At 49.9% G+C, this 66227-nt stretch overlaps 1 protein-coding gene across 1 annotated transcript; it reads right to left on the bottom strand.

The window, feature by feature from the left end:
• Positions 1-6720: 6720 nt before the first annotated feature.
• GPR26 (G protein-coupled receptor 26) lies at positions 6721-36376 on the bottom strand. Its single transcript, XM_061403798.1, has 3 exons — positions 35106-36376; positions 24482-24595; positions 6721-10089 (listed from the first exon to the last, which is right to left on the bottom strand). Exons 1-3 carry the CDS (start codon positions 35771-35773, stop codon positions 9858-9860), a joined length of 1014 nt encoding a protein of 337 aa, XP_061259782.1. The 5' UTR covers positions 35774-36376; the 3' UTR covers positions 6721-9857.
• Between the last annotated feature and the right edge of the window lie 29851 nt (positions 36377-66227).

Below are 66227 nucleotides of genomic sequence, written 5' to 3'. Positions count from 1 at the left end.
CCTCTGTTCGTTATCTGCTAAATACTCATTTTTAACTCCTGTTGGGAGTCAGCAAAAAGGGACACAGTGAAGAGTAGCAGGATACTGATGCTGGGGGACTCTGCTGGGACTGGGAGAGGTGGAGCTGGCTTTTCATGGAGCAGCCCTGTGACCTCGCACAAGCTGATCCACCCCTGTAGGTTCCTGTGTCGGTCTGGATTCTCCAGAGAAATAGAATCACACACACGTATCTTTGTATGTACGAAAGGAAACTTATTATAAGGAATTGGATCATACAATTATGGAGGCTGGAAAGGCCCCACAGTGTGCTATCTGCAAGCAGGGAGGATGGTGGTGTCATTCAGTTCAAGTCCAGAGTCCTGAGAACCAGGGGGGTGCCAAGGGCAGGAGAAGAGCCGTCTCAGCTCAAGCGATCAGGCAGGAAGGAGTAAATTTCTCTTTCTTCCTTTTTGACCTATTTAGGCCCTCAGTGGGCTTTCCTCGTGGCTCAGATGGTAAAGAATCCACCTGCAATGTGGGAGACCTGGGTTCGATCCCTGGGTTGAGAAGATCCCCTGGAGGAGGGCATGGAAACCCACTCCAATATTTTTGTCTGGAGAATCCCCATGGACAGAGGAGCCTGGTGGGCTACATACAGTCCATGGGGGTTGCAGAGTCTAATATGACTGAACGATTAAGCATAGCACAGCACAGGCCTTCGGTGGATTGAATGATGCCCACCCACACTGGAGAGGGTAAACCAATTGCCTGAGCCCACCTAGTCAAATGTTACTTTCATCCAGAAACACTCTCAGACTCACCCAGAAAATAACCACATCACATTACGTAGTCGCTCAGTCATGTCCAACTCTTTGCCACTCTGTGGCCTGCCAGGCTCCTCTGTCCATGGGATTTTCCAGGCAAGAATACTGGAGTGGGTTGCCAGTTCCTCCTCCAAGGGGTCTTCCTGATCCAGAAATTGAGGCCAGGTCTCCTGCATTGTAGGGAGTTTCTTTACCAGAAAATAATGTTTAGCCAAATATCCGGATATGATCCAGCCAAGTTGATACATTAAACTAACCATCACAGTTCCTCAACTGAAATATAGGGGTAAGAATTAAGCCACCCTAGGTCACACAGTAAGTCAGTGCAAATTTATTTCTGATAGTTCTGGAGGCTAGGAATTCTAAGATCAAGGCACCAACAGATTCAGAGTCTGGTGACAGCTTGCTTTTCCAGTTCACAGATAGTGTCTTCGAGTTCACATTAGTGTCCCCCAGTGGCTGAGGGTCAAGAGAGCTCCCTGGGATCTTATTTGTAAAGGTATCAGTCCCATTCATGAGGGTTACATTCTCATTACCTGCTCGTGACATCACACCGTGGATTAGGGTCAACATATGACTTCTGGCCCCTCTGCTCTGTGTGTCCATGGAACTCTCCAGGCAAGAATGGGTACTCTACTGGAGTGGGTACCCATTCCCTTCTCTGGGGATCTTCCCGACCCAGGGATTGAACTCGGGTACTCTTGCATTGTAGGCAGATTCTTTGCCATCTGGGCTACCATGGAAGCACCCCATGAATTCTGGGGGAACACACATTCAGCATGTGGTAGGTGCCTGGCACAGGGCCCAGCACACTGCAGGCGATCATCAGATGAGGGGCTTCTTCCCTTCGGAGGTCCTTCCTGCTCTCCTTCTGGAGTCTGAGCAGCAACGAGTTATCGAGCAAAGCCTAAGTAACTGGGTCAAAAGTGGCCAAGGTTGCCTGGTATTGAATATTTTGGGGGGTGGGGGACAGGTCTCCCAGGGTTAGGCAGTCAGTCCCTGGGCAGGTGTGGGCAGGTGTGTATGGAAGGGGTAGCTGCTGGGGGCTTGGACAGGTACGAAACGGTCCCAAAGGATGAGTGCTATCCCTGGGAGGCTGTGTGAGGGCGAGGGGCATCTGAGGTGGTGACAGTGGGAGAGAAAAGAGGATGCAGAATAGAAGACAGAAAGGTAAATACAAAGAAATATAAACATCTCCCACCACGAAATTATGAAATTGCCATTTCTGACAATTTACTTGTGTGTAATAAAAACTACATTCATACCAGGTCAACAAAGTGTGGATGAGATTTTATAACAGGAGGCTTTATTGGACAGAATCTCAATACATATTTTCCCCTGTAGGAACTCTCAATTCTCTCATAAAAATTTATTACAGAGTTTGATATGTATGCACTAAACACAAGCCGTTGTAAACACAGCAGGCAACACCGGCCTTGGATTCTCCAATCCTGAGTCCCACTGCAGCAGAAAGCAGCTGTTGGCAAGTGTATCGCAGGAAAGGTTAACAGTGCCACATGGGGAGGGCGTCTGGTAATTATTTTTAATGGAGCTGTACTTCTGTTTAATAAAAGGAGAAAATAAAGCTAAAACTCTGATGGAGACAAACACTATAGAGGACGGTAACATTTTGCTTCGCTTGTTTTATGCTCGGGTTGCAGCTGTTGGTGAACAGTTGCCCATATGCACGCCTGCAGGGAAGCAGAGTCGCAGGGGCACACGGTGATGGGCATGTTTGGTCCAGCATGAGCATGCAGATGTCTACCCCTTTTCCTATAGGTTTAACTTCAGAGACAGAACATCGTACAGGAGCCAGGCATTTGCAGCTCCCTCTGTCCCCTTAAAATAAAATATCTTCAGTTTTTCTAAATCCCAGTTTCCAAAAGTATTTTGAAGCATCTAAAGATAAAGTACATTTCCATGTGGAATGCTGAACTAGCTGGCACCTACCTTAGGCTTCCTGAGTGCAGGCTCCCTTCTGTTCTCTGGACAACCCCCCCTCCCCCCCGCAAGCTAGGGATAGTGTAAGTCCTCCCACCTCACTTTGCACAACCCCCGCCTCCTCCCAAATAAAGAAGTCTAGTAGCTCAGATGGTAAAGCATCCGCCTACAATGCAGGAGACCCAGGTTCGATCCCAGGGTGGGGAAGATCCCCTGGAGAAGGAAATGGCTACCCACTCCAGTATTCTTGCCTGGAGAATTTCATGGACAGAGGAGCCTGGCGGGTTACAGTCCTTGGGGTTGCAGAGTCGGACACGATTGAGTGACTAACGCACACATGAAAAGTGAAGGAAAGCAAAGAATTCAACTTGGGTGCACTCATAACTTGGAGCTACCAGGGTTCCAAGGGTAGCATCTAACCAGCCTACTGCAGGAAGGTGGGTGGTTCCCATTTGGACAGGGGCAGGATGAACCTGTGTGTGGGAGATGGCCATGCTCCATTAGGGAGGATGGATGTTCAGACAGGGCAGTGGTTTTTAGTCACTAAATCATGTGCAGCTCTTTGCAACCCCATGGACTGTAGACCACCAGGCTCCTCTGTCTATGGGATTTTCCAGGCAAGAATACTGGAGTGGGTTGCTATTTTCTTCTCAAGGGGATCTTTCCCACCTGGGGATCAAACCTGGGTCTCCTGCATTGCAGGCGGAGCAACCGGGGAATAGGGTGGCTGAAACTGTCCACTGGCATCCGCTCCACAGGACACCACAGCAGAGGGACAGGTTTATGACCTCCAAGGAGCTGCCTCAGCACAATAGACAATGAGCATCCAAACAGCAAAGATCTGAATTCCTTCTTGCAAACTAGCCTAAGAAAACACAGACTGGCCTATCCCAGTGTTTATAAAAATGCCCCGGTTCGTAATGAGGGTATGGCAAGGCAGCTCTTTTATTTGTCCCTGGACTTGCAAGGTTTCCCCTGAAGAAATCCTGATGGGGTTGGCGAGACACCAAACTCCTTAAATGTCCCTCAAATGTTCCACACTTGACGAAGTGTGTTTACACACCTGTAAAACAGGGTCATTGAGGTTTGGAACGATTTCAACTTGCAAGGGAACTTGGCATTCGAATACAGCATGAGCTTTGGTTACTGATAATCCAAGCAAAGATTTGGCATACATGGCTTGAATGCTAGGCCATGGTGGACTGAGCCTGTGGGGGCTGGTTGTTTGGTATTTTAGGCAGGCGGGAGCCATCTCTCTGATCTGGCCATTGGGAATTTGACTGGCCCAGGTCAATCAGTCGATTGTGCACCATTATGGTAGCATCTGATACTCCCTAAATACAGCCCCTATGAGTCATCTGGGGTATTTCAGAGGCCTTGATGACTCTAATCTGACTCTAATGATTCAGTGTGGGATTCCTGTCTCCAAATAACAGATTTTAGACTCTTCAAAATGTGAACTTCAGGTTCTATTAAACACGTGCAACCAGGCTGCCCTGGTGGCTCAGTGGTAAAGAATCCACCTGTCAAGGCAGGATACATGGGTTCCATCCCCGATCTGGGAAGATCCCACAAGCTGTGGAGCAACTAAGCCGAGTACCACAACTACTGAGCCTGTGCTCTAGAGCCTGGGAGCCACAACCACGGAGCCCATGTGCTGCAAGTACTGCAGCCTGTGTGCCTGGAGTCCGTGCTCCACAAGGGAAGCCATTGCCATGAGAAGCCCTCACACCACAAAAGGACAGAAGCCCCTCTCACCACACCCGGAGAAAAAAGGCCCTCAAAGCAATGAAGACCCAGTGCAGCCAAAAATAAATAAATGAGTATTAAATATGTAAATTAATAAACGTATTAAAAACACACATGTGCAACCACTGTTCCACACCAAGGAGTATGATACTGACTATAGTCACTGGGCCTCCAAGAGAAAGGATACAGGAAATGCCCCCAAGTCAGTGTTCCTAAGAGCGCATGTGCTCCAAAAGGCACAAAAACAGTCTTTTGAGTCAAAAACTTACATTATTTCAAAAGTCCCTTACATGTGGGTATATGTGATAAACTCACACGGCTGGGAAAGACTGAAGGCAGGAGGAGAAAGGGGCAACAGAGGATGAGAGGGTTGGATGGCATCACCGACTCAACGGACATGAGTTCTGAGCAAACTCCAGGAGATGGTGAAGGACAGGGGAGCCTGGCGTGCCGCAGTCCGTGGGGTGGCAAAGTCGGACACAACTGAGCGACTGAACAACATCACACTGCTAAGACTGAGTAGATGCCTAATGTTGGAATGTCAGTGCTAAATGCATATTTACATGACACACCACATGAGCAAATTGAACACCCCCTCGCTCCGCCCCCAGAGACGGGTGTGAGTGTGAAGGGTGGAAGGGTGGCCAAACTTACTTGGCACAAGGGTAACTTTTGCAAATCTGGTTGTTTCTGCTGTGGATTCCTCCAGTTGTCCCCAGGGGTTATGGGCCCTGCCCACGTGGACCCTGTGTCATTAAGGAATGTGTACACACCCTTCTGAAGACATAGCCTCATTCCCTCTCAGGTGTATTATCAGCGGATGCGCCTGGTCAACGAGGTTGGCTTCCTAAGAATGAATCTTGCTTGGCCCCCAATTCACTGTATAACGTGGATGCTCCACAAAAGAAATGCAATGAATTCAGCACCTCCCACCCTCCCACCCACCCTTCCTTCCTTCCTTTCTTCTCTTTCTTCCTTCTCTTTTTCACTAGCTAAATTATATGGATTTCCCCCCATGTCTTCTTTCTAAAAGAGCTCTAATTTTGGAACTCCCAAGGTCAAGACCTCGACACTCTCCCCTGGGTCACAGATCACGTGCACTCTGTCTCAGGAGGCACGTCACCTCCTCAGCACACACGTGATCTCATTCCTGGACACACGTCTAGCTCTCATCCCACCAAACTCCACACCAGATGTGTTCACGCCTCCTTCGTGTCCTGTCACATGACCTTCCCCAGTGCAGGTTCAGGCCAGTGTCACCACCTCTGGGAAACCTTCCCAAACCCTCCTTCCCCACTGTCCAGTGTGACAGCCCTCCCACTGTGCCCCTGGCCCTGTGCACAACCCACGAGCACAGCCTCAGCCTCCATTCTCTAGAGTAATCCCGGTCTCCCCAGAGCCTGACCCAGCCCAGGGCTGGACACACAGAGGGTGCTCTGTAAATGTCAGAGTGAGAGGCGGGCATTCCTGCAGTGCTGGGCTGGAATCCGTGGCTGCTGTGGGCCGCTCTCCAACCTCTCCAGAACTCGGTTTCCCTGGACCTTCGCAGGCCACTGCTTTTGAACAGTGATCAGTCCAGGTCAGGCTGAGTGGGGCCTCACGTTCTAGCCACTTTCCCCTCCTGATGCAATTACCTGGGAAGGCAGGCAGTTCCACTCATGGGGATTCCTCTTTCCTAGATAGCTGGTTCCCAGAAATGCCCAGGGCCTGCTCCTTTGACCTGTATGTGTGGAAGGAGGCGGAAGGAGGGCTTTGACTTTGTGGCTGCATCTCAACTGGAGAGGCAGGAGCGAGACTGAGGTCCCTACATCTCTTCCTTCCACCAACAGGGCAAAGGCAGCTGGCCAGAGGTAAGGCTAGCTCGTTGAGGACTTCATTACAGATGCTGTGGATCTTTTAGGAAAGTAGCAGGAGCCCCCAATACATCCAGGACCTCTCTCCTCCCCCTGGTGCCTGTGGTCCAAAGGACACGAGCGCATGCAAGAATTTTTGGCACCTGAAAAAATATCTTCATTAAAATCATAGGTAAATGAGTGGATGTTGAATTGGAGTAAATTCTAAATATGCACAGCCCATGGTCCACTCCACCCCCACAGGGTCACAGTACAGTCCTGCAAAGACATCATCCATGGGCACAGAAGTATGTAAAAGGAGCGCAACCAGGACCTGGACGTGGCCTGATCTTTCCATCCTCTCTCAGAAAGAAAGGCATCATGAGAAAGGAAACTAATTTCACAAACATGAGGACAGAGGTTTATTGCTCACGGTGACAGAAGGCTGAGCTGAGTCCTAGAAGGAAGGTACAGTCAGTGTGAGAAGAGTCAAGGCAACTTCCCCTCCTCCCCTGCTGCCATGACTTCTCTGGAAAAACAGGCAGGCTGTCAGGGAAACATCTTTGGGAGGTCAGCTGACCATGAGACACACAAACCCCAAAAGCCATGACCCTCACCCACCGTGGGTCCCAGGGCTTGGAAATCCCCTCCTTCAAGAAGCAGCACAAAGAAAAGTTGGAGTTGCAGAGTGACTGAGAAAGACATTGTGGCGGAGTTTAAACCTATAAGTTCAGAGCACGCTGGGCTAGGAACTGAGCCCTGTATGTGGGTTTAGGATTTGAGATCCTCTCCATTCTAGGCTCTGTTCTCCAGCTTCTTGAAACACTTTCACACTCAGCCCAGCTGTCCACCAGAGCTCAGGCCTTCAACATCAAGCCTTCCGCTGGGCTGCTGTCAAGGAAGTCATCCCAGGCCCTTCACAGAGATGCTGATCTGGACCTTCCTAAGTTTTACCTGAGAAATCCATGTGACACTTGATAAATTACCAAACGAGGTAGATAATTCTCTTGGGAATAATGAAGCTGGGGAAATTTTATAGACTGTATACAGATGAATATAAACATTTATCTCAAGGTAATCCTAGCAGAGTTGGTGGATATTGATCACTAATGAAGTGATCTTCTTCTCACTTCTCCTTGGGTTTTGATACCTGTGTCCTAATAATAATGGAAGTACCCAATCAGCTGGCATCTTTGGGGGACTGTCACCATGATGCTAATACAACTGGTTCTGTTGGTTTGTTGGCAGTCCTACGGTTTAGTATAAATTACGAAATGCCTCTTCTCAACATGTGTGGCGTTATAGGTGACAGATCTTGTTTTTTAGCTAAAGAAGAGGTGGAAGGGATCAAGTTGCTTCTGGGAGTATAATTTGTTGCCTGCACAGAGCAAGCAGGAAGAGGAGTTGACAGTTATTCCTCCAACCTGATGTTGATGAAAACTTATTTGACTGTTTGAATCTGACTATTGACCTCAGCCACTGGGTCACCACTCCTTCGCTGCCCAAAGAGCATTTGTGTGAAAGAGAGACGGTCGGATTCAATGATGCACATTTTCCTGGCTCTTTGCCTGTCTTCAACCTCACTGATGCTTTGGGGGTTGGGACAGCGAAGGGGGAACAGCTGCTTGATGATAGGAAAGCGCAACAAAAGTGAATACCTGTTGTGATTGAAACCTGAGGGGCCAAAAGTGCTCTGAACCAGAGCAATTTTGTTTCGGGAGCACACAAAGTCCCGTATGGGCAGTGATGTGCTGGGAGATGCTTAGCAATGAGTTTTCAGTGGAGAAAAGGGCCTGGTTTGTAGCCTTTGCTGACTTTCACGGTATAAATATGCCCATTGTGGCTGATTTAAAGCTACCAAGGTGATGTCCCAGAACACGGAATTGGGAAGGGCTGTGTGCCACTGGCTCCTCTAAGCAGGTGTGAGCATACCTCCAGCTGCGACGGGGAGGCGTCAAGGCTTCCAAGGCTACATCGGTCTCCATGGAAACTTAGAATCGAGACAAGAGTAGGCCAGGCTCAGTGACTTGTTTTCTAAATGAGGAGCTACGGTTAGTAAGACACCATCTTTTCAAACATGCACACACTTGGCTATTTTTTGATACTGGGGCCACTCAGCAGTGAAAAGCATCAGGTTCCTCCTGGCTGGTCCCTGTGGAACAGGGTCCTCCCTTCTACATCTCCAAAGTCAGGCTGTGCCCAGAAAAGGAAGGGGAGAATGAGCCCTCTGAGCCTTTTGCTCCCATCTTTCCACCCTGGAGGAGTCACTTGTTAGAGTGAAGGATGGAAAAATAATTGCTCTCAGCATGCACACGTCACTCAAAATGGTAAAAAGGCAAACAGGCAGAGCCTGGCCCACTCGCCTTGTTTTGATGAGAACAAGATGGCGGCTGCTAGTGGATTGGCATAGTTTTCTGAGTTATGGTTTTCGGTAAAAATTCACTGTCCCATCATGGGCCCAGAGCACTTTCTGGATCACCTTGGGAAGCCTCTACTGTCTGTTCATGACTTACAGAAACTAAGATATTGAACCCTAGGGATGATGGAACCAGGTGCTTTAAAATCAGGCTAAAAACCTGCTCAGGTCTGTTCTCCAATCACCTCAAAGAACATGCCCGACAAGACACGTGAGACAAGGTGAAACGCTTCCTGCGAGTTCAAGTCACAGACTGAGGTTTGGGGACCTGCCAGGCACGTTCCTCTGCCCTCTCCTTGGCTCCAATAGTTATGACATGTGAATCAGAAGAAGGTGACTTTGGGTCAGACTTCAAAGAACATCATTGCATGTAGTACCTGCCTATTGAAAACCATTTTCATGCTAAGGTTGTCTACACACGCACACACATGTTAGCTTTGGGGAAGGGGGAGGGGAGAGAGAGAAAAAAGGTGAATCCAATAGAACTATGTCTAATGCAACTTGTCAGCCACAGCTGGGTAACACTAGCTGTTAGACATTTTCCCCTTGGGCTTGGGGGCCCGAGGTCCCAGCTGAGCACAACCGAGTTAGTACCAGCGGAAGGATATTTGGATTACAGCAGCCACCACAGCACGTGGCCATGCCAGACCTGGGCCCAAATGGCCACTGCCAACCTCGCTCCCGGGGTGACCGATGGCCCACAGAGGTCACCGCTTCTTTTCAGCATGGAGCCCAGTGGTCCTGGGGTGCATAAGCCGGTGGACACCATGCTTCCCCACCTGCCACCAGCATTATGAGTCCTTGATCATGACCGCACTGGGAGTGACTCCTGGGGAGTCTCTGCTGAGTCTCAGCGCTCAAAGGAGCTTCTCAGAAAGAAAAGCCAGAGCACACAGCACGTGCCTTGGTCATCCTTTGGTGATAAACAGGGGCAGTTCAATGTCTGCCCTGCAGGCACCAGGAACCAGGCTTCAACGCCGCCCCGAGCCGGGGGTCCAGCCTCCCTAGGCTTGGAGGTGGTGGTGGCTGGCGGTGTCCACCCAGGCGCCCCGATCCCGCCCTCCCCTTCTTCTCACCAGCGGCCTCCTTCCAAGCTCTCCAGCGGAGCAACGTCCTTCACTCGGAGACCGGCAGAATGTTCTGGCTGTGGGAGTCCCCGGTGAGGCCGGAGGAGCGGAGCGATCGCCGGTGGAGGACCCGGTTCAGGATCTCTTTGCAGCTCTTGCGGTACTGGTGTCGCAGTAAGGAGTACACGAAGGGGTCGGACGCGGCCTTGCTGTAGGCCAAGCACTTGGACAGCACCCCCCAGTGGGAGCTGATGGGTACTGCAGAGGACAGCTCCACCAGCCTGTGGACAGAGACCGGGAGGATGTCGGGTTATGAGAGCACAGCGGGGCGATGCCTGCGCTCCGGTCTGAGCCCCTGACCCCGGCTTCCTGTCGGAGCTTCAGAGTCTCTGAGGCTGCCTCCTCCAGTGACAATGACAACAGCAGTAACAACCATTAACGCGGTGGCCGCCCACCAGGCACTTCCTTTAGGCCAGGTACTGTGCTAGTGACACATATTACACGTGAGTCATGGAACCCTGGAAGTTTAGACAGCTCCATTTTACAGGTGAGGAAATCGACATCCAAGGACGTTAGGGACTTTGCCAGTAAACTGCAAAGGCAGGATTTGAACTCAGGTGTGTCTGATTCGGGAACCCAAGGTGATCTGAGAAACGCACTCGATTTCATTGCATCCTGGCCACTGGCGCTAACTCTGCTGCTGACTTGCTCTGTGACCCTGGGCAAGTCATTTCCCTTCCTGGGGCCTGGATGTTTTACATGAAAAGTGAGAAGTCAGATAAGATCATCTCTATGATCACTGCAGCCAGAAGAGATGGGATTCTTTGCTCCAAATCCTAGCTCTGCCTTCCAAGGGAGGTTGCCTGGGAGGAAGGGCTGAGAACAATTTTCCAAATATTCGGCAAAGCTCAAAGTATGTCTCAGAGCAGGGAAGAATCTGCTGGTGAGAAAGGCTTCTTCCCAGGGCTGGGATCTGGGGGCCCCTGGCAATAGCAGCAGTAGGGGATGCCCTAACGTGACCTCATTCTTTAGGAGGAGGTGAGGGAAGAGGCGGCTTCTGTGTCAAAGGGGCTCGGTTCTGAAACCCATCCGACAACTCCATTCAACAGTGCTAAGGTCATGCTGTGAGGGAGTGACAGCCTTCCTCTATGTAAATGGAAAGAAAGTAAAATTGTCAGTTGCTCAGTCGTGTCCGACTCTTTTCGACCTTATGGACTGTAGCCTGCCCTGCAGAGTCTGTTCATGGGATTCTCCAAGCAAGAATACTGGAGTAGGGTAACCATTCCCTTCTCCAGGGGGTCTTCCAGACCCAGGGGTCAAACTCAAGTCTCCTACATTTCAGGCAGGTTCTTTACTGTCTGAGCCACCAGGGAATTCCCTCCAAATCAGGACATTAATTCTTCTCTTCCAAATGTGTCCAGAACCTTTGGCCATATTTGGACATTAACCAGCATTAATAGAAGGTACGAAAGGCCACAGAACTGGGAGGGAGCTTGGAAATAATTACCCTCTCCCCACCCACTGTCAAATGAGGAAATCAAGGCCCAGAGAGGGAAAGAGTTTGCCCAGCATCACACAGCAAGTCCGTGATGGAGGAGGATCCACTAACTGTGCTCAGACTGGAATCTGGCATCTGTATCCTTCCTGGGAGGTGGGGTGAGGGAGGGGTCGGCAGGATGGAAGGCAGGGTGGCTTTCAGCATGGAGGGCTGCCCAGGTGAGAACCCAGGTACCGAAATCACTGAGCTTGGGCTGACCCTGTGTTGCCAACTTGAGTGATTTTCCTGAAGGCTTCTTTGGGTTTAGGTCATGAGGACGAGCTCAAGAAGGGAAGAAGGAGGAAGGACGCTGATGGGGTGAGATTCCCTGTTGCAATGATTCCCTTTTTGAACAGATCCTTGATGTCTCCATTCTAAGGCCCTTCTATCTGGCATCCTGTTTCTGCCCTTGCCCTCCCATCCTGAGGGGAAATGTGGCCAATGATCTGCTCTTCTCCTTGGAAGCCTGAATGGGGAAAAATGGAGCTGTTGGCATTTGGGAAATCTGTACTTTTAAGAAATCTATGTTGGGAAGTGATGAGCATAAGGGAACCAAAACCCCTAAGTCTAGAATTCACACCTAATAATAACAATGAAATAGCTGAATGCCAACGTATTGTTGCTATGCAATGCCCGGTTGCTTTTCCAAAATGTCTAGTTTTCTCCATATAGATAAATTCAGTCTGAGCATTTGAGCTCTCCTAGGAGAACTTATTCGGAGAAGGCGATGGCACCCCACTCCAGTACTCTTGCCTGGAAAATCCTATGGATGGAGGAGTCCGGTAGGCTGAAGTCCATGGGGTTGCTCAGAGTCAGACAGGACTGAGCGACTTCACTTTCACTTTTCACCTTCATGCATTGGAGAAGGAAATGGCAACCCACTCCAGTGTTCTTGCCTGGAGAATCCCAGGGACAGGGGAGCCTGGTGAGCTGATGTCTATGGGTTCGCACAGAGTCGGACATGACTGAAGCGACTTAGCAGTAGCAGCAGTAGGAGAACTTATTAAGAGCCAAATAGCATCAAACCATCCAGCAAGATCAAAATCATTATTTGCAGGTTCTGTAGATTTCACAGAATAAAGTTATTGAGGACAATTTAAAATTTCACCATTTAGATAATTAAGAGGTAAAATCTATTGCATTTGCTTCTCAGAGATTTTATGTCCAGTCTGAACATGCCTGGCTCAGTAATAACAACTCCCAGTTGCGTATCTCCTTTGGGCCAAATATGAGATGTGCACACTCTCTAACCTTACGGTTACCCTCTGCAGAATGGGTGTCATTCATCCCACTTTACAGATGAGGAAATCAAGGCTCAGAGGGACTGTGCAGCGAGCCAGCATCTCCTCAATGGGAAGCCCAGTTGCATCTAACTGCGACCCACGTCTTGCTTGGGTGCCACGCTGGGATTCAAATCTCCACATTGCCGATTGGACAGGGTGAATTCTGGGGTCCCTCCCGGCCCTGAGAACTCCCTTTCTGTGAAGTTGCTATGTGCCACCCAGCACTTCGGTCACCCCCGGTCCACAGTGCACAGGACTTCTATTCCGAAAAGCCAGCATCTGGCCTTCCCAAGGCCTCCAGGCAAAGAGATGCTTCAGATCAGCCTGGGCCTGGGCACTGCTCCCACAGGGCCCCCGGGCAAGGTGAACCTAGGACCTTCCGTGACCAGATGTGCTGGCTGACCTGCTTTCTGGTTTTCCTGTGCATGGGGACCCCCCCTGCCATGTGCCCACCGTGGCTGGCTTTGTTCTGTTCCAGCTCTGACAGTTCCAAGTCCCCACTGCTTTAGGGGAATGGGCAGGGGTTTCTGTGTTGCTACAATTGCTTCTTTCTAATTTCACATCTGGGCAGGGGATGGCCACGTGGTCCCCAGATGACCTTTGGGCAAGGGAACGCTCCAGCCCGTCTTCTCATGCCAGGTCCAGCCACCTCCTCCGAACACCCTCCCCTCCAGGAAAGGGACATTATTATTCTGATCAGTCACAGTTTCCTCGTGAGCAGGGTCACCGTGTGCTCAATGTGGCCTGCTACGCTCTGCCTCTCCTCTCTGCTACTGCACATGATGGATTACTGAGCTCCGCTCTCCTGCCCCTGCCCGCAGGTCTGGCCCAAGAGCCCTGAGTTTAGGGGTTATTGGCTCAGGTGTTAGTTAATTAAGGGGGACTTGGTTTCCTTTCGCCCTAGCCCCCTGTTGTAGGTTGAACTATGTCTCCCCAAATTCATAGGCTGAAGTCCTAACTCTCAACACCTCAGCTGCTGCTGCTGCTGCTAAGTTGCTTCAGTCATGTCCGATTCTGTGCGACCCCATAGACGGCAGCCCACCAGGCTCCTCCGTCCCTGGGATTCTCCAGGCAAGAACACTGGAGTGGGTTCCCATTTCCTTCTCCAATGCATGCTAAGTCACTTCAGTTGCGTCTGACTCTGTGTGATCCCACAGAGGGCAGCCCACCAGGCTTCTCTATCCACAGGATTCTCTAGGCAAGAATACTGGGGTGGGTTGCCATTTCCTTCTCCAATCAACACCTCAGAGTGGAACCTTATTTGGAACCAGGCCTGTTGCAGGTGTAATCAGTTGCTGGAGAAGGTGGGCCCCTAAGCCCATGTGATGACCGTGTCCTTACAAAAGTGGGGAGTCTGGGCACAGATGCACACAGAGAGAATGCTGCAAGATGAAGGCAGAGATGGGGTGATGCTTATGAAGCCAAGCGACACTAAAGATGGCACGTAAATCATCAGAAACTCTAGGGGGGCAGTGGGGAGGCCTGGAAGAGCACCCTGGCAGCTTCAGAAGGACCCACCCGGTTGACATCTTGATCCTGAACTTCCGGCCTCTAACTGAAGCTGCACAGTTCTACTGTTGAAGTCGCTCAGTGAGTGGCAGCTAGCTACAGCGGCAGGGCTGGGAAACAGACCCACGTCACTGAGGAGCCTGTGGCTGTGCAGAGGGTGTTAGGCAGGATCTGGTTGTTCATGGGCCCCTGGTCATAACACCAACATGGCACCAAACCCTTTGGAGCTCCTGGAGCCCGTGGGCACCGAGGGTCGACATTGGGGTCAGCAGAGGTCAACAGCCCCCAGAGCAGGGCACTGGCCCTTCCCCTCCAGGGAGAAGGGTGTTTTCCCTACAAAGCAGGGCTCCCTGCCCCCTGCCCCCACTGTCCAGTAAGCACCAAGGTGACTTTCCAGGTCCCGCCTGAGGCATGTGCCCAAGAAACCTCTGCCATCGGGCAGTGTGCCGGGGAAACATTTACACTTCTGTGCTTAGAATGTCCAGCCTGTCCTGGACAACCTTGACACAGCTCCCCCGAGGAGCCCCTGGGCCGAGAGCGCAACAGCTGGGCGGCTGGTCAGGCTGGGGACTAAGGGGGAGGGGAGGTCAGGAGTCCGCTTTCCTGAGCATCTCAGGTGGCTCAGAGATGGCAGTGAGCCCCTGGGGGTCCTGGGGCACAGCCTGGCTGGGGTGGGAGGTGTGAGATGCTGCAGGATGTTGCTGCTGCCAAGTCGGAAGCTGAGTGTGGAGATGGGTGTTTACCTGACTCAAGGTGACCCAGAGCAGACACCTGTGGCCCTGACCTACCTGCTTGTCCCCACCTCTGGATCCTCTTTGCTCTGTATTTGTTCCGGGGGACCCCTCCAGGGAGCATCTCCCCTCTCTGGGCACAAGGCCCTCTGGTCTGGGTCCCAGGGAGGTCTCTGTGCTGGCTGTCACAGCAGAGGGCTGACAGTTGGGAAGCCGCCCCCTCGGCCTTCACCCACAGGGCTCTCAGACCCCACCTGGCAGCCTGGCCACCCTGGTCCCGGGAGGAGAATGGAGATACCCTTGCCAGGACTCCTGGGCAGTCTCCAACCTCCCTCCTCCTGGAGAAACCAGTGTCTCAGCTCTGCTCGATGATGGGAATCTGCAAAGTAACTAAATTCTGGGGGAGAGAAGAAGACCGGTAACACCAGTAATCCCAGACCCAGCTTCTCTTCTGGGTCCTCAGAGGCTCGGGGCTTTGACAGCCACTTTCACAAACAGGGTCTCAAGTCCCCCTGGCAGCGTCCCTTGCCCTTCACACGACAGGGCAGGACCTGAGGCAGAGTGACAGGCTGAGGCCACGTGGCCTGGGCGTGGGGGGTGGATTTGAACCTGGACTGTGGGTGCCAGGCGGCACCTCCCAGCTCCTTGAATCAGTTCTAGGTTAGAAAAGGCCTTCACTTTCAACCCTTGAATTTAAAGTGGTAAATTGGTGCCCCCTCTTCACACTTCCATGATATCATCTCTCCCCCACTCACACACACACTCACACACGCACACACTCACACACGCACTCACACACACATTTACACATGCACACACACACACACATGCCGTGCACCAAGTGCAACACGGGCCACAGAACATCCTTTGGGAAGCAAGCCTGGTGTCTTCTCAAGACTTCTGGAGAATCTGGTCTGTGTATTTGAAGATACATAAGTAACAGGCTGGGCTTCCCTGGTGGCTCAGCTGGTAACGAATCTGCCTGCAATCCAGGAGATCCAATCCCTGGGTCGGGAAGATCCCCTGGAGAAGGAAATGGCAACCCACTCCAGTACTCTTAACTGGGAAATCCCATGAACAGAGGAGCCAGCCTGATGGGGTATGTTCTATGGGGTCGCAAAAGAGCTGGACACAACTAAACAACAAGCTGAGCTTTAAATGTTCATGAGCCACTAGCAGGGAAAAGGCCTTTGATTAATAGAATATTAACACTGGGCATATTAAAGCCCTCTGCTGTCATAATTCCATGACTCTGAAAAGCCACAATAATGCTGCTGTCGGATCCACAAAGGCCTCGAGGCCCCACTCCGATGATCTGAGATAATCATAATTACTTGTAAGCATATATCGCTGGGGAGACAATAGCCTTACAAATGCTTCTAAAAAGTGCATTTTAATTCCGAAAAGTGTAATTCGAGTTTCTGGATGAGAATCTGTTGCAGATCCTCACACCCTGCTCACACACTCTGCAAAAAGCCAGACTTGGCCCACTGGGGCTTTTGGTGTAAGTGTGTGAATAGAAGGCAGTGACCCTTATTAAGAGTGAGGGTGGGGGGGACTTCCCTGGTGGTCCAGTGGTTAAGAATCTGCCTTCCAATGCAGGGGACATGGATTTGATCCCTGGCCAGGGAACTAAGATCCCACACACCACGCCTTAAGATCCCATGCCACGCCAGGGCAACTAAGCCCGCGTGCTCCAAGTACTGATCCTACATATTGCAACTAGAGTCCATACACTGCAACAGAAGATCCCGTGTGCCACAACTAGGACCCAACGCAGCCAAACAAATAAAAAGAGTGAGGGTGGAGGTTTCCAGTGCGTTCCTCTGCATCTGACGTGCCCCAAAATCCAGGTGCAAGGGGCTTTTTGGTTGGTTGGTGCAATGTGGGAATCTGAGAGGTAAAGATGCATGATCAGCGCCGGGCCACCTAAATCTGCTGATGACTCCAGCTGCCAGTAGTAATGACCTCTGGGCCCGACTCCAGGTCCGCACAAGCTGCTGTCAGTCTGGTGGGAGGTCAGAGGTGACTCCATGCAAACACTGCTGCTTCTAGTGAAAGGACTCACTCACCGGCCTGGCGTTTACCCACAGGAGTCTGGATGTTTAGGTTCATGCCAAGATGCCTGGGCCTAGAAGTTGGATCAAAAGCCTGTGGACAAACATTTCTGTATTTTCAGCACCTGGTCCACAGGCTTTGGAGATGTAACATGGTCACAGGGCTAAATTTTTGCCAACAGGCTTGGTACTGGCCTTGAACCCTTGGATCTGCCAGTTGCTACTGCTATGGCCATGGGCCACTCATCTCACCTTGTTGATCCTCAGTAAATGGAGATTCTAGCACTCACCTTGAAGGAGAGCTGTACAGGGTAGGTATTGGTATATCCTGGCTACATTATAGGTGTTGAATAAGTCATCAGTCAGTTCAACTCAGTTCAGTCACTCAGTCGTGTCCAACTCTTTGCGACCCCATGAATCGCAGCATGCCAGGCTTCCCTGTCCATCACCACCTCTCGGAGTTTACTCAGACTCATGTCCATCAAGTCAGTGATGCCATCCAGCCATCTCATCCTCTGTCGTCCCCTTCTCCTCCTGCCCCCAATCCCTCCCAGCATCAGAGTCTTTTCCAATGAGTCAACTCCTCACATGAGGTGGCCAAAGTACTGGAGTTTCAGCTTTAGCATCATTCCTTCCAAAGAACACCCAGGACTATTCTCCTTTAGAATGGACTGGTTGGATCTCCTTGCAGCCCATGGGACTCTCAAGAGTCTTCTCCAACAGCACAGTTCAAAAGCATCAATTCTTTGGCACTCAGCTTTCTTCACAGTCCAACTCTCACATCCATATATGACCACTGGAAAACTCAAAGCCTTGACTAGATAGACCTTTGTTGGCAAAGTAATGTCTGTGCTTTTCAATATGCTACCTAGGTTGGTCATAACTTTCCTTCCAAGGAGTAAGCGTCTTTTAATTTCATGGCTGCAATCACCATCTGTCGTGATTTTGGAGCCCCCAAAAATAAAGTTTGACACTGTTTCCACTGTTTCCCCATCTATTTCCCATGAAGTGATGGGACCAGATGCCATGATCTTCGTTTTCTGAATGTTGAGCTTTAAGCCAACTTTTTCACTCTCCTCTTTCACTTTCATCAAGAGGCTTTTTAGTTCCTCTTCACTTTCTGCCATAAGGGTGGTGTCATCTGCATTTCTGAGGTTATTGATATTTCTCCTGGCAATCTTGATTCCAGCTTGTGCTTCTTCCAGCCCAGCATTTCTCATGAATAAGTGATAGGTATGGTTATAAAGGGCCTTCCCAGGTGACGTTAATGGTAAGGAAACTGCCTGTCAATGCAGGAGACATAATAGACGAGGGTTCGATAACTGGATCGAGGAGATCCCCTGGAATAGGAGATGGAACCCACTCCAGTATTCTTGCCTGGAGAGTCCCATGGACAAAGGAGCCTGGAGGGCTACAATCTATAGTGTCACAAAGAGTCAGACACAACTGAAGCGACTTAGCACACATGCATGGTTATAGAGACCCCACATCCTCCAATAAGGGAAGTCTGAGAATTTATTTGAAGACTTGAGTGGTTCTTAACCCAAGAATGGTGCTTCCCAATCTGAGACAGTTATCAGGCAGATGTGAACAGACTGTGGATAAGGAGAAGGGATCTGTCCCCCGCCAGCTGGACCTTCCTGATCAGCTCAAATCGGGGGCAGATGTCATAGCACAAGCCCCTTCTCTTTCTTGATGTTCTGATTCTGCTAGCTCCCAGGGCTTCCCACGGCTGATCTAACATCAACCCACAGGCTTGCACATGTCTTCCCCCAATAAGATCGGAGGGGGAGAAGTAGTAATGCAGGCTGCTTAGACGGAGGTTGTCCTTGTGGAGTTACCGGAAATAGTAGTGTCTGTATTGATGGCTCAATGAGGGGTTTAAGTACCACTCGAGCAACTTGATCTTAATCATCGCAGAAGCTGCACTTTGTGGTTCTGAGTGGGTCACGGCACCAAGTGTCTTCCTATATCCTCTGGGAGGAAGGAGAAGCCTCCACGCAGGGCAAGGGGACCCATGGGTGGGCTTTGGCTCCAGGCAGACCCTGGCAGGAACCCTGGCTGAGTCACTCACAGGATTGGCCTCAGAATCCATCTCAACAACTGTGCTGGCTTGCCACGTGCAGTGGATCCCAACTGGCCTGAAACCAGCTCACTCTCCCTGGATGAGCGGCTGCTAGAGAAACTACCATTTCCATAACCCGTGGCTCTAGGTTCTCCATGGGGAATCATCTGCAAGAAGTTAAATTCTCAGCTGCATTTCAGAGCAGAGCCTGACTTCGCTTCTGAGACCAGGGAGATTATGTCCACACTCAGAAGCCAGCTTGGGAAGAACAGCAGAAGAATCAACTGCCACCAAAAATATGAGCGGCCCTGATTCCGGTGCTGGGGATGGTGCGAGGTACACTACGAGGAAGGCCGTGCATGGGTATTTTATGCATTCCTTCCTAGAGTCTGACTTCTCCCCACAATGAGTGTGCAGTTCTCAGCCCTGACTCAGTGTACGATGGGAGAGTTTGGGTCCAGCTCCTTGGAGGTGGGGGTCAGAGCAAATTCTGCCCCACCCCCGGTCTACCCCACCTCACCTCTTTTAGCAGTTCTGCTGCCCCGGCACGGGAAGGGTAGCTCAGGTGTGACCCTGGACTTACCCAGCACACAGCCGGAGCCCAGAAGGTCCCCTGCATGTGATGAGCAAGTTCACATGTGTCCCTCTCCCTGGGGTGTGCCGGGGCCCCTGCTATCACAAAGGCTAGGCCCCTTGTGGGAATCTCTTCTGTCTTCAGTCATGGAAGGGGCATGGGGGTAGGGCATGGGCGGGGAAGGTGGTTCCAAGATGGGTGTCATTTCAAGAGGATTAGCCACAAGGATCTGCTGGCCACAAAGTCCCTACTGTTACTCTGTGCTGGGACCCGACGTCCCCTCATTCAGACCCTCGAGGACCCCTGCCTCGATGCACTTGACCCTCAGAGGAAGCCACTGAGTCAGCCACTGCTCATTCTTGCCCGTCTAGATGAGCAGCGCTGAGCAGGGCGCTGGACAGGGCAGGAGGCGTTCTGAGCACTCTGGCACCTCGGCCAGAAGGACCATCCCAGGAACGAAGGTGTTCCTGCTCAGAAAAGAACAATCTAGAGGTAAAGGGGATGAGGGAGCTGGGAGTAAGAACACAGGTGTGCCTGGACCCCAGAGTCTCTGGCTAGAGGCCAGCACTGTCCGACAGAAGAAGAAGGTGAGCCTCAGGCGTGAAAAGAAACATGTGAAGTTCTGTTAACTTCAAACCTTATGTAATTCAATATATCCAAGATAGCACCATTTCACCATGGAATTGATATGAAGAGTTTTAACTATACATATATTGGTGGTTTAGTAGCTGGTCGTGTCTGACTCTGGCTACCCTGTGGACTGTAGCCCACCAGGCTCTTCTGTCCATGGGATTTTTCAGGCAAGAATACTGAAGTGGGCTGCCATTTCCTTCTCCAGGGGATCTTCCTGACCCAGGGATAGAACCTGTGTATCCTGCATTGCAGACAGATTCTTGACTGCTGAGCCACCAGGAATCTTATATATATATGTGTGTGTGTGTGTGTGTGTGTACATATATATATATATATATATATATATAATATGTGTGTGTGTGTAGTCATGCTAAGTCTTGGAAACCCAGCATGCATGTCATACCTACGGCACATCTCAATTTGGACAAGTCATATTCAAGTATTTCAGTGGGACCCGTGGCTGGTGGCTCCCCTGTGGGGATCTAGACCTGGCCCCCGCTGTCCCTTCTGCTGGGATTGCCCCCTGTGTAGCCACGCCCACTTCACTCGGTCATGCCTTGGAAGTCTGAGACACTTCCCGATCAGATGCCCTGTCAGGGTGCTCCATCCACGTGGGAGCGCCGTATCTACAGGGTCGTGCCCCGCTCACAGGAGGTCTCCTGCAGAGCCCCACCAGGCCATGCCTCCCCTGCAGGTGTCCTTCTGGCTCTGCACAGAGAAGGTGCTGGGGAAACGCGTGGCAAAATGAAATGACGGGATGTTTGCATATTTTGGCTTTTCCAGTAGTCATGTATAGATGTGAGAGTTGGACTATAAAGAAAGCTGAGCGCCAAAGAATTGATGCTTTTGAACTGTGGTGTTGGAGAAGACTGTTGAGAGTCCCTTGAACTGCAAGGAGATCCAACCAGTCCATCCTAAAGGAAATCAGTCCTGAATATTCATTGGAAGGACTGATGCTGAAGCTGAAACTCCAATACTTTCAGCCTTTCCACCTGATGTGAAGAACTGACTCATTTGAAAAGACCCTTATGCTGGGAAAGATTGAAGGCAGGAGGAGAAAGGGATGACAGAGGATGAGATGGTGGGATGGCATCACAGACTCGATGAGTTTGAGTAAACTCTGGGAATTCGTGATGGACAGGGAAGCCTGGTGTGCTGCAGCCCATGGGGTCACAGAGTCGGACGCAACTGAGCTGACCTTGCATGTTTTCTGAGCTTGGTTTAGGATGGTTCCTTTGTGCACACAGGAAAGTCAAGGCAGTGGCCGGATGGGGTGGTGGCAGTGGGGGTGGGGAGGGTTTCGCAGAGGTTTCCTAAGCATCTCTTTTCCTCCCCTGTAAGTTGCCATCTGTCCCCAAAAAGATGAACAGTTTTATGAGTGTTTTTTTAAAGTCCAAATGCACCATGTCCATTTGGAGAGAACATATTGAGTTGTGAACCGACTGTCAATTTCACTGAAACGGTTTTTTTTTCTGGGCACCATTAGAGGGAAGCAAGCTATAATCAGAAAAAAGGAAAATTTTGTGGGGAAATGTGATTAAGCCAGGGAAAAATCCAATAGCTTAAATTTGGAGTGGAATTACCTATTGTCCTCTGAGGGTTCAAGTTCACCTCATTAGCCTACAAGTCCCCTTTACTGTGGGAGCTAAGAGAAGGGGCATCCGCATGCCCTCCCTTCCTGATTCATCTCTCCCTGCTCTATCTAGGCCCCTTTAGTTCACACGCCAGCCAGTCCCAGGCCAGGCACTGTGGCTGGTGTGGTATGTAAAGAAGGGAGGGTGGACACATCCAGACCAAGCCTGTGACACACACGCTCCCCAGGCTTGAAGCCCTTGAACGCTTACAACAACCCTAAGGGGCAGGCACTGCTCACTTCTGGTTTATAGATGACAGGTTGGAAGCTCAGAGAGGCAATATCACTGGCCCAAGGTCACGCAGCAAGCAGGAAGTAGAGGAGCTGGAGTTTGAACTCCAGAGCCCAAGCTGACAAACTCTGCAGCCCACCCTCGGAGAGCAACTGAAACCCACTCTCCTGTGTTTCTGCCTGGGCTTCGTGTCCCACAGAAACCTGCATCTCTGCAAGTTCTGACGTCCTGGCTAGATATGGCAGACCTACACCAGGAGCTCCCACCCAGGGGTGTTTCTGGTCCCCAGGCTGCCTAGATCTGTCAGTGTCTGGAGACGTTTCTAGTTGTCAAAAGTGGGGAGCAGGAGGGAAGAGGTGCTTCTGGTGGGCAGTGGTAGATGACAGAGGGGCTGCCAACATCTCACGAAGCACAGGACACCCCCACTCACAACACAGACTGTCAGGAGGGCTGAGGTCTCGTGGGTAGTTCTAGAAGGTAGAACTGATGGATCTGCTCTGCTCAGGACAGACTCATCCAGAGATCTGCAGACAGCCTGATGTCCTATGTTTAAAGTGAGAGATAAGCCCACTAGCCTTCCCCCAGAGGGAGCGGCTACCACAGAAAAGACAGTGATAGATGCTTTGGGCTTGTGCTGTCTGGAGAAGAGAAGACAGGTGCTGCTGAGGGGGAGCCCGGCTCACTGCCCATCAGCAGGGCCCCCGGGACAGACGTACTGCTGGACTGCAGAAAGCAGGTTTGGGAGCGTGGGTGGAACTATGGGGAGCCAGGCTTCAGCTCAGTGTGAGGAAGGACAGGGAGAGACAGAGGGACCTGGGCACAGTGAGCTTCTCCTCCCTGGAGCACCATCCCTCTCTGGGGGATGGTGAAGCAGGGCATCCTTTCCAGGTCCCAGCCACCTGAGGATGCAGGAAGGTGCTGGGAGATAATCAGGGTGCTGAGGGATGCTGGGAGATACAGGGAATGATGAGAGATGCTAGGGGATACTGGGGATGCTGAGGGATGCTGGGGGATGTTGAAGGATGCTGGGGGATATTGGGGGATACTGGAGATGCTGAGAGGTCATGAGAGGTCCTGGGGGATGCTGAGAGATGCTGGCAGATGCAGGAGGATGCTTGGGGGTGCTGGGGGATGGTGAGGGCTGCTGAGGGATACTGGGGGTGCTGAGGGATGCTGGGGGTACTGAGAATGCTGACGGATGCTGGGGGATGCAGGAGGATTCTGGGGGATGCTGAGGGATAATGGGGGTGCTAGTGATGGCACCCCACTCCAGTACTCTTGCCTGGAAAATCCCATGGATGGAGGAACCTGGTAGGCTGCAGTCCATGGAGTTGTGAAGAGTCGGACACGACTGAGCGACTTCACTTTCACTTTTCACTTTGATGCATTGGAGAAGGAAATGGCAACCCACTCCAGTGTTCTTGCCTGGAGAATCCCAGGGACGGGGCAGCCTGGTGGGCTGCCGTCTACGGGGTCGCACAGAGTCGGACACGACTGAAGCGACTTAGCAGCAGCAGTGGATACTGAGGGATTCTGGGGATGCTGAGGGGAGGCTGAGGGATGCTGGGGGATGCTCTCTCTTTCACACACACACACACACACACATGCACACAAAACCCTGCACAGCTCCTACTTGCCACGCTCAACATCCACTTTCCAACAGAACATCAAAATCCTTTCTGTTTTCATCTTCCCAAATAGTTAAGCCATTTTGGATACAAATTTGTGTGTGCAGGGGTGTTTCCTCTCCAGTGAGCAAAACTGAGCGGGTAATACTTTTTTTTTTTTTTTTTTCTGGCTACAACATGTAAGGAAAATTCTGTAGTTGGAGGAGGTTGGCTTCTGGAATGTACAGCCCTGAGGCCATCATACTGCAACCTTGGCTGGCATGGGGGATGGGGACAGGGAGAGAACGTGACAAGCCACGACGCCTGGACTCACAGCGGCAGATCCTGGAGCTGTGGATGGAAGGGCCCGTCTGGCTGGGCACAGAGCATGCTCCCTGCGCCCTGGGCAGGTGGCACCTGCTGATCAGGGTGTCTGGGCCGGGGATTCCAGGCGGGGCTCTCCTGCACTTGGTTGGCAGTAAGAACCCACACTCTGCAGGCTGCTCTCCCCTATCTCTTCTCCCTTGTCTCCTCCTTTAGAGCTTCCTGGGTTTGGGGACTGAACGTTAGAATGATGTGCTTTGCAATCAAGTGGGGAGTCTCACTACCTTTTGGTCTTAAGTTTAATCCAGAAGAATCTGAGGCTGAAAAGCAAAAGCATATGGCTTCCTTCTCCCTCATCTATCAAGTTCATTCTCATCCTCCCATCCACCCTCTGGAAAACACGTGGCCAAGCGAGGCCCACGTGGCTCTCTGGAGCCCTGCGCCCAACCCCAGCCACCCCAAGCTCTGGGCCCGCTGGCCAAGCTCACCTGGTGATCACGTAGGGCGCAAAGCACACGAGGAAGGTGCCTATGAAGGTGCTGATCTTCTTGGTGGCTCGCTGCCGCCGCCTCTTCTGCTCCTCCAGACAGCGTTCCCGCACACTGCGCACAAGAGGGGGAGAAGGTGAGTCACGGGGCGGGCGGTCAGGCACAGGGACTCACTTTCGCGTGTGCAGGTGGTGGCTGTGAGAGTGGGAACTTGGCCATGGAGCCAGAGAGACACGAGCTCAACTAGGCTCTAAGCACGTGACCTGGGGTAACTTGTCTGACATCACTGGGTCATCATCTGTAAAATACGGAGAGTAATACAACAAAGCTCTGCACACAGCGGCAAGGGGAGGGTGGACCCACTGGGAGATTAGGACTGACATATATACACTGAAGTGAAAGTGAAGTGGCTCAGTCATGTCTGACTCTGCAATCCCATGGACTGTAGCCTACCAGGCTCCTCCGTCCATGGGATTTTCCAGGCAAGAATACTGGAGTGGGTTGCCATTTCCTTCTCCAGGGGATCTTCCTGACCCAGGGATCGAACCCAGGTCTCCGGCCTCGTAGGCAGATGCTTTATCATCTGAGCCACCAGGGAAGTCCATGTATACGCTACCATGTGCTAAACAGATAAGCTAGTGGGAAGCTTCTGTACAACGGGGGTACCTCAGCTTGGTGCTCTGTGATGACCTAGAGGGCGAGATGGGGGTGGGGTGGGAGGGAGGCGCCAGAGAGAGAGGCTGTATGTACGCATATAGCTGATTCACTTCGTTGTACAACAGAAATTGACACAACATTATAAAGCAATTGTTATCCAATTTAAAAAAATGACATAAAATAAAGTGCTGCAAAAGGCTGCTTTGAGAATTAAATGCCTGAAGCATACAAAGCAATTAGCACAGTGCCCAAGCAAGTGCAAATAAACACACCCCCTAGGTAGTATCTCTAGTTCTTACCTTTACCTTATCTAATTCTTATCTCTAATTCTTTATCTTTTGATCCTGCCAGGTAAGTGTTACTTGCCCTGCCTTATAATGAAGACCCTGAGTTCACTGAGGCCAAATGATTTGCTCAGCTGGTAAGCGGTTGCAGAATTTGAATGCGTGTCTGGGTGACTGGAGGCAGGTACCCTCCAGCTGGGGCAGCCTGGACTCTGTGTGCATTGTGGCCCGGGCTTCCTTTCCTCCACACCTTCAGCCCTATTTCTTCCACCCCAAAGCCCCAGCAAGCCCAGGGCTACAGACATGACATTATCAGGTGACTGAAGAAGTTACTTGATTCCTTCAGAGATGAAGCTCGGTGAAGCTACAGGACCATTAAGCCCCTGGAGAATCAGGGACACAGCTCTGAGGATGCTCACCTGCACCTCTAACCACACCCTGTTCCTGACTCCGCTCTGCTCCCCACCTTTCGAGAACTGACATCTTAGGCCAGCTGGGAGCAGCAGTTCTTGCAACCCCTTTCCTGCAGCCTCAGCAAAATGCACGAGCAACAGCCGGGCTGTCCATCTCCACAAGCGAGGCATCACGTCCTCCAGATCACAGGCCCAATGTGGCCATGTGTTCCTACTTTTTACTTATTTTTTTATAATTAAAAATATATTGATTTATTTTAATTGGAGGATAATTACAATATTGTGATGGTTTCTGCCATACATTAGTATGAATCGGCCACAGGCATACATTAAAATAAATGACATGATTGTAGAAGTGGACAGGGAAGCAGACTGTGGACAGAGTCATCAGGAGGAAAGGTAACTTGGCAGAAGTCAGGCCAGGGCTGCAGTGTGTGCATGCGTGCATGTTCAGTCTCTGTCGTGTCTGACTCTGCGGCCCCATGGACTGTAGCCACCAGACTCCTCTGTCCATGGGATACTCCAGGAAAGAATACTGGAGTGGGGTGCCATTTCCTTCTCCAGGGGATCTTCCCACCCCAGGGATCAAACCCGAGTCTCTTGTGTCTCCTGCATTGGCAAGCTGGTTCTTTACCACTAGTGCCACCTGGCAAGCCCAGACCAAGCTCTAGGGACATGGAATTTTTTGCCCAAATGCCCTGGTCCTGCTTCCAGAAGGTGTGCAGGCATCATCCTTGGCCCCATCCTCCTAAGGGTGGACTGTGCCACCTCTGTGCTCGGCTGGAGACCAGAGACATGACATCTGTGAGCAACATGAGGACGCAGATCCTGCCATGTCCACCTTGTACAATGGAAGCCCCTTTCTGTGCTGGGGGAGCCAGGCTGGGAGACGAGGCAGGCGGGCTATATGCACAAAGCCAGTTCTGCTCTCCCTGCCGCATCTGAGGAGCCTGAGAACCCTCAGTTTGAACACAGCCTCGCAAAGCCTTCCAGACTGAACTTGCATCACCTGTGTCTCCTGCATTGGCAAGAAGATTCTTTACTACTGAGCCTCCTGGGAAGCCAGGCTGCAGTGACCTGATACCAAAATAGGTCAGTCTGTTCAAAGAAAGCAAGGAGTGGGGAGAATGTTCATGAGCCAGGCTCGTGAGCAGCATGGACACCAAGGCAGCCTCCCTTTCCCTCCACAAGAACCAACATTTTACTAATTAATCACGGCTCTTCTTTGTCAGATTTCTAGCCACAGATGGACAACTCTATGTTACTTTGGACTGCTCCCCTAAAATTCCTGCAGATTTTTTTTCCTCCGTTGACTGTATCCTTCCAGGAATTTAGAAAGTTGAGAACTGGAGTCTGGCCCAGTACAGACAGATTTCATACTGGCTGAAATGTATTACTCATGACTAACATCATGAATTAATTTCTAATCACTCATATCAGTAGCCACCCACATTTCTTGATTTCTTGATTTAATATATATGCTATCTTAGATACTGTGATAGGGGTTCATTTGCATTCATTGATTTGATACTCACATCTCTATAATACAGTAAGTAAAGTCACTCAGTTATGTCCAACTCTTTGCGACCCCAGGGACTGCAGCCCACCAGGCTCCTCCATCCATGGAATTTTCTAGGCAAGAGTACTGAAGTGGGTTGCCATTTCCTTCTCTAGGGGATCTTCCCGAACTAGGGATTGAACCCAGGTCTCCTGCATTGCGGGCAGACGCTTTACCGTCTGAGCCACCAGGGAATCCCAATCCTATGAGATTAGGACTGATAAACTGTAATCTTCACTTTTTCAGATGAGACAGAGGCACAGAGAAGTTAAATAACTTGCTCAAGATCGCACAGTGATCGGGAGAAGGGCGGCAGTGGGGTGACCGACTTGCCCCAGGTAATCAGGACTGTCCCGGGTTTAGTACTGAAAGTCCTGCAGCCTGGATGGTTTACACAGGGCTGCTCGGTTTTCAGACTAAGGATCCCACATCTGAGGACCACTCTCCGTCTCGGGCAACCCAGGATGGTTGGTCTCCCTAAGTGATGGCAGTAGTTGAACCCAGGTCATCTGACTCTGAGTGTCACCTGCCAACTCACTGGGGTCATTACACCTCCCTGAGGATTTGTGTACATCATCTCATTCAGAAAATCTGAAGCATACAACCAAGAAGGCAGAGAACAGAAGGGCGATTTTGCCTAAAGTCACACAGCAAAAGTCATCGTAAATCTTTTCACTTTCCATTTACACCTGGGTGTCTGTAGCATCTTCTTGCAAAGACCTCTGGCTCTTGTGACTTGTGCATATATAAGTGGGCATGGAGAGAAGGCACGGGTCCCCACCCTGGAGATCTGGGTGCAGTGAGGTGACCAGCCCGTCTTGGTTTGCCTGAGACGGTCTTGATTTTCAGGCTCAAAGTCACACATCCTGGGAGCCCTCACAGTCCCAGGCAAATCAGAACAACAGTCACCCTCGTGGCATGTCTGGTACATTCTTTACAACACAGGACCTCTTGTTTTAATAATGAAATCCTTCTCTCAAAACTCAGTGTGATCAGTGTAGGAATTGCAGATGTGGGGGCTGAGCTAGGAGTCCCGAGTCATCACAGTACATTCACCCACTGGAAGGAGTACAGGATTCTGGACATCTCCTTGAAAATGAGGATCACTTTCATTTACTGTAAATGACTCATCAAGGGGCACCAGAGAATCTGGTGGTGACACTGGAAGCTGGCCCTCCTCCGGGGTGTGACCCCCAGCCATGTTTTCCTTTTCTCAGACATTTTAGAGTAACCCTGATCAGTGAGCACGCTCTGGCTATGTGTCCTAGTCCCAGCTGTGCCCTCACAGCTGTGTGGCCTCAGGGAAGTCACTCAACCTCTCTGAATCTGGTTCCTCATTTATCGGAGGTGGATTTCACAGTTAGGCCTATGGCTAGAGCAGCCACTTAGCAGAGACTAAGTGACTCATCTGCTACCCAGCTCTGGAGGAGGGAGAAGCTTCCTCTGCCCCCCCCAACCCCACCCCTGAGGGGGCACTTGGGTTCCTGCTGAGGGTCTGAGGACCCAACTGTCTCCCCAAGAGCAGCATCTCTTCCTCCCACCACAGCAGACAATCCTGCCCCCGAGCCTTGAGGAATATTTAAAGACAGACATTCATTAAAGCTTTGAAGGTCCTCAGAAAGATAAACAGAAACATCTCAGGGACTCTCCGAGGAATAAAACAGACCCTTCAGAGGCTAGCACGATCAAGGTCACTCTTCATTGTAAAAACCTGTGCCTGTGGGGAATTCATGTTATCTGTTCCTGCAAAGCTTTGTACAGGAGAGAAGGATTAAACAGCAGGCACTCCACAGACACATTCCTTTTCTGGGTTCCCACACTACGAAGCTCAACATCTTGTACCCAGAAAAACGTAACGAGAGTATGCCATCTGAAGTAATGAACAACCCTTAAGAAAATTAATACTCAGTCATTTTAAAGTGACCTTATCAAAAGTGATGATAGTAGAAATCTGCTCTAGCACAATTTTTTTTTAAAGCTGAGACTTAAGAATCTTGAGCCTTTCAGACAAAGCAAGGCTTATCAATAGAATGTGAAGCTGTGAACCCTTCCATGGCCGAGAGTCCTCTCTGGTTAATACTGAGTGGTCAGCACACAAGCAGCGCCAGAGCCAGACCTCTGGGCTTAAGTCTGTGCTTCTTGTACTGACCTGTTGTGCGGCTTTAGGCAAGTCACACAGCTCTTTGTGCATCAGCCTCTTCATTTCTAAAATGGGGACAAGGTAAGTACCTGTGTGGCAGGATCCTATTGAGTTTATCTAAGTGAACAGCCCAGAAGGAGCTAAGACAGTGCTTGACTCAGAGTCAGCATTCACTCAGTGTGGATCCTAAGTGTTAATCACTCAGTATGTATCTAGGAAACAATGCCTACGGCCCAGCACTGCCTTGAACCCCCAAACTCCCTCCCACTGCAAACTTTCTCTTCCTGTATCTATGAGAGAGCACACTGCGACTACAGACTGTTGCCAGTAAGATCTGAGCTTGAGTCTGGGCTCCCATGCAGCGCAGAGGGTGAGAGGCCCGAAGCTCTCTTGGCCAGGTTCATTGGCCCAGAGTGCAAGCACAGTGCCAGTGTGTGTGTGTGTGTGTGTGTGTGTGTTGGGTAGGGCGGGGGGCGGGGGGAGCGGAGTTGGTTCCAAAGGCTATGACAAGTTGAGCCAAAAGGAGATGGGCTCTCCAGGTGACATGTGGGGTCAAAGACATGTTCCCCAGGAGGCTTCAGGAATGGGGCAGAAGGATGGATTATCCTGGGGATATCTGAAAAGTCAGCACATGAGGTGATTGTGGCTAAAACATGTGGGGGGTGGGTCCTGACTGACCCCCAGAGGACAGTAGCTGGCCCAGGACTCAGAGAGACATCTGGATTTGCCTTCTGGCTTTTTGGAAAATGAAACAAAAGCCTAGGAAACAGGTTGACTGATGGTGGAGAAAAGCCTCGAGCTTGGGGTCAGGACTGGTGTGAGCAATCCTGCCCTGAGACCTGAAAGTTGGGGGCCTGTCCTGGGCCCTGGATACTGAGGGATCCAGGCCTCCCCAGGAAATGAAGAGTTCAGAGCTAAGGGGATGGGCACACTCAGAACCCACATGCTCCATCCTAGACCAAGCTGTGTGTGTGTGTGTGTGTGTGTGTGTGTGTGTGTGTGTGCTAAGTCACTTCAATCATGCCCCACTCTTTGCAACTCTGTGGACAGTAACCCACCAGACTCCTCTGTCCATGAGATGCTCCAGGCAAGGATACTGGAGAAGGTTGCCATGCCCTCCTCCTCCAGGGGATCTTCCCAACCCAGGGATCGAACCCGAGTCTCTTGTGTCTCCTGAATTGGCAAGCTGGTACTTTACCACCAGTGCCACCTGACCAAACTCTAGAAATATGGAATTTTTTGCCCAAATGCCCTGGTCCTGCTTCCAGAAGGTGTGCAGGCATCATCCTTGGCCCCATCCTCCTAAGGGTGGACTGTGCCACCTCTGTGCTCAGCTGGAGACCAGAGACATGACATCTGTGAGCAACATGTGGATGCAGATCCTGCAGTGTCCACCTTGCACAACAGAGGCCCCTTTCTGAGCTGGGGGAGCCAGGCTGGGAGACGAGGCAGGTGGGCTGTGTGCACAAAGCCAGTTCTGCTCTCCTCACCACGTCTGAGGAACCTGAGAACCCTCAGTTTGAACCCAGCCTTGCAAAGTGTTATAAATGTGTACTTCTCAAGGCAGAAGGTTAGAACATCTTTCATTTAACAGTTTGTAAGTGCCAAAGAATTGATGCTTTTATACTGTGGTGTTGGAGAAGACTCTTGAGAGCCCCTTGGACTGCAAGGAGATTCAACCAGTCCATCCTAAAGAAAATCAGTCCTGAATATTCATTGGAAGGACTGATGCTGAAGCTGAAACTCCAATACTTTGGCCACCTGATGCGAAGAACTGACTCATTGGAAAAGACCCTGATGCTGGGAAAGACTGAAGGTGGGAGGAGAAGGGGATGACAGAGGGGATGACAGATGGTTGGATGGCATCACCGACTCAATGGACATGAATTTGAGTAAACTCCAGGAGTTGGTGATGGACAGGGAGGCCTGGGGTGCTACAGTCCGTGGGGTCGCAAAGAGTCAGACACGACTGAGCAACTGAGCTGAACTGAACTGAAGTTGAATTTAGAAAATCTCAATATTCACGTAGATGGCTTGTGAAACTCCATTTGCACTATTGCCACATAATCCATAAACCTTGGGGGCAGGCCCGGGTGGACCCACAATCTAGATCTGTTAAACATGGCAACTGCCCCCTCTTCCCTGGGGGTCGCAACTTCTTCCTCTACAAAATCAACAGCACAGGGAGGGCCCTTCCATCTAGCTTTGCACAGTTCTGACACCCTCTGGCTCAGCTCTCACCCTATAGCCCTTGATCACAAGCATGCATTATGTTTCACCCAAGGTACAGTCTGAAGTCATGAACCTGTGCCAGCCAGTGGTGCCTTCAACTACACGCAGAGAGCAGGGCTACGGCATCAACACCAGGGGTCCCCAGGCAGGGCCCCCCATGCAGGGCCCCCCATCAGGGCTCCCCATCGGCGTCCCTGAGGGCACCAGAGATAGGATCTGACTATAATCGGTTCCAAGTTGTGATCTGGGAGAACTGAACCCAGTAGACTGAGTGGTTAGAGACCAGGTGGGTAAAAACTATTAGTAATTCCCAATTCCTTTGTGACAGCAGTAACCCAAGAGACCACTCCAGAAAGATGGGAGAAGGGGGGGTCTCTCAGGGTCCCTGATTCAACTTAGAGCAGAGAGTCCCTGACCTTGAGGTGGTGCTGAAGCAGAGGAATCCAGCCCGTCATCCTCCCTGTCAAATGCTCTGCAGGAAGAGCCGGCATCACTCGGGAGCTTCCTGACAAATGCCACCCTGGGCCTCAGGGAAAACTCAAAATTAAGTCCCAGGAGGCCAGCAGGGTGGTGGCTGTGAAGTGAATCTTCCGGTGAACAAAATCACCATAACCTGCCACCCTGAACAAGGAAGCCTGACTTCTACTGATCGGGACTGGACTCCCCCAGCTCCCAGGACCAACTGGCCCTGGAAGCTGCCTGAAGCCTTAGTGCCGGAGGATGGGGGTACTAGGGGCAGCCTCCTCCTCCGCTACCCCGGAGCTAGCTCTGCCGTTTCTCACTTGTGGGGAAGAAGAGTTTGGAACCTTCAAAAAAGAAGCCTGAGGATCCACTGTCCAAGACCTGGTGCCCTCCTGTGAGGCCACCGCTCACGCTCTCCCTCTGGGAGTGGACCCCATAGAAAAAGGCGGGCTGTGGTCACTGAAAGGACAGTGCAGTCGTGCCTGCCCACTCCTCTGCAACCTCTGGCCAGCCTCCGCCAGCAGGGCCTGTTGGAATCAGCAGAAGGCAATCCATCCCCACCATCTCCCAGAAGCCCTTCCTCTCCCTGCTGCAGGCTGCTCTTGCTCCTTGGCCCTGCAGGACCCCAGGGCTCTGGGAAGAGGGTTTCCTCAGGGCTTCCTGGGGCTCAGAAGCAGTGAGCATCCCCCTGAAAGGGCGCGGAGGAGGGAAGAGAGGCCTGGAGGCCAGCAGAGCACCTGCCTCTTCTCCTGACTCCCCTGGGACCTCTTTCCGTGGTGTCTGACCTGGAGTCCGTTAGACATCTGCAAGATTGGACCTGACCTAGGTGGCACAGCAGTAAAGAATCTGCCTGCCAATGCAGGAGACACAAGAGATGCAGGTTTGATCCCTGGGTTGGGAAGATTTCCCTGGAGGAGGAAATGGCAACCCACTCCAGTATTCTTGCCTGGAAAATTTCATGGACAGAGGAGCCTGGCAGGCTACAGTCCATGGGGTCACAAAGAAATGGACAAGACTGAGTAGCATCTTAAATGGGCTGAAAAGGAGCCACCGTCCTCCTGTTCTGGAAGTTGAAGGGAGGGTGGGGATGGGGTTTGTACTGGTCTAAATAAGAACTGATTCCTTTCCCAGCTGATTCCCTCCTCCACTGTTAGATTCTCAGTGAGTGGGCTCACTCATTCAAGTGCCAGGAGTTCAACAACACTGCCTACCGCTTCTAGAGCGCTCCCCGTGAATGTCCTAGGGAAGACGCACCTTCTCAAGTGAGGTCCTCTCACCCCAGGGTGATGGGAAGGGGAACAGCACTGCGATCCTTAGGTGACACTGACCATGCATGGCCACGTGCTGCGAGGCAGGGCGAGTCTTTGTGTCGGTGCACACCTGTGGTCTGTTACACAGGGAGCTGACCTACAAGCACGTAAGCCTGTGTGTGTGGAGCTCACACATTTTCATACATGGTTCACACGCCCTGGTGTCTCTCACAAGGGACGTAGTGTACATGATTCTGGGAGGAAGATTCTGCAACTAGAAGCTCTGGACCGGCATGTAATCTGGAAGGACCATCCTGAGGGGAACAGGGAACACAGGCTTACATGCCCTTCTGTGTTCAGACAGCGTGAAGCTCAAGGTCTTCTCTTTGTTTTTGCTCATGCGCAGAAGAACTCAGAACTGAAGGAGCCTTTGGTCAGACTGACTCCCCTCACCTAGGAGCTTGCTTCTTCCCGGCCCGGGAGGCATTCGCACCCTGGGGACGGAGCTCCCTCCCTGGCCCCTGGCCTCCCATGCACTGGTCCTCTCTGCCTGCCTCACTTTTCATGCCATCTTGACACCAAAACCCCCTTTCAAGGGTCCAGAGCATCAGGACATAAAATAGCAGAGTCTATAGAACAGAGACCCAGCAGCAGTTTCCCTCCTCACTTCCCTCTGCTTGTAAGGAAAGCCAAGGTGCTCTCAGGACAGCTCAGCTGAGTCTTTCCGCCTTCTGTCCCTGAGAGGCTGGGGGGTGGGGGTGGGGGTGGGGGTGGGGGGATGGTAGGACTTGCTGGGGTAGGGGTGGGGAGAGGGAGGCACCCTAACCCACACTGCCCACCCCGAGCTGCCTTCCTGAGAAACAGCAGCCAGGGGAGGATGGAGGTGGGTGGGCAGGTTTCACCATGGGAGTCTCAGGATGACACCCTCCCTCTGCAGGTACTCCAAGTCCAGAAGACACCAGAGGGCGTTGTCTGGGAGGGACAGGAGGACCTCCCCAGCCTGACCCAGAGCCCTTCAGAGGCTCCTTTAAGGACCGCAGAGGAAGGGGCCACCCAGGACTCTCTCTCTCTCCCCCTCTCCCTCTACCTCTCTCTCTCTATTGCACGCACACACACAGACACACACGAGCAGGAGACAGAGGCAGTGCCAGGCACCAGAGAAAGGAAAGAGCCAGCAGAGCGTCACCCTGCTGTCTGAGACCTCTTAGCAGCACCCCAAGCATCCTGGTCAGGCTCTCAGGGCCTGATGAGAGCCATGCAAAGGCCTTCAACAGTGAACAGAGATCACTGCCTTCCCATATATGCTGTTACTTAAAGTGAACACCACACATGTAAAATAAGAAGCCCAGCAAAGTTCCGATTCTCTGTGGTTTCCATCCCCATGAGTCATGGAATGTATGCATTCATATCTCACCCACCTTTTGGGAGGTCCTGCTTGGTTGATACTCTAAGCACCTGTCTTGAGACTCACAACGTTGCCCCTTTCCCCTACCTCAGTTTTCCAAAGAGGACACGGAGGGTCGGTGTTAAAGGGGCTTGCACAAAGCTGCACGATGGAGCGTGGGGGGAGTCAAGGACCCCCTTTCCCACCCCGCGCCTCCACCGAGTCCCCCGCCCCGCGTCCTCACCTGGGGTGGATGTCCACCAGCAGCACCAGCGTCTGCATGGTGATCACATCGATGCGCTTGCAGTGGAAGCGGGCCACCTTGAGCACCTTGCAGTATGTGCAGCAGAGCACGACGAAGGAGAGCAGGAAGCTGAGAGCGTGGAAGGCGCCCGTGAAGACGGCGAAGCGCAGGCGCTCGTCGGGCCGCCGGCTGCAGAGCGTGCAGGACGCGTAGAGCTGGTGGAAGCCGAGCCAGGACAGGGCGAGCGCGGCGGCCGGGAAGGTGAGCGCGTGCAGCCACGTGTAGGCCACCATGAGCGCGGCGTCGCGGAGGCGCATCTTGGCGCGGTAGCTCAGCGGGAAGACCACGGCCACCCAGCGGTCGATGCTGAGCGCGGCCATGCTGAGCATGGAGTTGGCGGCCAGAAAGGTGTCGAGGAAGGCGGCCAGGCGGCACAGGCGGTCCCCAGCCGGCGGCCGCTGCGCCACGACGCCGGCCAGAGTGAGCGGCATGTTGACCACGGTGCACAGCAGGTTGCCGCACGTGAGGTTCAGGGTGAAGAGCGCCGGCGCCTGGCGGCGGATGTCGGCGCTGTGCAGCAGGCAGAGCAGCACCAGCGCATTGGACAGCAGCGAGACGCCCATCGTGCCCACCAGCAGCCCCGCCAGGCCCGCGTCCCACGAGTTCATGGTGCGCGCCCGCCGCCGGCGCTCAGGGCCCGCCGCCCCGCGCCGCCATGGCGCAGCCCGCCGCCGGCTCAGCCCCTCGGCGGCCGTGCAGCCGCCCCGCGCCCCCCGTTCCCCGCCGCCATGGCTCCCCCAGCCCCTCGCCCCCCGGAGAGGGCGCGCGGCCACCCCGGAGCCCGGCGCCACCTCCCGGGCAAGCGCCCCTGCGCCGCCGAACCCGGAGCTTTGCGCGCCCTCGGATCCCGGACTGCGGGCGCCGGCGGCCGCCTCTCACCCCATCCCTCCGCGCTCCGTCTCGGTCTCCGCGGCCCCTCCTGCAACCTTGCTTTCTCTGCCTCGCGTCTCTCCGCTGCTTGCTCTCCTCGCTCTTCCTCTCTGCCTTCCTCTCCACTTTCTCTCTCTCCCCCCTCTGCTGGGCTTTCTCACCCACTGCTGTTCTCTCCGTCTGTCTCTCGCACCCCTCACCAGTTTTCTCCTCCCCTCTTGTTCTTCCCTCTCCTCTCGTCTGGCTCACTCCAGAATCTGGCTGCTTCTATCACAGAAATTCTCCGCTGAGGCGCGCGAGCGCGCGCGCACACACACACTCAGAAAGAACCAGCCCTGAAGGCTCCGGTGCGGGGTGATTGGCTCTTGGTAGCTTCCTGTCTCCCACCCCCAACTCCCCAATCCTCCCCGAATGTGTGTCAAAGACAGGCTGAGTCAAGGAAGTCTGCCCGAGAAAAGGGAGGGATGTCTGGGCACCTTCATGCCTCAGGGCTACCCATCCGAGCCCCAGCGCCAGCTTGGCCAGACGTGGACGTGCCCAACCTGTCCCTCGGAGCCTCGCAGTGCTGAAGTTTCTCCCTCTGTGGGCTGAGCGGGGGGAGCTCAGGTGGGCTCCGTTTGCCGAAATGGGAAGGAACACACCTCTCTCCAACCTCTGTGATCAAGCCCCTGGCCCCTGATGTCTCTCAGGGCCTCCCCAGCCTGTCCCCGGGGAGCAGCTACACCCCTGGGGGCGCTTGGTTCACGGGGCTGTCTTCCCACCGCCCTTCTGCCTGGGCTTCAGCCGCATCCTCAAGCCTACTGGGGTGATGCTGAGACATCCCCTAGTCCAGAGAGGGCTTTATCTGGCCCTGAGCGCTCACAGGTGGATGGATGGTTCTGCTTGTCCAAGGCCAGTCTCAGCAGAGCCCTGGGGTGGCTGATAACTCAGCACTCCCAGCCCAGGCTCCCCCGTGGCCCTCTGCCAGCCCACACACCATGTGCTGTGGGTCTGGTGGGGCAGCTGGTTCCAGTCTGTGAGGGACCTGAATGCCACACCCTGCAGGAACCCTTCAGAAAAAAGGGCAGGAGGGTGGCTGGTGTGGCTTGGTGGAGACCCTGAGAACTCTGAGCAAGCAGGCTCCCAGCTCCTCCTCGGGAAAGAGTGCACCGACTGTGGCCCTCCTGTTTCTGTCAGGGCCCCAGGTGGAGGGCTTCCAGGGTGATCCAGTGACTAAGAATCCGCCTGCCAATGCAGGAGACGCAGGTTCAAGCCCTGCTCCCAGAAGATCGCACATGTCAAGGGGCAGCTGAGCCAGTGCACCATAACTACGAAGCCTGCTCTCTGGAGATTGCAGGCTGCAACGAGAGGCCACCACAGCGGGAGGCTGGTGCGCGGCAACTGGAGAAGGGCCCCCACTTGGCACAGCTAGAGAAAGCCCGCGTGCAGCAATGAAGACCGAGTGCAGGCAAAAATAAATAAATCTTAAAAAAAAAAAGATCTTGGGGGAGGGTGTGTGGATCTGGGCTCCCCATCTTACCCTGTGACTGAACCTTTACCAATACACCACTGATGTCACAGGATCCTGGCAAGTTACCAGACCTCAAGGAGCCTCATTGTCCTTCTTTCCCTCTCAGCGTTCTGGTAAGAAATAACTAAAACACTGTATATGCAGAGCTGTGCCCACCAGAGGAGGAAATGAACCGGAAGCCAGCCATCTCCTCATTGCTTGGCGCATCACGTGGCCTGCTGACTTCAGGGTTGGATATGTCTTCATTAGATACTTGGCACCAGAGTGAGATAGTCAATTGCGTATCTCCCCTGCTCCCAAAGACTTTGTCCCCACAAGTAGCCCCTAGCAAGAGACAGGTGACCACGTACTGTTTGTGGAATAAACGCGTGAGCTAAACACTGCTCTGAGCACCGTTGGGTCTACTCTTCTTATACTTCAGGGTTTATCAGAATCACCTGGGAAACTTGGGATGCTGGTTAAGAGTTAGATTCCTGGGTCACGAATCTGAGGCCGGATTGGGACCGACCCAAACTGACCATTCTTATGAGTTGTTCAGGTGATACTGATGAGGGTGGTCCATGACCATGCCCTGAGGAGCAAAGTCCAGGAGATGCAGTCAGGTGGGGGCGCTGGATGCCAACTCATCACGTGGTACTTCCTCCAGCAGTGGCCTAATGCTTTGGCCTGGAGGTTCCTGCTGGAGGGTCACCAGTGTGTGTAGGAAGTACAGAGTGAAGTGTTAACTAGTCTCTTACAGCACAGTGGAGTTTATAAGACATGTCCAAACATTATTGCACTCCATTTCATCCCTGCCCAATGACAAGAAAAAAAAAGCTTCTCATCCATATTTTTGACTGACACTCAAAAAGATTAAGTGACAGAACTGGTCAGGGAGGAAGCCATCATCTCTGACTCCATAGTCTGCCCCCCTTCTGCACATTCCAGAGGTCCTCAGTCACTTTCTCAAGTGAGTGTCCTTGGTCTGGAACTAGAAAGTATCTCAACTTTGCAACATCAAAATGATCTTGGTGATCAGGTAACCAGGCGCAGCAGCCATAAACCAAGGATCACACACACACACACCATACATCATTTTGAAAATCATTTGCTTCCTGAGATTTTAAAGGCAATATTGAAAGGTTAAAATGTCAGAAAGCCACTCAGAACATTTAACTCAGTTTCTTAAAGAAAAGAAGCTCATTTTCTTCTGGTTGTGAACAATATTTCCTGCTCCTGGGGTGGGGCCAGGTGCGGGGGGTGGGCATGCTGTGGGAGGGCTGGTCTCCTTAGGGACCAGGTCCTCAGCTCCCAGGCTGGGCTTCACTGAGCACAGGTCTGACAGCTCCAGACCAGCAATGAGTCACACTCACTGAGGAAGCAAGATGCCTGTCCATGTCCAGGCTTTGATACAAGGTTTCTATTGCTCCTCAGGAAAGGGGGCCCACATAACCAGGAGATGAATCTTCAGGGCCTGGAGTGTGCCTGTCAGGAGGCTACACTGTGGCCAGATCTGCATGTCAGGCTTCTCTGAGCTGGAGAGAAGTGATGGGATATTCATGACAGTGTTAACATGAGTCATTAAGTGCTGTCGTTGAGCCCTGAGGGAGGGCTCAGCAGGGTTGAGTCTCACCCACTTTGATGGTTTACTATAGTTCCACACGGAGGCAGATATACAGACATGTCCTTGGGAATCCTTGCCTCAACCCTTCAACACAGATATCATGATCCCAACTTGATGAGGCAAAGGAGCTGAGACCCAGAAATGTCCTTAATTTGCTCAAGGTCACTCCAAGTTGGCATCAATACCCATTCCTTTCTCCAGGGGATCTTCCAGACCCAGGGATGGAACCTGGGTCTCCTGCCTTGCAGGTGGATTTTTTACCATCTGGGCCCCCAGGGAAGCCCCATAAATAAGGCAGTGTAAGCTAACTAAGAAGGTAGAGTCATCGTGTGAATTGGAATCCACATCTATTGGACATTAAACATGTTCTCCCCACTGTATTTATCACACACATGTGCTTGAACACAGACGCGCATGACTCATAAACTACAGTGAGATGTTAGAGACTGAGTGGCCCTCTCCACAGCTATCTTGAGACAGATAGGAAAGGTTTATACAAACTGTCACCAAAATGTCACCAATGCCCCAAGAGAGGTCTCACTGAAGTAGCTACAGAGAACACATCCCTTTGGGGAATGGAGGATTCTGGATTTCTGCAAGTGAAGGGGAAGCCTGGAAACTTGTGTTCCGGGGGAGGGAGGTGCCTAAGCGTGAGCCCAGAGGCTGAAGCCTGGTGTGTGTTTGTGGCTCTGGAGCAAAGGTAGGCCTGCAGAAAGGCTGAAAAGGCAGGTGGCGGTGAATCCTAGACACCAGCCCAATGCCAGACTGAAGGACAGAAATGTCAGTCCCTTTCAGATGACAGCTTCCAGGCCCTGAAACCTCTAACTGCTATAGGGACATGTCCCTGAGTCTCCCAGCAGGTCTGCATTTTCTAAACACTTACACACCCGCTACCTCATGTGACCTAGAGAACCCCGGGGGGCCAAGGAGTGACCCAGAGATGCTCCCTTTGCTCAGGGCCATGACTCACTGTCCAGTGTTCTCTCTATCTGCTGCCAGCTGCTGCCCACTCCCAGACTCGTGGTTCCTTCCCAGGCAGGTTGTTTTTGCACACCTCCTGGTCCAGCCCTCCAGCTGGGCAAGCAGAATCAACTGAGCAGAGTCTTTCCAATGGGATCGTCTAGCCTCTGGCTCACATGCTGGTTATCAGAGGAACTAGCTTTCTGGGTAGGGCCTTTGTCACTTCTCAGTCTCCATGGTTGTCCCAGCCCCCATAGTCCAGGCATAGCAGGAAATGGGCCCAGAGAAGGGAGGAAGAAATCAGCTACCTGACAACCTCTCCTGGTGATCTCCTGGGAATAGCTGAGCCACCTCTGTCTGAGGGGACACAGGATGTATGGAATGCTTGTCAACTGTCAGAGGCTGGTTGTCATCCAGACCCTCTGTCTACATAATCTCATTTAAGTTCCACCGCTGCCCTGTATCAGAGACTGCAGTTATCCCCACCATATGGCTTAGGAAATTGAGGTTGAAAAGGTTAAGTGGCTGCCCAGCGTGTCAGAACTATGGAGGGATTCCCGTCTGACTCAGCACCTATGTGTGTAATCACCATGACTCTGTTCTGATGCACAGATTGAACACCCCTGCTTCTACCTCTCCTGGTGATGCCTGATCAGCCATCACTCCCACTCTCCCCTCCTCAACCTCCCTTTCTAAACGGGATCCTTGGGCTGCATGCCACCTGGGGGGCGCGTAGGAAGTCAGTAAGTGATCATGGATATGTGTAACCATGTCTGAGAGCTCCCTGTGGGCCAGGCCTTACAGTTCATAGGAGGGGAACTGCCATTCCACTTGCAGATGGGGTGACAGTCTTCCAGCTAAGTAGCTTGCCCAAGATCTCATGGCCTGTGGCAGGGCTGAGAGTGGAATGACAATTCCCTCCCCACCTTACCTAGCTCAGGGCTCTACCACCTACACCAACAGCTGCCCCCACAGCTGGGAAAACAGAAGGAGTTTCAGTCCAGCTAGAGTCTGCCTAGCCCAGATATGGAGCCTTTCCTCCCCCACTGAACTTACCATTGTCCACAGAGCCAGCCAGGGAGGCTTGCACTTTGCCTTGAAAATCCATTAAACCTGTCCGTGGTGGCAGCCTCTCCTTTATTTGAAACCTGCATGGGCTCCAGGAGGACAAAAGTGTGTGATTGATCTTCCTGAGTGTTAGGCTGTGAGGCGCTGAACCAGTCCATGAACAATGGCTTCTCGGAGTTAGGACTGACTTCTAAGGCTGTCTAGCCTCTGTTCATTTCCTGTCTCTGAGGTGCAGTGGAGCAGTGGAGCTTGTCATGTATCCTCAGGAATAGAATGTTCAGAAAGAGCTATTTCTTTAAGCTTCTTGTCCCACTCCTGTCTCTACTTCATTGCAACCACTTCCTGGGACCAGGGGACCTAAGCAGTTGGAAGCCAGGAGGCTCCTGCCAAGGACTGAAGTCCAGAAAGTTCAGCACTGAGACAGTGGACAGCTCCTCTTTCCCCAATCTCTCGTCTGTCCTCTGATCATTTTCAAAGAAACATTGGCTGTGGAGCCCAGCGCTGGCCTCCAGGTGCTGTGTCTATTGACTTCTGAAGTCACGTCTTTAAAAATGAGGCAGGGAATTCCCTGGTGGTCTGGTGGTTAGCATTCCATGCATTCGCTGATGAGGGCCTGGGTTCGATCCCTGATTAGAGAACTGGGAACCTACAAATCACACAGCCACGGCCAATAAATTAGTAAAATAAAATAAAAATGAGCCAGGTCCAGCTCTCATTTATTTAGCAGATTCTGGGCCACTTCCTCCCATTTTGCATACTCAGAAGCTGAGGCTCATGGCCCTGTGTCTGTTGAGAAGCAGTATTGGAAGTCTGGAGAGAAGTCTGCTGTATTAGAGAGAAGTCTGTTGGAATTCAAAGCTCATGCTTATGATCACGGAATTATATCACCATATCATTTTGAGATGTGCGATATTTTGAAACCATTTCACATCTTCTGTCCATCTCGCAGCCCCTATAACATATACAGCACAGAGCTCATGCTGGGATGCTCCCTGACCTATGCGTAGCCTGACTTGGCTTCTGCTGGGCTTCCTGCAGGCTGTTCCTGGGGTCTTGCCCTCTGTGGGTATATGCTCCCAGTGGTCTGAAAGGGAGACACCCTTTCCTGGTGATTCTGAAGCTGCCCTAGTTGTGTCCCCACCCCAGGACTGGGGCAGTGGTCCCATCATACCCTCAGCATGGGAGGAGCCCTTGATCTGAGTACCACTTTCCAATACTATCTAACAAGCATTCCTTTTAGAAATTCCTGTTAGCATTTCTAATCCACTTCTCTGATGAGAAAGAGACCTTGGGCTGGCAGCATCATGCAGCAGGCGGCACCCTGGAAGGCAGGAGTTCAGGATTCTGGTCTAGTCACTGCCCCTAGCTGTTGGTATGTGTAACTCAGACTCCCCATCCTTGAAATGAATTGGGTAGGTGAGGCAATCTCACACGTGAATCTAGGCTGCATGAGGATGTCACCAGGGACTGGGTAAGGGGAGAGGGGGCAGGGAAAGGAGGGAGAGACAGGCACCGTGGGCCTTCCTTCCCTGTTTGGCTGGAATTCAGCGCCTTCTGCTGCCGTGCAGCTAGAGCCCATGAGCCACTCCAGCTTTGGAGGTCTGTGTTGGGGTGGGCATTCTCTATTCCTTTTCTGTGCCCTGATCAGAACAATCAAGGGCTCAGCTCACCACACCTAGGGATCTGTGTGTGCTTAGAGAGCCCTGCTCTGTGTGTGCATTCAGGGACACAGATAGTGTGTGTGTGTGTGCATTTGTGTGTGTGTGAGTGTGTGTGCATGTATGTGTACATGTGAGAGAGACAGAGAGAGAAAGATTTGCTAGAGACATCAAGGTGATGCTTTATTTTTTTAAATTTTATTTTATTTTTTAACTTTACAATATTGTATTGGTTTTGCCCTATATCGAAATGAATCCACCACAGGTATACACGTGTTCCCAATCCTGAACCCTCCTCCCTCCTCCCTCCCCATATCTACCTAAAGAAACTAAAGACCTATATATAGAAAACTATAAAACACTGGTGAAAGAAATCAAAGAGGACATGAATAGATGGAAAAATATACCATGTTCATGGATTGGAAGAATCAATATAATGAAAATGAGTATACTACCCAAAGCAATTTATAGATTCAATGCAATCCCTATCAAGCTACCAACGGTATTCTTCACAGAGCTAGAACAAATAATTTCACAATTTGTATGGAAAAACAAAAAACCTCGAATAGCCAAAGCTATCTTGAGAAAGAAGAATGGAACTGGAGGAATCAACCTGCCTGACTTCAGGCTCTACTACAAAGCCACAGTCATCAAGACAGTATGGTACTGGCACAAAGACAGAAATATAGATCAATGGAACAAAATAGAAAGCCCAGAGATAAATCCACGTACATATGGACACCTTATCTTTGACAAAGGAGGCAAGAATATACAATGGATTAAAGACAATCTCTTTAACAAGTGGTGCTGGGAAAACTGGTCAACCACTTGTAAAAGAATGAAACTAGAGCACTTTCTAACACCATACTCAAAAATAAACTCAAAATGGATTAAAGATCTAAACGTAAGACCAGAAACTATAAAACTCCTAGAGGAGAACATAGGCAAAACAGTCTCCGACATACATCACAGCAGGATCCTCTAAGACCCACCTCCCAGAATACTGGAAATAAAAGCAAAAATAAACAAATGGGATCTAATTAAACTTAAAAGCTTCTGCACAACAAAGGAAACTATAAGCAAGGTGAAAAGACAGCCTTCAGAATGGGAGAAAATAATAACAAATGAAGAAACAAACAAACAACTAATCTCAAAAATATACAAGCAACTCCTACAGCTCAATTCCAGAAAAATAAATGACCCAATCAAAAAATGGGCCAAAGAACTAAATAGACATTTCTCCAGAGAAGACATACAGATGGCTAACAAACACATGAAAAGATGCTCAACATCACTCATTATCAGAGAAATGCAAATCAAAACCACTATGAGGTACCATTTCACGCCAGTCAGAATGGCTGCGATCCAAAAGTCTACAAACAATAAATGCTGGAGAGGGTGTGAAGAAAAGGAACCCTCTTACACTGTTGGTGGGAATGCAAACTAGTACAGCCACTATGGAGGACAGTGTGGAGATTCCTTAAAAAACTGGAAATAGAACTGCCTTATGATCCAGCAATCCCACTGCTGGGCATTCACACTGAGGAAACCAGAATTGAAAGAGACACGTGTACCTCAATGTTCATCGCAGCACTGTTTATAATAGCCAGGACATGGAAGCAACCTAGATGCCCATCAGCAGATGAATGGATAAGAAAGCTGTGGTACATATACACAATGGAGTATTACTCAGCCATTAAAAAGAATACATTTGAATCAGTTCTAATGAGGTGGATGAAACTGGAGCCTATTATACAGAGTGAAGTAAGCCAGAAAGAAAAACACCAATACAATATACTAACGCATATATATGGAATTTAGAAAGATGGTAACGATAACCCTGTATACGAGACAGCAAAAGAGACACTGATGTACAGAACCGTCTTTTGGACTCTGTGGGAGAGGGAGAGGGTGGGGAGATTTGGGAGACTGGCACAAGGTGATGCTTTCTTATGGAAAGTGGTTTGGGGACGTAGGAAACTGAGGCAGACATAAATCTCTTTCGCTAAATGACAACTCTGAGGCTGAGCAAGATTTTAAAAGCAAGAAACATCCATTATTTCCTTTGTATGAACACTGAGGGGCCCTTTATGGAAAACCAAACTATCAGTTTATGGCAGAGAGGTGCGGGTGGGGTTGTTATAGTAAGGGAGGTGCTGCCCTCAGACCCAAGGCTGACCACACGTTCTCAGACACCACTTGTCAGCATCAGAAGTTCTTCCCCCAACCAGATGTCATAGCTTTGGTGCCTGAGGGTCCTACCAAAGGGTCTCCCCCTAGGCTGATCCAGGCAGACGGGAGTGGATGACTGGGCCCTCCCCTCACCCTACTCCCCAATGGTGAGGCACTTCAGTGGCCAATAAGATATCCTGAGTCATTCTGTTCGTATGCTGTGACTCCAATATTGGAAGCATCTTTTTTTTTTTTTTCCTGTGAAGATCCACTTAAAATTTTTTTCTTATTATAAGGAGTTTTTTTCTTACTGAGGTTTGCTTTACATAGTGAAAGCTCAAATCACATGCCAGTGATGAGTTTTGATAAATACATCATCTGTAATCCATACACTTATTACGATGCATAATGTTTCTTTAGCCTATAAAGTTTTTTCAGGCCACTTTCCAGTCAGTCCACCACCCCCTCCCACCCCAGAGCTAACTGCTGTTCTGCCATTTTCTTGATTAATTCTGCAAACTCTAGAATTTCATATGAATGGAGCCATACGGCGTGTGCTCTTTTATATCAAGCTTCTTTCACTCAGCATGTTAGTTTTCAGGTTGATCCATGCTGTTCTGTATTTTGCTAGTTCATTCCTTTCTGTTGTTGAGCGGAAATCTATTGTATGAATATGTCACATTTTGTTTAGCCATATTCTGACAATGGACACCTGTTTTATGGGATATTCTGAATAAAACTGCTGTGGACATTTTTGTACAATTTATTTTAGCATACGTATGTTTTAGTTCCCTTCAGTAAATGCCTACATTTATATTTAACTTTACAAGAAACTGCCAAACAGAGTTCCAAAGTACCTATACAATTTTACTTTGCAGCTAACATTGAAGCAGGCAGTTGATCTTTCTCTTATTGGGCTGTAGGAGCTTTCAAATATACTTTGGACAGGAGACATTTGTTGTATTTATGTGCTTCCACTACTTTCCTATCCCATGGCTTGTCTGTTCCTTTTCTTAAAGATGTCCTTTGATGACATATAAACATTATAATTGGCTTGCCAATTTAGTTTTTAGAAAACATGCTGAAAAGTGGGTATTTTATTGGATTGGCTTATAGAGGGAGATTAGGGAACAATTGATATTTGGAAACATCAATTTTCTGGGCATTATAAATTCCTATGCAGGTTTATAAATTTGGATAATTTATTTTCTCACTTTCTAATGGGAAAAGTATCTTCACAAGTGAAAAAGAAATTAAATCTTTTATCATGTTTCAAAAAAAACCAACCCTACTCTTCCTCTGATCTTTAGAGTTCCCTTTACTTCCTAGTAGCCTGCTGCTGCTGCTGCTAAGTTGCTTCAGTCGTGTCCGACTCTGTGTGACCCCATAGACGGCAGCCCACCAGGCTCCCCCGTCCCTGGGATTCTTCAGGCAAGAACACTACAGCGGGTTGCCATTTCCTTCTCCAATGCATCAAAGTGAAAAGTGGAACCGAGTAGCCTAACTGTAGTTAATAATTCTTTATATTGAACTTACCCTGCCTCCCAGGCTCCTCTGTCCAAGGGATTCCCCAGGTAAGAATACTGGAGTGGGTAGCCATTCCCTTCTCCAGGGAATCTTCCCGACACAGGGATCGAAGCCTGGTCTCCTATGTTGCAGGCTGATCCTTTACCACTGAGCTACCTGGGAAGCCTCTTATATTGAAGTTACACTGTTCATAAAACCCAAAATAAGCAAGCAAACAAACAAAAAATGCTGAACTTTTGACGTGGATGACATCAAAGCCGTAGATTAACTTGGGGAAAGTGCCAGTCTTTGTATTCTCTCCTTTATGCTGTTAGGCTAAGGAAATGCATTCATTAACTCTTTAATGCTGCACCAACTCTGCATTCCTAGTGGACCATTCTTCTTCCTAAGATTTTGAGGTTTTTTTGAATCTGTGTTTTGAGAAATGTCAACCCATGGTTTTGTTTTCCTCCACTGGCTTTGTCTGGTTCTGGTATCAGGCTTATGCTGCCTCATAGAAAGGCTTGTGAAATGTTCCCTTTATAAAACACTGTCACCCTGGTTTTCAATATGGTTGTGACATTTTCACATTACTATCAGAAATGTACAAAAGCTCAAGTTTTTCTGCATAGTCACTGGTACTTGGTACTGTCCGTGATTTAGAAGATATCCATTCTGATAGTGGGCAAAAGTATCTCAGTGTAGTTTTAATTTGAACTTCTGTATTGAGTAATTATATTGACTGTCTTTTTATTCCTTATTTATCTACTAAATGGTGGCACTAGTGGTAAAGAAACTGCCTGCCAATGCAGGAGACTTAAGAGACACGGTTTCGATCTCTGGGTCTGGAAGATCCCCTGGAAGAGGGCAAGGCAACCCACCCCAGTATTCTTGCCTGGAGAAGCCCATGGACAGAGGAGCCAGGCAGGCTACAGTCCACAGAGTCACACAGTCAGACACGACTGAAATGACTTAACACATATCTACTAAATATATCCACTTTGGATGTGATGCTATCCTGGCTGAGACGGTACCAGCTCCTGAGGGTGCTCCCCTCACAGCAGCTCAGGTAGAGGAGCCTGGAGACAAGTTCTTGGCTTCCTGTGGATCCCCCATCTCCTTCTGTTCCTGCAAAATCCCTCGCCTTCCTATCTCCTACACCCCCAGCGCTCAGACCCCTTCTCAGCTTTGTTCAGGAAGCCGAGGTCCTCTCTGGAAAGCACTCTCAGCTCCCTTTCCCCTAATCAATATAAAGTCAGAACAGTGGCAAGGGCTGGGGGCGTCATCAGGGTCTTTCCTGCTGTTTCATCTTTCCACTTCACAGCACGTTTTTATCCCCATTTACAGAGGGATTTGGGGAGGAATCAAGCAACTGGCCCAGGGTTTATTAATACAATAAGAATCAGTAGGTCCAGCGATAGGACCACAGTCTGTTTAGCTCCAAAGCCCACATTCTTTGCCACCTGAGCGGTCTCCAGGCCATCTCTTCAGTCAGTTAAAAGAGGGAACAGAAGGGTCAGCACATGAACGGGGGAAAGCAGGCTCACTGCTGCTGACCGCTTCCTCTAGGCACTTCCGGGAGTTTTCACTCACTCTCTCCAGGTTTCGTTGCGTTGCATCTACATGGGACTTGAAGGCAGTTTCAGATGTTACGTCTTCTCCATCAGTGGGTACAGTGCCCACAACAGGAAAACAGACAAAGGGCCAATGAACTTCAACTTGATGGTCCCGAAATCCTAGACTGGCCCCCCCCCATCCCTGCAACTTCCAACTACTGGAACCCCCAACCCTTACATCCCGTCACACAACGCTGAGACAAGACCCAGGCTCTTGGTTCCTCTGGGTTGTGCTGTTTTTTATCTTTTTTTTGCTGAGGCTCGCTATATACATCCATATGGGAATCAAGAAGCTTTTTTTCTTATGAAAGAAATAGAGCTCCTACAGGAAGGCCCATGTAGGCTGCAGTGGGTTCCTCAGGGCATGGGGCTTTGCTATCAACCCCAGAGAATCTGCGAAAGGCTTGCCCCATAACAGTGTCTGTCACTTCAGAAGCTTGCAGCTAGTTTTCATTGATGACTTAGGAATCAGTTCTGTGTCTTTAAGCTAATTCTAAGAAGCTGTCTTAAAGCAATCACATTCACTTTCCCACATGGCATCCATTCACCAATCCATCCATCCATTCAACCATGCACCCATCCATCTATCCATTCATCCATCCATCCATTCAACCATCCATCCATCCATCTAACCTTCCATCCAACCACCCATCCATCCATTCAACCATCCATCCATCCACCCATCCATCCATTCTCCCATTCTTTCATTCAATAAAGTACAGAGTGCCTCTGGACCTCACTGAGAACGCAAAGATGCCACAGCCTTGGCACTCAAGGTGCTTGCTAATGATGTGTCGCCTGCCCAGGGAACAGATAACGTCTGGGGTGAGCCCTGAAACTTTCCTACAAGGAAAGGCATCTTCCACAGAAGGACTATTTTATGCAAATGCACAGAGTGAGAACACCTGAAGCCTTTGAGGAACCTCCAGCACTGCAGGGGGAAGGAGCCACACTCCTTTCTTTTTAACCTCGCTTTAGATTTAAGCTGATAGGTGTCACTAACCACACACAAATGGCACAAACAGATGCTCTCTGCTCCTGTTGAACTGGAGACTGTCTGCTGGGACACAGTTAGGCTCCCTGGGCAGCATGACACACGGCCATGCCCCCAGGCACAAGCCCCTTCAGGTAGTGAGTGGCACCTCCACCTTCCCCATCCCTGGCTGGCCCGGGGGACGTTCCACTCTCCATCACCAGTCTTTTACTTTGTGAAATAGTGTTAGAAACACTCTGAGGAGTTGACAAAAGAGCTGGATTTAGAGAACACCTGTCACCCACCAACACCTGAAAAATAAAACCCTGGGTGACTTAGCACATTGTTGTTTTTGAAGATTTGGGGACTATTTCTGAATATTCAGCTGGGGTGGACAGGATGCTGTTTTTGTGTTTAATCCCTCTCTCTCTCTTACACACACACACACACACACACACACACACACACACTTCTTTCTTTGTTTTCTTTCCTATAGAAACAAGAAAGAAAGTCACTCAGTCGTGTCTGGCTCTTTGCGACCCCATGCACTGTAGCCTACCAGGCTCCTCAGTTCATGGAATTTTCCATGGCAAGAATACTGGAGTGGGTTGCCATTTCCTCCTCCAGGGGATCTTCCTGACCCAGGGATTGAACCTGGGTCTTGCTCGTTGCAGGCAGATGCTTTACCCTCTGAGCCAGGGAAGCCCAAGGGAGTATATTAAAACCCAAGCATCAGACCACACTGTCCCCCATGTATCTCCTTTTCATAACTCTGGTTACATCTAGAATTATTTTTTCAGTTTTTTCCTTTCTTCCAAAAAAAAAAAAAAAAATCAATCCCAAGGGGACAGGGACTACCCTCAAGTCCCAAGCATATAGCCAATTATTTTAGGCTGGACATCCTGTTTGTAATGGGCAGCATCCCAGTTTGAACTAGTTTGGCAAAAAGGGAGATCTGTTGGCAGGAAATGGGTGCCACGTCACCTCAAGTCAGGGAGTCACTGTGCCCCACAGACACCTGGAGGCCGATCCGGACCACTGTGCTCTCATCACACCTTCTCTCCTACCTCTCACCCTGCTGCTCTCTCTACATCAGCTTTGCACATAAAAAACTTCAAGTGGGAGCTCTTACAGGGCTGAGAGGAAATGCCAAGATGTAAAGTGTATTTGCCTCCAGTTTGGCTAAAAGTCAGAGGTGGTTTTTCTAACAGGATCACCTACAGCCCTGGTGTGGCAGTGGCAGGGATGACGAAGGCAGCTACAATTCCCTTTGGAGGCCCTTGTTTTTTGCGGAGACTCAGTGCAGTTGAGCTTCCTGGGACCCGAGACACCTGTGCCGGCAAACAGGCAGTGACGGGATGCCAACAGGAAGTGACAGGATGCCAACAGGAAGTGACAGGATGCAAACAGGAAGTGACAGGATGCAAACAGGAAGTGACAGCATTGTAAGAACCGAGCGGTGTGGCCAGAGAGGCTAGGCCACATCATGGCCTGCAGAGGAGAGGGTGACCAAATGCAGCAGGCCCAAGGACCAAGGAGGCTTCCTGGTGGACATTATCACCCCATTCCGCTCCCCACCTCCAACTTTACCACTTCCTGCCGTAGGGGCTCAAGCTATCATGGAATGCGGGGTGCAATCCACAAGGAATAAAAACAGGCATAGCAATAAAATGGGGAGAATGTTTATGATTGGACTATTTGTTCTGCGGCTTTGAATATCTTCCTGGTTGTGCATATCTGCAGGGTAAGCAGGCAGATTCAGATTCCAGCTGAAGGAATCTCATCACCATCACTTCGATGCTGCTTTCTATATGCCAGGCATGGTTCTAAGTGCCTTATCTTTACTAACTCATTTAAAGCTCAAACAGCAAAATCAGGTAGGTGATTAGTTTCCTCACCTGTATGGAGTTGAATGATGTTCCCTTTCCCCCAAGTTCACGTCCACACTGAACTTCAGAATGTGACCTGATTTGGAAATAAGTTCTTAGCAGATATTATTAGCTACAATGAAGTCATCCTGGTGGATGGATGGATAAAGGGTGGACCTTTATCTGACGCCCGGTGTCCTTGTAAGTAGAAGGGAATTTGAACAGGGACACAGACCCTTGGAAGACAGACGTGGAGATAGAAGCAGAGATTTGAGTGATGCTGCCATGAGCTCAGGGGTGTTTTAACACCAGGATGGCGTGCAGCTTCCAGAAGCCAGGGAGATGCACAGGGTACTGTCTTCTTTTCCGTGCGTGCATGTTAAGTCACTTCAGTCATGTCTGACTCTTTGTGACCCCATGGACTGTAGCCTGCCAGCTTCCTCTGTCCATGGGATTCTCCAGGCAGGAATACTGGCATGGGTTGCCGTTTCTTCCTCCAGGGGAGCTTCCCAACCCAGGAATCGAACCCATATGTCTTAAGTCTCCTGCATTGGCTGGTGGGTTATTTACCACTAGCGCCACCTAACATGGTAATGTTGCCTAAATTGTTTAGTTTTTAAATTCATCTTTCATTGTTTCAGAAGCTCTGCAGGACCACTCAGGGCATATTGTTATGTTCCTAGGTCCCTGTTAGTTCAGTGGAGTGACACAGACTGCTTGAAGAGGCCAGGTCCATCTCCCTGCCCGTGTGCTGGAGAAAATGGAAAATATAGTCAAGGGAAAGTAAAAATGAAACTTTCTACATTCCTACCACCCAGAGCTTTCCACCATTAACACCTCAGTACATATTCTTCCTTTTTTACTTCACCTAAATGAGATCATTCTGCACAAAATGTTTCATAATCTGATTTTTTTTTCAGTAAACAATCTCCACTTTGCTCTTGGTTTCAGAATGTTTGTATGCCATCTACCACCCAGACCCTTCTCTGATTTCCCTGATTGCCCCAATGATGTTCTCTAGAGCTGACTTGTCCAAAGCAGCCTTTGCTACAGAACCACTCAGGGCATCTTGCTAGGTCTCTAGGTCTCCGTTATCTCAGCAAAGTCCCAGTTAAGTGATGCAGACTTAAGGAAACCATGCCAGGCTCCCTGCAGACAAACACACCATCTAGATTCCAGCTGCTTCCTTATGACATCATTAATTTATTCTCCTCTCTCCTGGCTTTCTTATAACCCCATTTTTTCCCTTTAATTTTGGTTGTTTCTTGACAGATAATTTCTTCTCTGATTTTTTCCCTCTGCCCTCTCAGATGTGTTGGCCTTTCTCTTTCTTCTGGTTTCTTCCTCTATAGTTTGGACACTACCATCCAGCCCCTTGGAATATGGAGGAACTTTTGCATGACTCTAATGTTTGAACCACTCCTGATGGACGGGCATTCATTGCCCTGAAACTCATTGCAAATTCACTGGTGAGAAGCTGAGTTGGGCTGCCAGCTGAGGGACTCAGAAATGCCCGGTTCCCAGGCAGGAAGTCTTCCCCCAAGAAGAGTCTAAAGCCTACATTTTACACATTTCTCTAAATTTAGGGATTATCCTGCCTCAGCCACCTGCCTCAAAATCAAAAATATCCCAGTCCCCGAGCATTCAATCTGCTTTTGCTGCACGGACCCTTCCACAAGGGCAGCGGGTCTTCTCCTGGGGACAGTATGTTCCTAGGAACATCTGCCCACGGAGTCTGCTCCGAGAACGAAACTTGGCACAGAACATAGCAGAGGAGAGAGGAAGATGGGAGAGAGGGGAGGGGAAGGGAAGTGGAAATGGCGTGGTGGCTCTGTCTGCAGCCTCCGTGGACTCTGAGGACCCAGCGGCAATGCCAGGAGACAGAGACCTCCTGAGCCTATGGGCGTGAGGCTCATCTCTCCAAGTTCCAACTTCCACTGTTCAACTGCACAGCGGATGATGACAACCACGTTCCAGGACTATGTTGCTGCAGAAATGATGCTGAATACAGGTACTGAGGATACTGGGACATGTGTGTGGGTAGCAAGCTCTCAAAGGGTCTTGTTAGGGCTGATGTTTACAGAACCACCAGCATCAGGTAGATGGGCCAGTGACATCAGAAGGTCAGATCTCCCAGGTCTTTGCAGGTAGAGTTGCTCCGGGGTGCTGGTCCTCTCAGTATCTAGGCTTCAGGGAGGTTCTCATCATGAGACCACATTTCCTTGTGCTTCTGTTTCCCTTCATGCTGGGGTCTGGGAGGGGGTCCTGCACCAATGCCTCCACCCATTTCAATATTCCCTGCTTCATGGCCTCCAAACACATCTGTCTTTAAGTAGGCAATATTCACAGCCACCGAGGTTCCTGTGTCTGGAGACATCTTCAGTGGAGACATCCCCTCCCGATCATCTCTCCCTCTTCATTGGTCTCCTTCCTTTCTGTCTCTCCCTCTTCTGTTGAGGGAAACCCTGAGCCTCTGGCTACTCTAGCAGCAAAAAGAAAGCCAACTGAAGTGACCTTACTCTGTGTCCGTGTGACTGTCCCAAGGCACTGAAGTGGGAGTGTCAGTGACACTTGAGTATACCCAACTTCTGAGGGTACCAGGCAGAGAGCAGAGTGTGACTCTGGCATGAATGCAAGTGTGTGTTCATTAGTGCTACAAACCCACAGTCATTATCAGGCCGAGAGCCTTCGAGGGATGTACCAGTAAACCCGCGGTGGGAGCGTCCTTACTCCCGAGCAGCTCCCAGGCTGGTGTGGACAGGCAGGCAAGCACAGAGCTGCAGTCTGGGGCGGTAAAGTCTGCGAAGGACTCTAGGAGGTTCCTGGGCGAGGTGACAGGCCAAGGGGACCTGAGAGCTGAGGGAAGGTGACTAGGTGAGCAGCGGCACAGGAGAGGAAGTTCAAGGCCTACAGCCATGCGGCGGCGCGGGAAGCCCGAGGGAAACGCGGGAGGATGGTGAGGCTGTTCCCAAGGGGATGAAGTGTTGGGTCAAGCCCCGGAGGGGTGATGGGTCACACAGACTTCTGGGAGCGTCTGAGAGCCGTGGACTCCTTACTGATGACAGCAGTGTCCAGGAGCAAAATAAAGAGCCTGTGCTACAAGCGGAGCTACATTTTGGAGACTCAGGCTGGCTGCCATGGATGAAGGAAGAACACGTGGTCCGAATGCCCTGTGACAATGAGATCTGCCTGTTCCGTGAAAGTCCCAGAATTCTCTTCTTTGGTCTCTGAAGAACAGAGCTTTGGTGGAAGATTATAGACACCCATGTTTTGGTCCCAGGAAATCTGTTCACCTCATCCCATCTCATTGTCTTCATCTGTAAAATGGGTGTAATATGGACATTTTCATTCATAGGCATCAAGACCACTGTCTAGAATGGTCATTATGTGTCTGTCAGTCACTCAGTCCTGTCCGACTCTTTGCAACCCCACGTACTGTAACCCACCAGGTTCCTCTGACAGTGGAATTCTCCAGGTAAGAATACTGGAGTGGGTAGCCATTCCTTTCTCCAGGGGATCTTCCCTACCCAGGAATTGAACCCGGGTCTTCTTCAGTGCAGGCAGATTCTTTACCATCTGAGCCACCCAGGAAGCCCCAATGATCCTTATAACATTCAAATTAAAAAAAAAAAAAAGAAGCAATCTAAATGTCTGTCATAGGGGAACTGGGAAGACAGAGATCAACCATGTTCACTAGAGGCCTTAAAAATGAGGCAGTGGATTTAGAGGGCTCCAAAGACACGTTATGGAGATCAGTTCTCAGAATAATAGATAGTGTCTAGCAACATAACGGAGAAGGCAATGGCACCCACTCCAGTGCTCTTGCCTGGAAAATCCCGTGGACGGAGGGCCTGGTGGGCTGTAGTCCATGGGGTCGCTAAGAGTTGGACATGACTGAGTGACTTCACTTTCACTTTTCACTTTCATGCATTGGAGAAGGAAATGGCAACCCACTCCAGTGTTCTTGCCTGGAGAATCCCAGGGACGGGGGAGCCTTGTGGACTGTCATCTATGGGGTTGCACAGAGTCAGACATGACTGAAGCAACTTAGCAGCAGCAGCAGCAACAACATAAAGCTGAGAGCCAAAAATTGATGCTTTTGAACTGTGGTGCTGGAGAAGACTCTTGAGAGTCCCTTGGACTGCAAGGAGATCCAACCAGTCCATCCTAAATGAGATCAGTCCTGAATATTTTTTGGAAGGACTGATGCTGAAGCTGAAACTCCAATACTTTGGCCACCTGATGTGAAGAACTGACTCATTTGAAAAGACCCTGATGCTGGGAAAGATTGAAGGAGGGAGGAGAAGGGGACGACAGAGGATGAGATTGTTGGATGGCATCACCGACTCAATGGACATGGGTTTGAGTAGGTTTTGGGAGTTGGTGATGGACAGAGGGCTGGCGTGCTGCAGTCCACGGGGTCACGAAGAGTCAGACACAACTGAGAGATCGAACTGAACCGAAGTGAACTGATACCTACACATGAGCATACGCGAAGATGCTCGGGTAAAGGGCTGGAAGGAGGTTCTAGAACTTTCACAGAGGAGCCTGGATGGGGGAGGTGTTAGGTCGGGAGCCAAGGAGGGACGTTTCGTCTCCAATGCCACTTGCTCTTGTATCTTTGCTTCTTTTACAACAAGGAATGTTGATGTTACCGCTGAAAAACACTGAATGCGTGACATTGGGAGGCGCGAATTCCGGTGGTGGTGGGTGGTGAGTTGGGTAACCGATCCTCAACAGCGACGTAGGGACCGCGCGGCTAAGGGAGGGTGGGGTGCAGTTCCCGACGGCAGCGCCTCTCCCTGCACCTCCACCAGGGGGAGGCAGAGAGCACAAACTTGTAATCCATGAACCTGAACTACGGGGACTCCGTTCTGCGTCCTGTGCCAAGTGACCTAGTCTCTCCACGTCTGCTTCCTCGCCAGTCACACAGAAACAATAAACCATCCACTCCCAGTTTGAAGGATCCAAAGAGGTAATGGGTATGCAAACACACAAGCCAGGAATTCTTATTACATTGCCCTGAAGTGGAAAGATAAGTTGAACAAGATCAGAAGGAGGTGGCCAGCGTAAATACTTGGAGGGGGCGGGGGCGGCGTGTAGAGGCAGGGAAAAGAAGGTGTGATGACCATTGATTGTCATTACTTATCCTCATCGTCTCATGATTAGGAAACGTGGTCTTAAGTGATGAATGAAACCAAGGTCAGTCACTTGCCCGAAGCTGTGGTCGTGCCCCTTGTAGGGTGCAGAGTGCGGCTCGAGTGGGCGTACTGGAGCCCTCCTCCCCATGAAGCCACGGCAGGTGGTCAGCCTGCTTGCAGGCTGGTGAGTGGCCGTGCCCGGGTGCCAGGATCCCGGGGCCCCCACAAGCAGGTGTTAGATAGAAGGGGGACCCTCGTGCCTCAGGCAGTCTAGCCCACTCCTATCGCCTCCCAGGTCCTGGGGCAGGAAACTGACTTGCAGGACAGAAAACTCTACCTGTCCTGTAGAGGGGACTGCAGTGTCCTGGAAAGGGGACACTGCTTCCTGTTCCCTCTTACCAACCCCCAGCCCAAGCGCCCCCACCCCGCCCCAAGTTTCCTATCCGACAGCGCCTGCTGTCAGCACCTGCCTGTTGAAAGCACAACACGTGTCTCGCATGTGCTAAATACACGCGCGTCCTGGCTCCCTGGGTGTGTGTTGGCAGGGAATTCGCACTTAGCAAAGAGGATTTGTGTTTTCGCTGGGAGGCTCAGAAAGGGCCTGGGAGGAGTCTGTGGATGGGACGTTGGTGGCACAAGAGAAGACAGCACGCATCACTCAAGTTGCTAAGGAGAAGAAGCGGCTTCTCAGTCCTCTTTATCCAGAATGTTAATGAGTGGCCGGGCCTTCAGGTCACTGAGTCGGTCTCTCTCCTTTTCACCCCCAGGAACCCCAGAAGGTGTAGAAGGACAGCAAGGAGGTGGCCTTGGCCCTGGGTCAGCCCCTCTGGCTGCTCTTCAGAATAACTCTGCCTCTGGGTCACCAGGCGGTGGGCTGCACCTACCAGAAGTTCTTGGGGTCTGTATTTTCCTTTTTTTCACCTGAAAATGGCTGGAAATCTCTACTGGAGGAGCAGAAAAGCCCAGGGGCATCCTCCAGGGACTTTTAAAAACTATACTGATTATGCTGGGCTGTGCATGCTTTTCTCTAGTTGTGGCGAGCGGGGGCTGCTCTCTAGTTGCCTCTTGCTGCGGGGCACAGGCTCTAGGGCACTCGGACTTCAGTACCTGTGGCACGCGGGCTCAGTAGTCTCAGTTCCCAGGCTCTAGAGCACAGGCTTCAGAGAAGGCAATGGCACCCCACTCCAGTATTCTAGCCTTCTGGGCTGCCGTCTATGGGGTCGCACAGAGTCGGACACAACTGAAGCGACTTAGCAGCAGCAGCAGCAGAGCACAGGCTTACTAGTTGTGACTCATGGGCTTAGTTGTTCCATTGCTCGTAGGATCTTCCCAGACCAGGGATCAAACCTGTGTCTCCTGCGTTGGCAGGCGGATTCTTTACCACTGAACCACTGGGGAAGCCCTTTGCAGAAACTATTAAGGGGGAGTGAACAGGAGCAGAAGGGGTGGGGGACAGCTTAACACTGAAACTCTCCTCTTCGGGTTGTCTCTAGCGAGGGGTGGAGCCAGGATTCCATCTCAGGTTAAAGGACTCGAAACCCCCACTCCTGAGGTCTGTCCATTCATTCGAGTTATTTGTAAGTTTACTTGGAGTGAGAGAGAGACTGGAACTGATCATAAAATCCTCTCAGCCTTGACCCTGGTAGAGCATCTACAGCTGACAGTCTGTCCTGTTCTTGTAAGAGAACAGCTAACTGTTCAATAAGATCTGGGGGCGTTGAGGATGTTGCCAGCTCCATGGCTTGGGTCTATCCTGTGTCCAGGAGCTTGAGCCCAGCTATACACACACTGAGAGCTGTCTTTACGGGGCTCTGTATCTTAGAGGTTTGCTGGTGAAGTGCAAGGCCCCCATTTCTTCCTTTGCTTCTGAAGGTTTGGGATGCCACGTGGAGCCACCTCAGCTGCCCTTCTAGGTCCCCCAAGAGAGCTCTCCCCAGGTGGGCAGTCATCTGACCCAGCAGTCCCACTTAAGGAAGGTGGTGACAGAGCCTCATGTCAGACTAGAGATCAGAGAAATCCAGAGAAAACCTCCTAATATTAAATGCTGGCCCATCCTGCGTGCCCAGCAGTCTGAGGGCATAAATTAGATGGACAGCATGGCCAAGGCAATTCAGTGTGCAGAAACTGGCTGTTAAAGCAGCTGAACTTCCCTCATTAGGGGTAAAAACATCCAGCAACTTGATCCCTGAGTTTTGCGTGGGCCAAATCTCTTTTTAAAAGATAGGGATTCGGCATTCACTTCTGAAAGGAGCCTGTCAGGAGTAATGAGGGAGGAATCGTCTTGGATTCTGTAAATGTCAGTCTCTCTCGCTCTCTCTCCTGGCAGGCAAAGAGACAGAAGCTCAAACCGCAGCGCCGAAGCCCTGTGCAAGGACACTGACCTCTGCTCTGACCAGTGACAGTAGACCCCCTTGGGTCTGCTTGGGTGGCAAGAGGAAGGTGCAGGGCTGGAGCTCTCGCACTTCACCAAGAACAACAGCAGCTGGGTGCTGACCGCGCGTGTCAGTCCTAGCCCCACCTCAGAGCACCTGGCTGCAGCCCCAGGGAAGATGCTGGGTACTTTTCACAGCTCCTGGAGAAGTGCCTGAGCTTCCAGCCTGAGAAGAAGCGAGTAAACCTGGGGAGAAGACGGGATTTGCAGGCAAAGGTGATAAGGAAGTTGTTGCAAACATTCCTCATATTCCATTTTTCTGGGGCCAATTAAACTGCTTGATTCTGTTCTTTGCCCAGTGCAGGCAAACGCGTCTTTTTGCTTTCTGGTTTTCAGTCCTTTTCCATTTTTAATGCCAGGGAAAAGTACTAAGTTTGTGCCCTGTTTAGCTTCCTCAGATATCCTGTGTTTGATTCGTGGCCAATAATTGCCAAAGCTCTTGGGACAGAAAACATTTGATTAGACCTGTAAAAATATAGCCCAATTATATTTTCAAATACTTAGGCAAATTCTCACCATGCAATTGACAGACTGTTTCTATTTTCATTAGGCTGTTTGTTTTTGTCATTAGAGGCAAACGGCCTGGAGCACGTGGGCTGGAGTTTATGCAAAGCTGATGTCAGCCCAGAGGTGTTTGCAAAGACCTTTTTGCTGTATTTATTTCCCTTGAGTGCATATCATCTTTAAATGGATTTTTCATAACATGAAAGGAAAAATGAATTTTTCATAAACTTGAAAGGACACTCATTTTGATAGGATTTTTAAAAGGAAGTTTAAAGTCCATGATTGTATATAAAGAATGCTGTCTGATCATGACCATATTGGCAAATCCACCATAGCTTTGGAGGGACCTGTCCACAGTAACGTATGTCCTTAATAGAACACTCTGGTATCCAGAGGGATCAGAGGTGTGCCATATTCCTTACTGAGGTATCTACTATATAGTTGGCACGATGCTTGGGGCTGGAGACATCAGTTCAGAGAAGATTCTGTTTATGATCCCAAGGAGCTTGTGACTTAGATACGGGACCTGTATTTGGGTCACTGTAATATGGGCAGAGAGGCTTCACTGCATCATGAAAGGTAGAATAGGTTATATGAGCCCCCAAAAAAGTTTCATTTCAACTGAGGATTAGGACCAGTCTTCTGGGTAAATGTAGCATTTCAACTGCACTTTGCAGGTAGAGTTCAAGGGTATACAGTGGGGATGGGGCAGAGGGCTCCGTGTAAAGAAAGACAAACACGTGAATGCCGTGGAGTCTTAGGCAAGAGGAGACAAGTTCCGAGTGACAGGATTTTTGAGAAATTGACAATTTCTCAAATTGACTGTCAATTTCTCAAGGAGGCTGAGTCTCAGGGGTGGGGAAGTGCCGGGGGCGTGAGCGGAACAGCAGTGGTCCCACCGGGTCCTAGGAAGGGTGTAACAGAAAGGAGACGGGGCAAGTTGCAGAGCGTGGTTGGGGGCAAGCAGAGCGGGTCCCCTGAGCTCATGGGGTGGCCCTGCCCTCTCTTCTCAGAGCATGACAGTCACTGGCCTGACAGTGTCCGCTGAGGATGGGGACACATGTCAAGCCCCCTCAGTGCCCCCAAGAATTGGGGGATGGTCGTCCTTGTATTTACCCTCTGAATGTGGACCTAAAAGCCAAGATAAGAGTTTTGCGAATTATCTGGGGAAATTATGACTGTTTTGCTCTATCCCAGGACACACTGTGGTGGCCAGAAAATGTGGAACTCCAGGAAAGCCAAACTTGCATCCAATGGGGAGAGAATCTTTATTCTTCTCCACTTGGTTTCCAAGGAATTTTCGACTCAAATGATGCAAAACCTCTTTCCTATGTGTAGAGGCAAGTTATCCTGGGGACGACCAAGCTGGTGATGCTCCCAGACTCTCAACTTGTCCTTTCTTATGCATTATCCAGGGGAACAGTCCTGCTCCACATCAAGCCGGTGATTTTTCTAGATTCCTCAAATCCCACTTGGACTTCCTTCCTCATTTTAGAAAAGAGTGGCCCTTAGGGGATGCTGAAAAGGCAAGAATATATCAAAGGTGGCACAGGGAAAACTGGAGCTATTCTCAACAGACTCTCCCTGCTTAAATTCTCCTTCTGGGCAGTGAACTGTGTGTCTCATCCTTGAGTTCCTGTGGCTTAGAAAGATATTTCAATAACGTGAGTCACCAGCAGCCCTGGTTTCCACTTGGAAGCTTTTCATATCACGCAGATAAAACTTTATTGGAAACTCAACTTTGCCCTGCAGCCATGAGTTAAAGCCTTCAGGACATGAACCCATCAAGGGCAAGGTTTTTCTACCTCCTCTCTGGACAACAGAATCACAAAATTATCAGACTTTCAAGCTTTAGAGTTGATCCCATTTAGCATCACCCAGTGGGAAAAGCTCTCAAGTGTTCCTCAAATTGCCAGTTATCATTTTTGCTCAAACACTTCCAGCCACGCATAACTATTAATAACTCAATTAATCACCCATTATGGGACCAACCTGATGCAAAGTCAACCCACAATTTGAGAGAATGTGTTTCCAAAGCTACCTCTCTGTCTAAGTAAATGACTACAGTTTTTCATCTTTTAAGTTAATACAGCCTGGGGTCAAGCTGAGCCAGCCTAAGCTTGTACTTGAAGAGGCCAAGGGAGTTCAAGAGATGAGTCATCCTTCAGGGTGATTTCAGCATCCCCTAAGTGTCACTCTTTTCTAAAATGAGGAAGGAAGTCCAAGTGGGATTTGAGGAGTCTGGAAACATCACCGGCTTGATGTGGAGCAGGACTGTTCCCCTGGATAATGCATAAGAAAGGACAAGTTGAGAGTCTGGGAGCATCCTTCAGCCAACCAGAGCACCTTTCCCTTTTCCAACTGAGCATCGCTGCTCAGGACTTCATCATCTCAGGCCTGGATGCATACAGTGGTCTCCTGATGTCCCTCCTGTTCCTGATCACTGGCCACACCATCATCGGATTGTGTCCCCCTCCTCTGTGACCACAAATCTTTATGCCTGTGGCTGCTGTCTGTGTAGTAGAGTCCCACCTCCTCAGCACAGTATCTGCAGCTCCAACCCAAAAGCCCAAAGGCCCAGCCTCATCTCCCTATCCAGCCTCTCCTCCATCAACCCAGTTTCTCCTCCCATGTTCCAGGCACATGAAATTATTTGTTCACTAACTAATGATCTCTTGTGAAAAAAAAGTGACAATGTTCATCACTCAGTCATGTCCAACTCTGTGCGACCCTATGGACTGTAGCCCACCAGGATCCTCTGTCCATGGATTTCTCTCACCAAGAATACTGCAGTGGGTAGCCATTTCCTTCTCCAGGAGATCTTCCCAACCCAGGGACCAAACCCAGGTCTGCTGCATTGTTAGCAGATTCTTTACCATCTGAGCCACCAGGGAAGCCTCAATGATCCCTTATGCATCCGAGCTAAGTCACTTCAGTTGGGTCCGCCCTCTTGGAACCCCATGGACTTTAGTCGCTAAGTCGTGTTTGACTCTTTGTGACTCTAGCCCACCAGGCTCCTTTGTCCATGGGATTCTCTAGGCCAGAATACTGGAGTATGTTGCCATGCCTTCCTCTGGGGAATCTTCATGACCCAGGGATCGAACACATGTCTCTTATGTCTCCTGCATTGGCAGGTGGGTTCTTTACCACTAGCGCCACATGGGAAGCCCCAGTGATCTCACATACTTCTCTGTGATTCCAAAGTCTTCTCCTTCTCTCTGTTGGCCCACTGCAAAGACCCAGCTCAAATGTACTTTCATTTTCAAGCCTTCATCACACACCCAGCCCCTCAGCCCTATACTCCTTCCCCAGCTTCCTTCCTTGAGCTGCACTGCACTGACCATCACACTCCAGCATCCATCCTGGCACCACAGAATTCTGTTGCATCTGCATCTTCTGCTGAACTCTGCTCCTCAAGGATTCAGTCATGTCTTCTTCATTTTTACATTCTCAGGGCCAGGCCCAGAGCAGGTATTCAGTATCATTAATTGAACCCATGAATAAATAATTGAATGCATGAATATGTGCGTGAGCTTACGCGGAACCACCAGGCACTGATGGGTGAGTGCCCTTTGCTACCAACAACCATGCCAGGTACTGCTTGGGCTTCCCTGATGGCTCAGATGGTAAATAATCTGACTGCAATGCAGGAGACCCTGGTTCAACCCCTGGGTTGGGAAGATCCCCTGGAGAAGGGAATGGCAACCCACTCCAGTATTCTGGCCTGGAGAATCCCATGGACAGAGGAGCCTGGTGGGCTAGAGTCCATGGGGTGGCAAAGAGTCAGACAGGATGGAGCACCAACACTGTCACTCACTTTCCCAATAGATGATACAAGGAATAAGATATAGACTCTTGTCTCAAGGGGTCTGGCTAAGAAAACACGACGTAAACATTAAAGCAGGGTGGTTTTGATCAAGGCCCGTCTCTGCTCTGCATGTCTTTTGAAGGTGAACCAGTCTGGAAGAACTGCAAACACACAGAACTCAGCCCAGCACATTCACCTGGCAAGTGTTAATGTGAAGTCTGATCCCTCCCTGGGAAGCTGTGAAGGCCACCTTGGCCTGACCATGGGAAGCCATGCTTGCTGCTCGCAGACCTGATGACAGGAACTCTGCAGCGTTTGTTGGCCTTGACGGTGTCCTCCCCCAGCCTTCTCTCTCCCTGCAGAATGTGGGTGGGAGCACCGGATGATTTAAAAAGTCATTCCCCAGTGCTGTGAATCTCCAAGGGGAAGTTTCTCTAGGCACCTACTCTGGGCATCCCCACCAGAAGCACCCACTCCCAGGCTGTTGTGTTGTGTTCAGGGCCCTCCAAAGAGAGGGGGCACGGTGCTTGATGGAGGCGTGTCTCCAGAGGACACACTGGTAGCATCTGCGATGTGCCCACAAGCCCAGGCCCTGATCACCCACCCTGGGAAGGCAGCCATCCCTGTGCCATCAGTCAGAGGAAATGTCATCAGGGAAAGCAACCCAATAAACAATGATGGCTGTTTGCTGTGGTTCTTTATGTTTTGGGGATTCATCCACCTTGTTACTGAGATCAGTCCATTCACTTATTTTAAGCTGCTGTATGTTATTCCATCATATGAATATCCCAGTTTGTCCAGTCAAGGTACACGTGGGCAGTATGCATTTTCCCCTTATTTCAAGCAAGGTTTCGGTGAATAAACACCCTTGTTCTTGCTCATGTGCAGAAGTGGGCATGGTTCTGGCAGGGAACCCAGGAGCAGACCCAGGGCTGGAGGGCTTCTTTTCATCAGCTGTAGTAAATGATGCCGAATTGCTTCCAAAGTTATTGAAACTTATATTTCCTTCAGCTAGCCGCCACATAGGGGAAAAAATGAAAACTTTTGCCAAATTGATGGATGGTTTCTTGCTCTTTCCGTTTGTTATTATTATTATACATTTTGAGGCTATATGACTGGATAGGTACCAATTTAGAATTGTTATTTCTTTTCAGGGAACCCTTTCTTTTACCATTACACATTGATCTTCTTTATCCTTAATGCTTTTTTTCTTTTCTTCTGGCCTTAAAGTTAATTTTGTTTAAAGCTAATATAGCTACTCCAGCTCTCTTTTTATGAGTATTTCCCTGATATATATGTATTCCTAACCGATTACTTTCACTTTTTGGGGGGTAACCTTATGTTTTATTTCCCATTGACGATTCCTTAATAGTTAAAAATATCCCATTCAATCATTCCACTCAGACACAACTCTCAACTGATATGAAGGAAAAATCTTATATATTCTTTTTCCATTTAGCTTACGTAAGCAGTTTGGTGACACAATGGTTTCCTACAGTAATTTTTCTGTACTCAGGAAAAGGAGCGTAATAAAAAGTCCATCTTTCTAAGATGGAGGTGATTCTAAAAAAGCACCCAGATTAGATTTCTAGAAGCTTCAAGTTGTATTAAATGATATTTTGCTTTCTGTAATACTGTTATAAAATACAGTTTGTTTATTCTCTAAAAAAAAAAAAAAATAAATAAAAAAGCACCCAGTAAGAAACAGAAATATGGGAACAATTAAGCCTTAACTACTATGGACACTAAGACTCCATGATTATAGAACATTTAAAAAGAAAAATTATAAAACGATAAATAAGTACCTATAATAAAAGCATTGTTTCTACTTTGCTAATGAGATTAAAAAGTTAAGCATTTTTACACATTCCAAATTTATATTCATTAAACACAAAATATAAATTCTGTTTATGCTACCATATATTATGATATAAACATTCAGAATCATGGACGCAGGATTAGTGAACAGATTCAAATTCCTCAGTATTTTGAGGATTTAAGATTTTTTGGAAAAAAAAGAATTTTTTCAAAAATTAGATCAGTTGAGTCACCTTCCTTTTTTGTAAAAGCCAAAGACCCTAACCCTGACCCCCTGGCTTCCTGTTCACCACTGAGGACTGGGTCATTGTTATAATTTTTTTCATTCTTTGAAGGTAATAGATATTTTTCCTCTAGATACTTTTAATATTTTCCTAAACCATTTAAGGAGTTCCAATTTATTTGGTAAAATAAAGGACTTAGGATAGCCAAAACCATTTTGGAAAAATTGGAGAATTTGCACTATCTGATTTCAAAGCCAAAGCTTGCTGTAAAACCACAGTACTAAAATAACTAAGAGGCTGTTATACTGGTCCAAGCATAGATATATAGAAAACTAGAAAGGCGGTTTCAGAAATATGTCTACATATGTGATCAGTTAAAGTTTGGCAAGGCTTCCAAGGTTGTTCAATGGGGAAAGGATGGTCTTTTCAATATATTGTATGGGAATAAAACAGATATACATATGGATAAAAATGAATTTTGACTTTTACCTCATGCCAAGCACAAAGGTTAAACTTGAAGATCATTGACCTAGATTTAAAAGCAAACACTGTACGCCTTTTACAAAAAAAAAATAACCATCAAATAAAATATTCACTACTTTGGAGTAGGCAACACTTCTTAAACAGAACATAAAAGCACAAACCATTTTTAAAAATGGATGAGGTGAACTTCATCAAAATTAAAAACTCGTTTTCTAAAGATAGCTTTAAGAAAAATTTTAAAATGCAAGCCACATGCTGAGAGAAAATTCATACAATTGTATTAATGTTCCTGACAATATTTTTGTATCCAGAACACTTTTATCTTAATAACAAACACACCCACATTTTAAAAAGTGGGCCTAAGGTTTAAAAGGACATTTCAGGACTTCCCTGGTGGTTCAGTGGTTAAGACTCTGTGTTTCCACTACAGAGGGCATGGGTTCAATCCCTGGCCAGAGAACTAACAGCCCAAATGCCACTCAGTGTGGCAATAAGTAAATGAAAATAAACAAACAAAAAAAAAAACATTTCACAAGAAAAGATATATGAATGGCTAATAAATGACGTAAAAAATGGTCAACTGATTATCAAAGAAACAGACGTTAAACCATGTTGAAATACCACTTTAAACTTTATAGAATGGAAAAAATTAAAAAACTGCCAATATCAAGTGTTAATTAATAAGGATGGGGAGCACGTGGAACTCTTATCTATTGCTAGTGAGAATGTAAGATGATACACCCACTTTGGGACACAATTTAGAAGTTTCCTTTAAAAGTTAAAAATATATTTATCATAACACTCAGCCATTCCACTGTTAAGTCTTTACCCAAAAGAAATCAAAGCCTG

Source organism: Bos javanicus, chromosome 26 (assembly GCF_032452875.1).
Source record: "Bos javanicus breed banteng chromosome 26, ARS-OSU_banteng_1.0, whole genome shotgun sequence".
Classification (NCBI taxonomy): domain Eukaryota; kingdom Metazoa; phylum Chordata; class Mammalia; order Artiodactyla; family Bovidae; genus Bos; species Bos javanicus.
Note: the sequence above shows the minus strand (reverse complement) of the source record. Positions and strands in the feature narration are given on the sequence as shown.

Excerpts from the sequence above, each read along its gene's own strand:
- GPR26 (XM_061403798.1), bottom strand. The coding sequence starts at position 35,773 with ATGAACTCGTGGGACGCGGGCCTGGCGGGGCTGCTGGTGGGCACGATG. Across the intron at positions 24,596-35,105 it reads CTGGTGGACATCCACCCCAG|TGTGCGGGAACGCTGTCTGG; the intron begins GTGAGGACGCGG and ends TCTTGTGCGCAG. Across the intron at positions 10,090-24,481 it reads GCGCCCTACGTGATCACCAG|GCTGGTGGAGCTGTCCTCTG; the intron begins GTGAGCTTGGCC and ends CTCTGTCCACAG.